General features: G+C 44.1%; 1 protein-coding gene across 2 annotated transcripts in view; it reads left to right on the forward strand.

The window, feature by feature from the left end:
- The first annotated feature begins 70,774 nt into the window (after window positions 1-70,774).
- RBMS3 (RNA binding motif single stranded interacting protein 3) overlaps window positions 70,775-72,089 on the forward strand; it is an 882,638-nt gene continuing 881,323 nt past the window's right edge. For both annotated transcript variants that reach the window (XM_082258270.1, XM_082258271.1), the window contains exon 1: window positions 70,775-71,425. In XM_082258270.1, coding sequence (XP_082114396.1) covers window positions 71,351-71,425 — 75 coding nt within the window. In that variant the 5' untranslated portion in view covers window positions 70,775-71,350. The remainder of the gene's footprint in view (window positions 71,426-72,089) is intronic.

Below are 72,089 nucleotides of genomic sequence, written 5' to 3' on the forward strand. Positions count from 1 at the left end.
GAGCTTATTATCAAATCTGGAAGGTTGGACATATGCTATCCACAGTTGCCAGACCCTGAGAAATTTGTCATGGGTACCTGAAGCAAAGGCCATCAGTTTCTCATTTATCATATCATTTATCATATCATTTATCAAATTCATAGGGTTTTTAAAGCGGAAGTATACTCAAAAGAAAAAAAAAACCCTGCAAGACAAAGGCATAATGAGCTAGCATCGCATACTAGCTCATTATGAAATACTTACCTTAGAACGAAGCCCCGACACGGACCCCCGGACACCGCTGTGGGAGCGGACATGATCCCTCGGCGTATCTTCCGGATTCGGCGGGTCCGGCGCTGTGAGTGGCCGGAGACGTAATGACGTCACTCCCGCGCATGCGTGCGGGGGATTAACTTTCTGGCAACTTCCCGAAAAAGGAACTCTGAAGGTCCTCCGGACCTTCAGAGCGCATGCGCTGCTCGCGTCAGCGGCTGCATGCAGTGCAAATATCTCCTAAACCGTGCAGGTTTAGGAGATATTAATTGTACTTACAGGTAAGCCTTATTATAGGCTTACCTGTAGGTAAAAGTCTCAAAAATCGGCATACTACCGCTTTAACTGCTTCAAAGCTAAGCACTGGGGTTTTCCAAGCTTTCACAATAGTCAACATAGTTGCAGTAAAAAGATGCAGAGCCAATTGGCGCTCTGGGCGAAGCAGTTCTAAAATTGGTCTATAAAGAAGGGCCTTGTAAGGGTCCCTTTTGAGGTTGGTGTGATTATGTTACAGAGAAGGGAACAAACCCTGACCCATAGTCTGTATACTTTAGGACATGCCCACCAAATATGAGCCATAGTTCCTTCCTGAGAGCATCCCCGGAAGCAAAGAGGGGAATAAGATGGGATGAATCAGGCCAGTCTGGCTGGTGTATAGTACCATCTATAAAACACTTTGTAGGCATTCTCCAATATTAGGACATTCTTGGAGCATTTTGAGAGGGCTATTTTCATAATCTGCCAGTCCTCTGGGTCTAACTGTCTTCCCAAATCTTTTTCCTATTGTAAATTATATGGCCCCACCGGGGGTATTCTAAAGGAGATGATTGATGAGTAAAGAAATTATATTAATCCCAGGGAATGGGGTCTGGCTCTGCAAAGGCTTTCAAAAGGGGTTAACGTGTATGGAGTGGGTGGAAATTTCCGAGTTGTTGGAGGAAGTGTCTAAGTTGTAGGTAACTGTAATGTTTGCACAAAGGAATATCATGGGAAGATCTAAGGGCTTCAAAGGTCATTATTTTCATTGGAGGTGAACAATGAGTGAAGGTCAACTAATCTGTTTTCAGTCCACTAGGAGAATTGCTTTGAATTTTCACAACTGGGGGGGGGGGGGGTGGATAATGGACAATGGGTAAGGTGAAGTAAAGGCAAATGGGGGGAAACCAGGCCTGCTAAAAATTTGACAGAATCCCACAAGCGAAGAGAGTGAGTTAAACATGATCCCAGTTTGGTCAGGAGATGTATAGGGGGGAGCCAGGGCAGGGAGGAAATTGGAATAGGGTGAGAATCTACCAGGTCAATAGTGGTCCACAATGGCAGTTGGTAGGTTTCATGAAGGTGAGATAATGGGACAATATTCGCCGCTGTAAAATAGGCTTTTAAGTTAGGGATCGAGAAGCCGCCCTTAATCTTACGAGCATATAAAACCTGTTTATTAATTAGAGGGCATGTGGAACCCCAGATGAATTTCAAAAGTTTGCGCTGATGAATACGTAAGATGTGCAAAGGGATCAGGACTGGCAATACTTGAAAGAAATATAGTAATTTCGGGAGATAAGACATACTAACTGCAGTGATCCTTCCAAACCAAGATAACCGGAAATGAGACCAATAGGAGAGCATGTCAGTCAATTTTCTAAAAAGAGGTGGGTAGTTGGTCCAATACAGTCCTTCATAGTTGGACGTGAGTTGAATTCTTAAAAAGGGCAAGGAAGAAAGCCATTGAAATGGAAATGCTCTTTTCAAAGAGGCCAGTTTGGAAGGTAAGAAGTTAACTGACATTTCTTTAGACTTGGAATTGTTAACGTGCAGACCCAAAAGGGAGGCAAAGGTTTCTAAAAGGGATAGTAGATTGGGCAGAAAAACTCTAGGTGATGTCAGGGTCATCAAAATATCATCGGCAAAAAAAGAGATCTTATGGGCAGAACCTGCAACTTCAATGCCTCTTATATCTGGATGGGAGTGAACCGCCTCTGCCGAGGGTTCCAAGGCTAGAATAAATAGGAGCGGTGAGGGTGGGCAGCCCTGACATGTACCCCTCCTAATGGCAAAGAGAAAAGATTCAAACCCATAATATTTAATTTTAGCCTGGGGAAATTGTACAATGCCACCAACCAAGTTAAAAAGAAGGTACCAAAGCCATAATGGCGGAGCACAGACATAAGATAAGGACAGAGTGTCAAATGCCTTGTTCACATCCAGTGATAAAAGCTTTTCCAGAGAGTGGTTGTGGGCAAGGTGTTGTAACTGTATAATTCATCTGATAGCATCTCCTGCCTGCCACTGTGTTACAAATCGGACTTGGTCTTTGTTGGTTAAGTGAGGAAGAAACATTAGCCAGGATCTTGGTGAGAATTTTCATATCAATATTATTAAGAGAAAAGGGCCTAAAATTGGCCCAGAAGGGAACCTGGTCTGGTTTTGGTAATATAACGATGTTAGCAGTCAGAAGATCAGGCGAGAAATTCTGACCATTTTTAACTGAATTGTACAAAGCTGTCAGGGGGGGAGCTAATACGCCCACCAGCTTTCTATAATAAAGCGCCATAAAGCCGTCCGGACTGGCTTTTGCCAACTTTTAGTTCCTTAATGCAATGCAAGACCTCAGATTCCAGAATATCATGATCCATAAGAGCCGTATGTGCTATGGATAACGTGGGTAATGAAAAACATTGTTGGAATCTATCTATGTCCTGACTGTTCGCAAGATTGTGAGCTGAGTATAAAGTGGCAAATCTATAGCGAAATTCATCCAATACCTGAACAGGATTGCCAGTAAGAACATTATGGCAGGTACGTAAAGTGATGGTAGTGGGTTTCGGAGTAAAAGTGCATAACCTATTGGTCAGCATTGCATTTGGTTTATTTGCTTTAGCGTAGCAATTCTGGCGGGACCAGCACAAAGCACGTTCCACCTTATCAGTAAGGCATAGGTCCAGTTCTGTGCGAGCCTGGTCCGAGAGTTTACAGTTAACTACTTTTCAATCGGCAGCAAAGCATTTTTGAAGAAATTATTGCATTGTGTGCAAAAATTTACTAAACTGCCTAATTTGCATGAATAGTAGTGCTCAAAGTGCATAACTGCATTGTATAGCATCTGTATTAGGTGGTTGAAAAACCTTACATACAGTATATCCAGTGAAGTGACTAGCCTCAGGTGATACAAGGAGATGAAACAAATCCTCCTACATACAGTATCTCAAAAATGTGAGTACACCCCTCACATTTTTGTAAATATTTTATTATATCTTTTCATGTGACAACACTGAAGAAATTTTGCTACAATGTAAAGTAGTGAGTGTAAATTTGCTGTCCCCTCAAAATAGCTCACCACACAACCATTAATGTCTAAGCTGCTGGCAACAAAAGGGAGTACACCCCTAAATTAAAATGACCAAATTGGGCCCAAAATGTCAATATTTTGTGTGGCCATCAATATTTTCCAGCACTGCTTTAACCCTCTTGGGCATGGATTTCACCGGAGCTTCACAGGTTGCCACTGGAGTCCTCTTCCACTCCTCCATGATGACATTACGAAGCTGGTGGATGTTAGAGACCTTGCGCTCCTCCACCTTCCATTTGAGGATGCCCCACTGATGTTCAATAGGGTTTAGATCTGGAGACATGCTTGGCCAGTCCATCACCTTTACCCCCAGCTTCTTCAGCAAGGCAGTGGTCATCTTGGAGTTGTGTTTGGGGTTGTAATCATGTTGGAATACTGCCCAGCGGCCCAGTCTCTGAAGGGAGGGGATCAGGCACCTGCTTCAGTATGTCACAGTAAATGTTGGCATTCATGGTTCCCTCAATGAACTGAAGCTCCCCAGTGCCAGCAGCACTCATGCAGCCGCAGACCATGACACTCCCACCACCATGCTTGACTGTAGGCAAGACACACTTGTCTTTGTACTCCTCACCTGGTTGCCACCACACACGCTTGACACCATTTGAACCAAATAAGTTTATCTTGGTCTCATCAGACCACAGGATATGGTTCCAGTAATCCATGTCCTTAGTCTGCTTGTCTTCAGCAAACTGTTTGCGGGCTTTCTTGTGCATCATCTTTAGAAGAGGCTTCCTTCTGGGACAACAGCAATGCGGACCAATGGGATGCAGTGTGTGACGTATGGTCTGTGCACTGACAGGCTGACCCCCCACCCCCTTCAATCTCTGAAGAAATGCTGGCAGCACTTATATGTCTATTTCCCAAAGAAAACCTCTGTATATGATTCTGAACATGTCTACTCAGCTTCTTTGGTCGACCATGGCAAGGCCTGTTCTGAGTGGAATCTGTCCTTTTAAACCACTGTATGGTCTTGGCCACCGTGCTGCAGCTCAGTTTCAGGGTCTTGGCAATCTTCTTAAAGCCTAGGCCATCTTTTATGTAGAGCAACAATTCTGTTTTCCGATCCGAGAGTTCTTTGCCATGAGGTGCCATGTTGAACTTCCAGTGACCAATATGAGAAATTTAGCACACGTGCTCCCCATTCACACCTGAGACCTTGTAACACTAATGAGTCACATGACACCAGGGAGGGAAAATGGCTAATTGGGCCCAATTTCGACATTTTAACTGTGGGTGTACTCATTTTGTTGCCAGCGATTTAGACATTAACGGCTGTGTGTTGAGTTATTTTGAGGGGACAGCAAATTTACAGTGTTATACAAGCTGTACACTCACTACTTTGCAATGTAGCAAAGTGTCATTTCTTCAGTATTCCCTATTTAGCACCCCTGACTACATCAAACGTATGATGAAACGCGTTGGGTGGGACCAGCCGTGACATCACCACGCTCCTTGGCCGGCATTTTTTTGCATTGTGAACGCTGTATTCCGTTCCTGGATCATTACATGCTTTCGTATTGATGATGTCTGTGCATACATTCTTTTTTTAATAAAATGTTCTTTTATCTATTGGATTAAGCTATGATCCCTTCGTTTATTTATGCACACCGGAACTCCTTTACTTCCTGGATATACGCTTGATTGAGTGCTACTGATGTCTCCATATGCCTGTGATACTTACCTGTCAAAGCGGTTTGGGTCTTTCCATTAATTTGGAGGCCATCTGGTTTTGGTAAGCAGAACTCTCCCCTTATTTTGGTGTCGGTGATTGCACTTTTTGAGGATTGGGGAGGACTATCCTTTCACGCATGCTGGGATTTGTGGAGCTTCCCTTCACTAACTTTTAATTGTTTTGTTATCACGTACATTTTTGCGCGTTTTTTAAGGATATTTCACTGAATCATTTTATATGAATTTTGCACAATATGATCATGATTTTTTTTATTGTTTTCTATGGACACTTATGAACTTTTCACTTGAATTCTTTGCACTTTCTAATTATGTACACAATTTATCATGTATTAGGCGCTGCCCCTTCTACAACAAACAGATTAAATAATTTTCTTCTCAACAACAAAGAGCAGGGGGTGAGGATCTGACATCATACATGCTGTAGAGCTAGAGCACAGAGCTGAGTGTAATCAGACTGCTGGGGGGAGGAAAGTAACACACCCACCCTATCACAGACTCAGAGAAACATAGATCTAGGGAATGAGTCACATCAGTATGTATGTGCCAAAGTATATAGATGAGCATGCTACCAAAAGCACATATGTATGGAATATATATATATATATATATATATATATATATATACAGTATACAAGAGATCTACCAGCTGTAAGTAAGAGATAATAAGAACCTTTGCCATTGAGATATGTTGTAAGAGTCGAAAACTGTACTCCATTGTAAATCATCCCCCAAGCAGTACATCCACGTTTTTATATGAAGCTTATTGTTGAGAGTAGCAAAGTTACTTGCACTGTGAAGAGGTTTTGACTGCCATAAATTAATATTCCTTTTAAAAAAGCTGCTCATTTTCTAAGTTATACGTGTAACTAGATGGCCCAGTCTTGGACTGCACATACATTCCAGGATCAAACCTACTTACTACGGACCCTTAGGAGAAATACAGCAAGGACAGATTGTGTCTTAGAAGGAGCGGCTGTTCCACCAATGGGATTGATCATTTTGGGCTTGCAATTATTGAGACCTTTTAACTTATGGTACAGTTTATAAAGACACAAAAAGGTTTTGGACAAGACCTGGCTTACTAATATAAACATATAGACAAGTGTCACAAAAGGGAGTTAGAGGGTTACTGAGTAAACAAGTAAACTGAGTTGAGGCTCATCAGTCATTATATGAGCACAAGGTTTCACACAGAAGTGTAAGAGACAATGTGATGAACTGTTGAAACCATGAGAGTCCATGAAAGAAAGAAAAGACAAATTTAAATCTTTGCAAGAAAAGCTGTTTGAAATGACTGGGAGTTCAATATAATTCTGACAGTGCTGCAAGTGGCTGATGAAAGCTGAATAGAGAGCAAGCATGTCTGCAGGGTGGATTTCATTGTGGACTGTTTTTAGAAAAGAATGTGGAGTTTGTTAGAAAAACATAGCAGGTCTTTAGATTCTTGAGTTCTCTGTTAAGCAAATGTAGCTCATACATATTTACTGAACACTACACTCAGCAGAAGTACTCGGCATTGTACAGTTAGAGAAGAGTTGCCTGAAGTTTATAAAAATGTATATTAAGGACATCAGTGTATGAGTTATTTGTACTCCATTCCTTGTACAAATTCACTTCTTTTAAGTTCACATTTACATAATCAAAACGGCTTCTTTGGGAACATACAGTATATCCACCTACATTAATGGAACAAACAGCCAGAGATTTTTTTAACTGAAAAAATAATTATTTTTCCAATGTTTAATTGCAGTTTTATTGTTACAGAATAAGTGTTATACTTAATGCAAAGTATTCATTTTTGCAGCCAGTTATAATGCTCAAGTGATCATATATATTCACTAACTGATGACTTTTATACCACATAAAAATATACCTATGCTAATAAGGATTAATAGATTTAATGTATAATGTAATCCTTTACTCTGCTTTAATTGTAGTTTAAAAACAATAACAACATACAATAAAGGGGACACTCATGAATTTTCATGATGTCACATTCTGCTTGTACTGCATATGTCTTCAAGAATAGACTATTGCCACATCCAAATTGCCCAGCCTGTTTGCTTCCAATAGAGTGGAACACTGGAGTGTATATGGTGTATAGTCATGAAGAGAAAGGTCAACGGGAAGTTTGTGGTTACACAAAAGTGAATTTGTAAATGAACAAAAAATAATAATTTTGGACCCTTTTTAGTCTTTGTAAGCAATCAATTATTATGCTATTATTAAGGATTGTTTAAACAATATACTGTATGTATTGTAAAATATTTTTTTATTAGCATTTTTAAAATATTATGTTAAAATTGTTTTTAATATTCTAAAATCAATCAGTTTAATCCAATACTATTTATTTTCTTTTTCTTTTTCATTACATGTTATTATGGTATGAGTGGGAATGTAATTGTACAGTGCCTCTTGCATTTTCTTTTACAAAAGTTTTTATTGAATAGCAAACATAGTGTATACAACAATTTCATATGAATGAATACAACAAAATGGAACATATGAACAAAAATCTTGATTAAAGACAAGTAAGGAAATATAGCAATGCATATCCTTCAATGGATAAGTGTTCTATTATAAAGGAAACCCCAGGGTGGGACAGGTAGTCCCCCACTCTTGGGTAGCATGAATGTGCACCAGACTATCTATGGACTAAAAAAAAAAACATAAATAAGTTCCATTGAGAGAATACAGTATTAAGGCATATTTAAACGTGTCATCACAGGTGGGACATGAGAAAGAAGAAAGGAGAAGAGAAAAGGAAGAAAGAATAGAGGAAAGAGTAGAAAAAAGAACAAGAGAAGGGGTAGGTCCTGCAGGGTGAACATCAAGGGATTATCTAAATTGAGAGCAGTGTAGCATTGAATCTGGACAGTGTGGTTTACGTTGTCCATGGGTGCCACGCTTGAAGAAATTTATCATGAGAATCAGAAGCTTTAGCTGTCAATTTTTCGTTCATCATAATGTCATTCATACAGTTTTTGTCTGCTTCGAAACTGAGCAGTGGGGTTTTCCAAGCCTTAGCAATAGTCAATTTTGTAGCAATAAACAGATGCTGAGCCAATTGGCGCTGTCGATGGGATAACTCAATTATTGGCTTACATAAAAGAGCTTCATAGGGGTCCCTCTTCAGGTTGACATGAAGAATAGTGTGAAGCAGGGAGTAAACCCTAACCCCTAGTTTGCACATAACAAAGAAAAAGAACAAGGGCGCCAAGTCATAAAGGTAGATGAACAGCTGTATAATTTAATGTAGTAACTTACATGTTAAAAACAGGTATTCCAATAAGACAGCATGCATGGTGCAAAAGGACAGTCCCCACAGTGGATCCGATGGAAGATGCAAGATGAAGGATAATCACATCTTGGTCCTGTATGGCGGGTCCTGTATAATGGTGAAGGCAGTCCTGGATACCGGCAATACCGGGTGATGCTGCAAGTGGAGGGCAGCTGTCTGATGAAGGAGGAGGTCCTCCGAAACGACGTTGCGGCCCGCCCTCCACTCTTGGTTCAGTGTTCGTTCCTGTTGGCTTCCGTGGAGGAACCGACACACTTGTCCTTTCTACTTCCGGTTCCGGGTCATTACCTCCCTGCTGCATGGCGGATTGCGGTGAGGCTGCCCAGCCAGGGAGCCCACACCATTTGCAGCATCACCCGGTATTGCTGGTATCCAGGACGGCCTTCACCATTATACAGGACCCGCCATACAGAACCCAGATGCGATTATCCTTCATCTTGCATCTTCCATCGGATCCACTGTGGGGACTGTCCTTTTGCACCATGCATGCTGTCTTATTGGAATATCTGTTTTTAACATGTAAGTTACTACATTAAATTATACAGCTGTTCATCTACCTTTATGACTTGGCGCCCTTGTTCTTTTTCTTTGTTACATGTTTGGAGGGTATCCCGATTCCCTACCTCTTGAGGAGCTGCCTGTCTAATCTTCACCCCAGTACTCTGATTTGGACTTTTTGTACTCTTTCATCAGCAAGGATCCAACCACTCGGGATCATAGCATGATTAAATAGGACTTCTATACATTTGAGGTTCTTGTATCTTGTTTGCCCTGTAATATTTCCATTGTCACTCTATTCAATTTTTTTTTAATTTAATTTATTCATTTATCCATTTAATGTTATTTACATTTAATTTGTTATTTCATCTGTGGCACCACTGGTCATGTGGTCCCCTCCAGAGTGGTACACTGAGCGCTGATTCACTGACTTAGGTCAGTGTGTGTCTTTTTATTCACTAACCTAGTTTGCACACCTTGGGACCTGTCTACCAAATGTGGGCCATAGTTCCCTCCTGGGAGTATCCCCTAAAGCATAAGGCAGAATACAATGGTATAAACCTGGCCAACGTAGCCGGGGTGTAATACCATCTATAGAACACTTTATATGCATTCTCCAATATCAGTACATTTTGAGAGCATTTCGAAAGAGCAGTGGTCATATGTTGCCAATCGTCCCCATCCAACTGCCTCCCCAGGTCCTTTCCCCACTGTGAATGATAAGTCAGAAGTGGAGGTTTATTGTGGGAGATTATAGAGGCATAAAGAAGTGATATAAGCCCTGGTGAATGAGGTTTTGCCCTGCAAAGGCTTTCAAAGGGTGTTCATGTGTAAGGTAAAAGTTTGGATTTGGTAAGTTGTTGGAGAAAATGTCTGAGTTGCACATATCTGTAGTGTTCGTGTAAAGGGATATCAAGGGAGGACCTAAAAGTGAGTATTCTAGTAGGAGTAAATAGTGAATGAATATTCACAAAACCATGATCAGTCCACCAAGAAAATTGCTGAGGGTTTGCACAACTAGGCTGAAACATAGGGCAGTGTATAAGGCGTAGCAGTGGCAGATGAGGGGAAATAAGGTTATCCGAAAATTCAACTGAGTCCCATAAACAAAGGGAATGAGTCAAGCACGGTCGTAAGCTCCTAGGGCGATATTTTGGAGGGAGCCAAGGTACAGAGGAAATAGGGGCCAGATGAGAATCAACTAAATCAAACGTGGCCCATAAAGGCATTTGAAAAGTGTCATGCAGGTGTGATAATGGGGGTATAGATGCTGCAGTGTAGTAAGCATGCATGTTAGGGACTGAAAAGCCTCCAGAAACTCTGCGAGCATACATGATTCATTTATTACTGTGAGGTTGGGAAGTACCCCAAATAAATTTCAGTAGCTTACGTTGGTGGATACGCAAAATGTGCGAAGGGATCAAGACCGGTAATACGCGGAAAAAAATATAATAGCTTTGGAAGATAAGTCATACGATCTGCAGTAATTCTACCAAACCAAGATAGTGACAAGTGAGACCAAGAGGAGAGCATGTCTGTCAACTTTCTAAAGAGAGATGGATAGTTAGCATTATATAAACCATCGTATGTGGGGGAGAGTTTAACGCCTAAATAAGGTAGAGTCCGATGCCATTGAAACGGAAAAGCCGATTTCATGGACTCCAGTTCAACAGGAGGCAGATTACCTGACATCTCTTTTAGATTTAGTGGGGTTTATATGGCGACCAGAGAGGGAAGCAAACAAATCCAAAAGGGTTAGAAGGTTGGGCAAGGAAATTTTAGGGGATGTGAGGGATAGTAGAATGTCATCTGCAAATAGGGATATTTTGTGTGTCGCCCCCTGCGATCTCAATACCTTTAATATTGGGGTGGGAGTGGACTGCTTCTGCTAGAGGTTCCAAGGCCAGAATAAACAAAAGGGGGGACAATGGGCATCCCTGTTGGGTGCCTCTTCTAATGGGAAAAAGGGAGGATTCAAACCTATAGTATTTGATCTTGGCCTGGGGCGAATCGTACAGCGCCGCAACCAAGTTAAAAAGGACGAACCAAAACCGTAATGGTGAAGTACAGTCATGAGTTAGGACCACGATAAAGTGTCAAAGGCTTTGGTCACATCTAATGATAACAGCATGGAAGGTAATGATCGTTGATGTGCAAAGTGCTGCAATTGTATAATCCGTCTAATAGTGTCACCTGCCCGGCGTTGAGGTACAAACCCCACCGGGTCTTTCTTGACCAGGTGAGGAAGGAACAAATTCAAACGGTTGACTAGAATTTTATTTAGGAGTTTCATATCAATGTTAATGAGGGATATGGGGCAATAATTGGCCCAAGAGTGATCCTGATCTGGTTTTGGTAACATAACGATGTTTGTTGTCAAAAGATCTGAGGTTAGAGATTGGCCTTTTTTTATTGCATTATACATCGCTGTTTGGGGGGGGGGGGGTCAGAACTTCAGCAAATTTCTTATAATAAAGCGCTGTGTAGCCATCTCGGCCTGGCTTTCTACCTACTTTTAACTCCTTAATACATTACAAGACCTCAGACTCCTAGATATCACGATCCATTAGGGCCTTATGAGTAGTAGATAAGGTGGGCAGTGAGGTATGGTGCAGAAAGTCTTCTATGTCCTGTGCGTTAGCCGAATCATGAGCCGAGTAGAGATTAGCAAGCTGGTGGCAAAATTCCTCTAGAACCCAAAGAGGATTGCTGGTAAAAATATTGTGCCGCATGCGTAGAGTGATGGGAGCTAGTTTGGAAGCAAAAGTCTGTAACCTATTGGCCAACATTGCGTTCGATTTGTTTGCTTTAGCATACCATAATTGGAGGCACCAGTGCAGGGTTAGTTCCGCCTTATCAGTGAGGCACAGATCTACTCCTGCACGGCATTGGGCCAATAGTTTATGGTAAGTTGGAAATTGTTTAAATGTGGTCAAAAGGTGTTCCAGGCGAGACTCCAGTGTCTGTTGTAACATTTGGCGTTCCCTCTTACGTTTGGATGCTATTTGGATAATGCGACCCCTTGATACAGCTTTGTATGCCTCCCACAGAGTCACTGAGGAGGAGACCAAACCATCATTAAGAAGAAAGTATTCAGTAGATGCTTGTAAAAGATTGGCCTGAACATCCTTAAAAGACAGAAGAGAGTCATTCAAGAGGGGTGCCTAGGCTTGCTCAATATTGCCCGACACTTCACCAGGATCGGATCATGGTCTGACCAAGGAACAGCCAAGATGGATGCAGAGTTTACCAGGGGGAGATGTTGCCGCAACATGTACATATGATCTATTCGGGAATGGGGGGATGCGAGTAATGTGGTAAATCCCTGCCTGTCGGGTGTAGTTCTCTCCACAAATCCACCAGATCAAATGATTGCAAGGAAGAGAAACAGTGGGGAAAGGGAGAGAAGAAATTAGAAGAAAAAACACAGAGAGGTCAAGAAAGACATGAGACTGACAGCATCGACAATGCAAAAATGCATCAGGAGGTGGGCCCAAAGGTCCACAGGAGTGTTGACCAGGACCATTGTCCTGAGCAAGATCCGACTCACAGTGGGGAGCAGTGGTCCATCTGACCCATCCGGCAATTTATATTAAATATGTATGCATACTTAACAATAAGAATGACAAAATGAGCACTGAAATAGTGAATAGTTTAAAACATCCATAGCCATAAAGCAAAAATTAAAGAAAGAAAAATAAAAATGTAGATATGAACAGTAGGCCTCAACCACCCACTACAAATTTCTGCTTTACTTCCCTCCGCGACCCCCAACTAAACTGGGGGGCCACAGCCCCTTCAAGGGGCTCTCAGCTGCACCCAGCTGCACCCAGCTCACCCCAAAAATATTGTCATGTGTCCAAGCATAAGATCCAGCTAGCTTATGCAAAAAGAAGTCCCGCGCAGCCACCGGGCCTTGCGCACATCACCATCCTCCCAGGCCGCCATCACTGTAATTGGGCAGCCCTGGGTCGTGGATCCGTGAACTGCGCCATGACCAGCACGTAACACCCAGATCCTGTCGATAGTTTCAATGGTAGGAAGATCGCAGCATAAAAATATCACCAACGGGGTGATTAATAGGTGAACTGGAAACAAAGCAAAACAAGGCTTCATAGAAGCTGTTCAGCGGGGCCCATTCAATTTAGGGCCAAGACTGTACAAGGACAAAGAGAACATGATGAAATTGGAAGGCTCACATATTTCACTTTATGGGAACATCTTTGTAACTTTGGGCTTAAAGAGAGCGTAGGGCTTGAGAGCCATGGTGGGACCCCTGGGACAGTTGCTTGGGGGAGGAAGATGGTCTAGTGCGCCTGCGAGGGCGTTCTTGAAAATAATGTCTCAGGTAAGCCAGGGTAAAGGCCTGGAATTGTCAGCCTTGGACAGAAAAAGAAAGCTTGAAAGCAAACCCCCATCTGTATTTGATCCTGTGGGCTTGTAGAACTTGCAAATATGGTTTCAGGGATCTCCTCCTGGCAGTGGTGACCGGGGATAGATCAGCAAACAGTTGGAGGGAGTTATTCTGGAAAGAGAGGTCAGGTTGGTCCCTTGCAGCTTGCAGGAGTCTCTCTTTTGTGCGGGAATAATGGAATTTAATAATTACATCCCATGGGCTTAGGTGCCAGGGATCTGTGAATCCTGTCGAATTCCAGGCGTTCCAATGGGATGTCTGGGGCATGTTCGTGGAAAAAGGCTGTGGCCGTCTCCCTGCAGGTCAGTAATGGCCTCCGGGATCCCACGGATACGTTAATTATCCCTGCGGGCTCCATTTTCTGCATCCTCCAATTTATCACGGGGGTATTGGGGTCAGCTACTTCACTCTGAATTTGACTCCCCTGCCATAATGAGCTAAGGGTCCAGCACCTGCTTTATTGTTGAATACTAACAGTGAGTGCATAGTAGGTGGGATCGAGTTCTCACACAACAGGTGTGGAGTCAACATGGGCATTACATTTGTTAACATATTTTATTAAGCTCTAGGATCATCACCTGTCATCTGTCAAATTGCTTTTTACTGAGACTGTCCTCTCATTTTATTCATTAACATGGACCATAGTGTTGTCCTCTCCAGTAGTGAGTTTAATGGGGTTCCAACCATCAATCTGAGGGGGGAAATTAGGGTTTTAGGAGGAATGGGTAGGGGCAGGTGGGGTTCTGGGGTCAGCTGGGGGGTGATGAGGGTTGGTGTGTGGTAGGGTGGTGGCAGTGGTGGGGGACTTCCTGTAGTGGGATGCAGTTATACACCGTTAGCTTTGGTATATTTTTACATCCAATTGTTTAATAAAGCTGCTTTTATAGCAAAGAGGTGATTGATCCTTGTGGTGTTTTTTGTTTTAAGCACAGTAATAAACAACATTTGAAAAGAAAGGCGAATCCCATGCTTCCTAACAAACAGCTTAGAGGCATCAGGCAATAGTAGAAAATGTGTAGAAATAAGTTACGATGGTGTATTACAAGCAGACAGGCTTATTATGGTGTATTACAAGCAGACAGTCTTAGGATGACACTAAAGTTTCCTACTTTTCTTAGCAGCCTTTTGAAATAATTAACCAATGTGTAGGCATTTTAATGGACGCGATTTTGTTAAAAAACAAAGTGCTTGACTCCTCCCATTGCCAAACTGAGTAGCTTTACATAGGCAGCTAAGGGAGTAATTCATGGGCTAAATTAAAAATGTTTTTGAGGCAATCTAATCCTCCAGCTGACAGGTGAAAACAGGTAACGTTATTATATGAGACTTTTACTTTTAAATGGTAAACTTTTATTTTTGCCTGGGCTTGTTTATCATCAGATAACTGAATGCCCGCTCAGCCAACCACTAAACACCAATGTAATGAATATGAAAGAGGTTGAAACAATATATACTGTGAAATGTTAAGCAGAAAAGTAGTCATATTGAAACCTATAGTAAATAGACCATGGGTTGCATGTTTTTTTTAGCATTTAGATCATTGTAGCTCTTTTCCAGAATACCTATAGTTAAACAGAGGGTTGTTAGGTGTCCTTTTCCCCTCTGCTTTATATGCACAGAATGTGAAAGAACTTCATTTTCACTGTGTTCTTCAAGCTGCCATTCAAGCCAGAGAAGTTTTTCTTTGTCTGGACTGTGGTTTTCCTCTCTTCTGTTGTATCACCAGGGGATAGGCAATCTTTTTGTGGACAGAGTGAAAGGTTAGTTGTTTCACAGGTAGGTTCCAAGCAACCAGTTTTCCTCTGGACTGTAGCACCTCATTCACATCAGCAGAAAAAAACAAAAAATCGTAACAAATTGTTTGTTAAATGATGCTTTATAATAAGCTACACCACAATATTCATGCACTAAGCACAGAAATGTTTGCTCTTGAAAATGAGCATGCACATACATATTGAAGCACAAACAAAACAACATTTTTTCAGAAAAGACACTGCTCACCCTAAATATTGAGGTTGTTTACATCAGTACTACCTAAATGGTGGTATCACTAGAGAAAATCAAGAAGATGATAGCTAGAATAGGAAAATACCAGCTGGCATCTGATTGCTTGCTATGGAAAATACAAGCATTTTACTTTGTCCTAGCCATTGGAGACTTTTATCCTAGTCTTTGGTGCTTGGTGTCTGGCTGTTGACAGTTGAGCATAAGATATGAAGCAAGCTAATCCTATCACTGCAGTACAAGATATTATCATAGAACATTCACATTTTTAGAATCAAATGTTTAAATACTCTTAATGGATGGCCTGCTCAATCACTTCAAATGGTTGGGCAAGCTTTATGCATGACACAAAGAACCTGGTGTTTCTTTCTAACACAGCACATCACAATCCAGGGAATGTTCACTGCCAGCTGCTGTAATTAGGGTTGAGCGGACACCTAGATGTCCGTGTTCGACGGGTTCGGCCGAACTTTAAAAAAAAGTCCGGGTCCGTGTCCCGGACTTTTACCGAACTTTTCCCGGACACCGAACCCCATTGAAGTCAATGGGGACCCGAACTTTAAGGCACTAAAATGGCTCTAAAACACCAAAGGAAAGGGCTAGAGTGCTGCAAATGGCAGCAAAACGTAATTAAGAGCATGGCAAGTGCTCTGCAAACAAATGTGGATAGGGAAATAACTTAAAACAACAAAAAAAAACAGAAAAATAAAACAATGTTCTTCTTCATCTCTGAAGGACGAGGCCCATATGGAGTAGGAGGGAGGTTGAGGTGGTGGTGGATGTGGCGGTGACATAGGCGTGCGCACAGGGTGTGCTGGGTGTGCCTGGGCACACCCTAATCACCTAGGGCACATAGCATTGCCAGTGAGGAGATGGGAAAGATCTCCCTGGGACCTGCTCTGCTCTATTTCTCCTTGCCTACAGGTACATGGCCCCGATACATTACTCTCCCTGCTGGCAAACACATGCATGTGTATTTCAACTTTGGGGTGCACACCTTAATGCAATAGGCTGCGCACACCTATGGGCGGTGTAGGTGGAAGCGGCGGTGGAGGAGGACCAGGGCCGGATTAACAGCATCATGGGCTTGGTGCTGAGGATTTTGAAGGGCCTTAAGGGCCGTGCCTTGCCATGCACCCAGAGGAGGAAGGGTGCAGCCATGCATGCCTAATTCAACATGGGATGCTGTCTCTGAAGCCCATAAACACATCCATGCATCGCCAACTGTCCCTCCTTGTCCGGCCTTCACGCTGTGTGGGGAGGTTCTGAGGGTGCTGCCTGGGGAAGCGAGCATAGAAGCCAGACTTCTGTGTTTACAAGTGACAGAAGAGCGGTAACAGTGAATATGGCCAACCCGGGGCCTATATAAAAGGTAGGGGCCTGGAGCTGCAGCTCCAATAGCCCCTACATTAATCTGGCCCTGAGGAGGAGGACGAGGTAGCCAACACTGCTTCTTTTCAAAAATTTTAAATGAGGGTACACCCCAAAAGAGTGAGAAAGAGCAAAAATGGAACAATGGGTGGGTAAGGTCGGTATCCATTGCTATTCTGCATAAGGTACGGAAAAGTCCCGTGGGATCCATGCCTGGTTCATTTTAATGAACGTGAGCTTGTCCACATTGTCTCTGGACAGGCGGCTGCGCTTGTCTGTTATAACGCCCCCAGCCGTGCTAAATACCCGTTCAGATAATACACTGGCTGCAGGGCACGCCAGCACCTCCAAGGCGTAAAGGGCAAGCTCAGGCCATGTGCCCAATTTGGAGACCCAGAAGTTGAAGGGGGCAGACCCGTCATTCACTACATGTAGGCGTGTGCACACATACTGCTCCACCATGTTGGTAAAATGCTGCCTCCTGCTAAGACGTTCCATCTGAGCTGCTGGTGCTGCTGTTTGTTGTGGCGTGCTGACAAAGCTTTTCCACATTTCGGCCATGCTAACCCTGCCTTCTGAGGTGCTGGCGGTGCCCTGGTTGCGTTGGCGACCTCCTCCTCCTCCTCCTCTGCCTTGTGCTTCCACTGTGGCCCCGCTGTCAGATGGGAATGCCAGCAGCATGGCGTCTACCAGCGTGCGCTTGTACTCGCGCATCTTGCGATCGCGCTCCAGTGAGTGAATTAAGGACGGTACGTTGTCCTTGTAACGGGGATCCAGCAGCGTGGCCACCCAGTAATCAGCACAAGTTAGAATGTGGGCAACTCGGCGGTCGTTGTGGAGACACTGCAGCATGTAATCGCTCATGTGTGCCAGGCTGCCCAGAGGCAACGAAAGGCTGTCCTCTGTGGGAGGTGTATGGTCCGTGTCCTCTGTATCCCCCCAGCCACGCACCAGTGATGGCCATGAGCTGGCCTGGGTGCCACCCTGCTGTGAACATGGTTCCATCTCCTCCTCCAGCTCCTCCTCCTCCTCATCCTCCTCATCCTCCAGAACTGTGCCCCTGCTGGACAATTGCGTCCCTGGCGTTTGCGTGTGCAGGAACCCACCCTCGGAGCCACTTGCGAATGACTGCCCTGAAAGCCTTGGAAATGTTACCTCTTCATCCTCCTCCTCCTCCTCATCCTGTGCCACATCCTCTTCCATCATCGCCCGAATTGTTTTTTCAAGGAGGCATAGAAGTGGGATAGTTAAGCTGAGAACGGCGTCATTGCCACTGGCCATGTTGGTGGAGTACTCAAAACAGCGCAACAAGGCACACAGGTCTCGCATGGAGGCCCAGTTAAATTAAATAGCGGAATAGAAAATATGATCCAAAAAAAGTGTATGTATATCACACGTACACAACCACACTGGGCCCCAATTACTATTGTTTGTACCCCTAAAAGGCTAGATGAGGAGTAGGGGGAGTATGGAACAGGCAGCACCCTCAAACCTTCAGAAGTATGAGATGAACCCCAACAACTTGGAAAGGTGGATCTCTCTCACACGTACCAACACAGACTATCCCCCAATTTAACTGATCCCCAAAGGTTTTTGATTAAATAGCGGAATAGAAAATATGATCCAAAAAAAGTGTATGTATATCACACGTACACAACCACACTAGGCCCCAATTACTATTGTTTGTACCCCTAAAAGGCTAGATGAGGAGTAGGGGGGGTATGGAACAGGCAGCACCCTCAAACCTTCAGAAGTATGAGATGAACCCCAACAACTTGGAAAGGTGGATCTCTCTCACACGTACCAACACAGACTATCCCCCAATTTAACTGATCCCCAAAGGTTTTTGATTAAATAGCGGAATAGAAAATATGATCCAAAAAAAGTGTATGTATATCACACGTACACAACCACACTAGGCCCCAATTACTATTGTTTGTACCCCTAAAAGGCTAGATGAGGAGTAGGGGGGGTATGGAACAGGCAGCACCCTCAAACCTTCAGAAGTATGAGATGAACCCCAACAACTTGGAAAGGTGGATCTCTCTCACACGTACCAACACAGACTATCCCCCAATTTAACTGATCCCCAAAGGTTTTTGATTAAATAGCGGAATAGAAAATATGATCCAAAAAAAGTGTATGTATATCACACGTACACAACCACACTGGGCCCCAATTACTATTGTTTGTACCCCTAAAAGGCTAGATGAGGAGTAGGGGGAGTATGGAACAGGCAGCACCCTCAAACCTTCAGAAGTATGAGATGAACCCCAACAACTTGGAAAGGTGGATCTCTCTCACACGTACCAACACAGACTATCCCCCAATTTAACTGATCCCCAAAGGTTTTTGATTAAATAGCGGAATAGAAAATATGATCCAAAAAAAGTGTATGTATATCACACGTACACAACCACACTAGGCCCCAATTACTATTGTTTGTACCCCTAAAAGGCTAGATGAGGAGTAGGGGGGGTATGGAACAGGCAGCACCCTCAAACCTTCAGAAGTATGAGATGAACCCCAACAACTTGGAAAGGTGGATCTCTCTCACACGTACCAACACAGACTATCCCCCAATTTAACTGATCCCCAAAGGTTTTTGATTAAATAGCGGAATAGAAAATATGATCCAAAAAAAGTGTATGTATATCACACGTACACAACCACACTGGGCCCCAATTACTATTGTTTGTACCCCTAAAAGGCTAGATGAGGAGTAGGGGGAGTATGGAACAGGCAGCACCCTCAAACCTTCAGAAGTATGAGATGAACCCCAACAACTTGGAAAGGTGGATCTCTCTCACACGTACCAACACAGACTATCCCCCAATTTAACTGATCCCCAAAGGTTTTTGATTAAATAGCGGAATAGAAAATATGATCCAAAAAAAGTGTATGTATATCACACGTACACAACCACACTAGGCCCCAATTACTATTGTTTGTACCCCTAAAAGGCTAGGAGTAGGGGGAGTATGGAACAGGCAGCACCCTCAAACCTTCAGAAGTATGAGATGAACCCCAACAACTTGGAAAGGTGGATCTCTCTCACACGTACCAACACAGACTATCCCCCAATTTAACTGATCCCCAAAGGTTTTTGATTAAATAGCGGAATAGAAAATATGATCCAAAAAAAGTGTATGTATATCACACGTACACAACCACACTGGGCCCCAATTACTATTGTTTGTACCCCTAAAAGGCTAGATGAGGAGTAGGGGGAGTATGGAACAGGCAGCACCCTCAAACCTTCAGAAGTATGAGATGAACCCCAACAACTTGGAAAGGTGGATCTCTCTCACACGTACCAACACAGACTATCCCCCAATTTAACTGATCCCCAAAGGTTTTTGATTAAATAGCGGAATAGAAAATATGATCCAAAAAAAGTGTATGTATATCACACGTACACAACCACACTAGGCCCCAATTACTATTGTTTGTACCCCTAAAAGGCTAGATGAGGAGTAGGGGGAGTATGGAACAGGCAGCACCCTCAAATCTTCAGAAGTATGAGATTGTGTTCACTGTACCCCACAAAGATTGAGTTCACTGCACCCCACAATGATTGTGTTCACTGCACCCCACAAAGATTGTGTTCACTGCACCTCACAAAGATTGTGTTCACTGTACCCCCCAAAGATTGTGTTCACTGCACCCCACAAAGATTCTGTTCACTGTACCCCACAAAGATTGTGTTCACTGCACCCTAAAAGGATGTTGTTCACTGCACCCCACAAAGATTGTGTTCACTGCACCCTAAAAGGATGTTGTTCACTGCACCCCAAAAAGATTGTGTTCACTGTACCCCCCCAAAGATTGTGTTCACTGCACCCCACAAAGATTGTGTTCACTGCACCCCAAAAAGATTGTGTTCACTGTACCCCCCAAAGATTGTGTTCACTGCACCCCAAAAAGATTGTGTTCACTGTACCCCCCAAAGATTGTGTTCACTGCACCCCACAAAGATTCTGTTCACTGTACCCCACAAAGATTGTGTTCACTGCACCCCAAAAAGATTGTGTTCACTGTACCCCCCCAAAGATTGTGTTCACTGCACCCCACAAAGATTCTGTTCACTGCACCCCACAAAGGATTTTGTTCACTGCACCCCAAAAAGATTGTGTTCACTGCACCCCAAAAAGGATTTTGATCACTGCACCCCAAAAAGGATGTTGTTCACTGCACCCCAAAAATGATTTTGTTCACTCCACCCCAAAAAGATTGTGTTCACTGCACCCCACAAAGATTGTGTTCACTGCACCCCAAAAAGATTGTGTTCACTGTACCCCCCAAAGATTGTGTTCACTGCACCCCACAAAGATTCTGTTCACTGTACCCCACAAAGATTGTGTTCGCTGCACCCCAAAAAGATTGTGTTCACTGCACCCCAAAAAGGATGTTGTTCACTGCACCCCAAAAAGGATGTTGTTCACTCCACCCCAAAAAGATTGTGTTCACTGCACCCCACAAAGATTGTGTTCACTGCACCCCAAAAAGATTGTGTTCACTGCACCCCAAAAATGATTTTGTTCACTGCACCCCAAAAAGGATTTTGTTCACTGCACCCCAAAAAGGATGTTGTTCACTCCACCCCAAAAAGATTGTGTTCACTGCACCCCAAAAAGATTGTGTTCACTGCACCCCACAAAGGATTTTGTTCACTGCACCCCAAAAAGATTGTGTTCACTGCACCCCAAAAAGGATGTTGTTCACTGCACCCCAAAAAGGATTGTGTTCACTGCACCCCACAAAGGATTTTGTTCACTGCACCCCACAAAGATTGTGTTCACTGCACACCAAAAAGGATTGTGTTCACTGCACCCCAAAAAGATTTTGTTCACTGCACCCCAAAAAGATTGTGTTCACTGCAGCCCAAAAAGATTGTGTTCACTGCAGCCCAAAAAGATTGTGTTCACTGCAGCCCAAAAAGATTGTGTTCACTGCAGCTCACACACAGAAAAATGGATGTGGATCACTGACACCTGCCTATCTCCAATCCCACACCACACAGCAATATCGATTGTAGTTTGTAGAACACAGTTTCCCTAAAATTCAGCAGACTCTGTCCCTAACAGGATTGAGAAGAGATTGTAGATCAGGATTGAGTGCAGATTCACCCCACCCCCCACACAGCAATATCGATTGTAGTTTGTAGAAGACACTGACCCTATAATTCAGCAGACTCTATCCCTAAAATGCCTACAACTCGCCCTGCCTAAACACTCCGACCTGTCCCTCAATTCTATCCGGACACAAATGGTTTTTTCCTGCCTATCTTTCCCTAATCAGCAGCCAGCACATTGATGTGTGCTCTGTCCCTTAGCTAAGCAGCAGAATGACGCTGCTGCGGCGGCTGCCTCGAACTTATAAAGACTTGGTCACATGCTTCAGACGGCCAATCACAGCTACTAAGACATTTGCAGGCATGGCTGGGATGGCTTAAGGCACACCAGTTAAACGATTGTTGATTGGCTGTTGAAAGCCCGCCATGAAAAGAGCGCCAAAGCATGCAAAACCCGGAAATAAAACGACCGAACACGGATTTTTACCCGAACATACAGTAAAGTGTCCGTGTCCGTGTTCGGGTAAAAAAAATCCAATTATTCGGTACGAACACGAATAATACAGTCCGTGTTCGCTCAACACTAGCTGTAATAATGCATTGGGTTTCTATTCAATAAATGGCAAATCGGCACACTGCACCTACGTTTAAACCGCACATTACTGTTATATGAAATTGTGTATGGACCATCATTGTTTTTGATTGAGTAAGTCACAGTAGATTTCCTTGCAACATTATATGTTTTACTCTAATTGTGGCTTTATTTATTTTAGTTTTTAATTTTGAAGAGAAGAATATTTTTTCCATATTAAAAAAGGGAAATGACAGATTCTTAGTGAGTTTATAAATAGAACAGGATGAAAAGCACAAACATTGAAGAATACAAAAATTTCCCAGCATACATTCTGATAGTCGCTAAATGAAAACCTAGAGGACACACAGTATATGAAGATGTATGTAGATTGGACACTGCCGCATCAATGCCCCTCTACAAAGCTTGGTACTATATAACAGGATTTTCAAATACATTTATTTTTATAATTTTTCTTTCATCATTTATTATGGTCAGTGTGACAGTAGTGAGGTCTAACAAACCCCAACTCTGACTGGCTAGTGAATCCTGCAACATCAGAATTAAAGTGACAGTAAACTCTAGTTTAAAAAAAAATGGCTAAGCTGAATGTCCAAATACCCTAACTATAACTCTAAAGAAGCTACAGTAGCAAAAAAATTCATTACTAGGGATGGGCGAATGGTTCAGCGCCGAGCATGAGTTTGGGCTGAACACTTGCCTGTTTGGCTGTTCGCCAAACCCCAATTTTGCTGGGCGTTCGCCCTGAGGAACACCCTGCAATGCACTGAGCGCTGCACAGTGCATGCTTTGCCCAATCAGGGCACAGTGTAAGCTGATTGTTAAGAAGTGAGACCGGGTAGCCGGCCGCAGTGTCCTTAACAACCGATGGGTCATTAGCTGTCAATGGGTTTCCCCGCTGACAGCTGAATAAAAAAAAAAAAGTGCCAGAAAAAAAAATGGTGTGGGGTCCCTCCACAATCCATACCAGACCCTTATCCGAGCATTTTTAGCCCGGCAGGTCAGGAAAGAGGAGGGGATGGGCGAGCACCCCATCCTGAACCATACCAGACCACATGCCCTCAAAATGGGGGGTGGCTGCTTTGGGACAGGAATCTGGAAGCCTCTTTAACAAGGGGGCCCCCAGATCCCCCCTCTAAGTGAATGGGTATCGGATACATCGTACCCCTACCCATTCACCAAAAAAGTGACAAAAAGTAATAGCCACAAGAAACAGTTTTTGACAAGTCCTTTATTAAAAAAATAAAAATAAAATAAAAATAGTGTCCCTTGATATAAATCCATTGTCAATCACGCCCCCACCGGACCTGAAAAATAGAAAAAAAATGCTCTTCTTGCCGCTTGGGAGGCCTCCCGCTGTATAAATAAAGGGCAGGGCCACCCGGCCACATCAATCAGTGGCAATGCCCTTTCTGATGTCTTGTGATCTTTGTGTAGCACTCTCTGTTCGACAGAAGCCGATCATTAGGCCAGCTTCTGTCAAATGTTCTTGCTGGAAAACCAGCATTTGATCACCTGCTGCAGCCAATGGCTCCAGTTCTGATCAGTGTATTCTAACAAGGAGAGGAATTCCCAAAGTCAGAATACAATAGCACAACGGAGGAGATCCCTGTATCCACATTGCTTTTATGGATGTAGAAATCTGGTTGAACATTAAAAAAAAAGAAATCACAATTTGTACGCAGCTTAAGGGCATACCTGACTAGTTAAATGGATTGTTTAGGTGTGTCCTCCTAGTCTAAAGGAGATTGTACAGTGATGAAAAAATCAGATTGTATAGTATATAGCCAGCATAAGTTAGATGCTGCTTCTTTTGTTGTCTTGCGAGTTTTAAAAATTTCTGCACAGGGGGAGAATGAGACTGCGTGTACTGACAGTCAGGGATATAATATTAAACATTTTTAGAAAGAGATTTATTTATTATTAATATTGCATGTAAATATTATGTATTCTCATTTTTTAGTCAGCAGGTGGAGCTGTAGGCCCCAATTTACATGTTTAGCTGGCTTTACTTACCACCTGTCATAAAATGTCCATGGTTTAGAGAACTCAGTAGCTGAAGCTAAAATTTTTATATAAGAAGTGAAAACAGTGACATCTTCACTTTCTACCCCTTTTAGTCAGAGACAAAGGAATTGGAATTCATAAACAATAGTGCAGACACCGAGAGTCTTGGGGCCCTCAAGTATGGGTGAAAAAAATTGTAAAATAGCACCTTAAAAACTCGCATTTAAAAAAAACATATTAAACTGACCCAAAACTAAAGCTATTATAGTTTCCCTTTAAAGCGGAATTCCGGGCACAAAAACAAAATTTCAATAAACATACCCCCGGGACCGTCAGGGCTAGTACATTCCACACTGGCTAGCCTCTGATCTGTCCCGGTTCACACTTACCTGCAAGAAGAAATATTCACTTTTATAATTTCTTCTCCAGCGTTGCCATCTCTGTTGTGGGCAGCTGAAGCCGGCGCGATCCTCTTCTGCGTCCTCTTCCGCGTCTTCTTCTCCCAGAATGCGCCTTCACTGGCTCCTCCCGTCACTTCCGGTGCGGCGCCGCATTCCTCCACAGCTTCTGGGCATGCCCAGAAGCTGTTTAGCAGGGAATGCGGCGTCGCCCCGGAAGTGACGAGCGGGGCCGGTGCCGTCGCATTGATTGCTGGGAGCGATGACATTCAGCTCCCAGGAATCATTGCAAGCCGGAAGAGGCCGCAGAGGGAGGAAGTGACGAAAGGTGAGTATTTCTTTCTACAATTACAAGGTAAGTAAAAAAAAAAAAAAAAAAAAACCTAACTATCCAATTCCTTTTCAGGTGAAGGAGACCAAGCGGATGGGCACAAAAAAAAAAGGTTGATTTTGTGCCCGGAACTCCGCTTTAATATAAGCTTCCAAACTCAAATCTGAAGGGTTGTGAGTGATCAGTATTCTACAAAGACTCTGCAAGTCATTACTGCATACTGAAAGTACTAGCATATGCAGCATGCATAAGCTGACACATTCACTAACTGGTAACAGATAAAATCTGTTGTTAACTATGCTGGCAAATTTAGCGTATTTCACACAATACACCAGGGATGGATTAAAGGCCTATATGCCCTGGAGCTGAAAATTAATGTGGGTCCATCAGCCTTTCTGCATGAAGCAAAATGGACACATGTATATTAAACCATCTTTACATTTTAGAGACTAGAGCCTTCATTTATTATGTCAGCATTAAAGAAAAAAGTATTTAATTAGTTCTAATGCATGTTCTTAATTAGGTAAAAATAAAAATAAAAAATATTTGCTTGGGTTACTGTATATACATTCATTGTGTTCCATTTATAAGCACATAAACATTGACATACAACATTATTTATCCTGTTGCTACATTGTGCTATAATAAATGTACCAATTATAATGGGGCAAAACATGGGCCTGTTAACCAACGTATCTTAGCTTTCTTGTGTTCTGTGTGGTAAGGGTGGTGGAAAATAAACTAGAAATAACAGGCACCTTTGCTGCTTTAAATGGCCGTCAACACATTTTAAAAGAAAAGCAGGCAAAATGTAACCTCATTATTTCCGATTAGATTATAATGCCAACATTAGAACTGGGTCCTGAACATGTATCGTGTAATATATGTAGGTACGGGGACAGTAGTGTTTGGTCACCTTATTCTCTCATCCCTCTACTGCTTCTACTCTTTTTCTTCCTTTCAATTTCCCTATAGGTTTTCTAACATTTTCTGGGCAAAAAGACATCTTAAGCTGCACCTTGACTATAGAAAACATCTCTGGGGAGCTACAGATTCTAGGCAAATTCAAATCAGAAAAGTATTTATTAAGGTGTAACGGCACCCAAAAGGGGAAGTTCCGCTCTTCCTCCTACTCCAACTTTCATCTGTTATATTTGGAACATTTGTTTTTAGGGGTGAGTGGGTACCAAGTTTTGACAGCTACCCGCTCCCACTTCTTCTTGTATCGCGTTAGCAATCCAAGAGCAAGTTCTCCTTCTCCCTCCCTGCCCACAACCTTGCGCATGTACAGTGGGCATCCTGGCCTATCAGGTGGGATCAAAATTGATTGAGAAAGCCACTCTAAACCATTCAATTGCTCATTACCACCAGCAGCAAGAAGGCATGATTTGACCACCCCCAGGCATGTATCTTAATTGGATTACGCATAGAATTGAATGTCGGGCCCAAGGATTCTTATTCCTGCCCCTTGAGAGGAAGAGGGAATGGAATGTGAACTTACATCTCCTGATAAATAATTTTTTGGTTACATTTATTTACAATTAGAGTTAGTTAGAGTTTTTAAACCTGTTAGGCTTTACATCCAGAGCGGTCACCTACTTCTATAGACATAAGCTCATTGCCCATTCCATGCACACACAGCAAGATTGGTCAACTGTCATCTCATCAGCTGTATCTTGACTTACTTGTAAGGGTAGGAAGAATGTTCTGTGGTTGTCCGATACAGTGGGTCATTGTTTGAGAGCTAGTGTCAGCCATCATTGTTGTGGAAGGGGGGTGAGGACATTTGTCATATTAAAGCTAAATGTTTTTAAAGTAAACCTGACAACATCAGAATGAGAAGCAGTTCAGAAGAGGGCAAAAACTTGTTGACATTGGTTCTTAACCACTTGCCGACTGCCTAACGCCGATCTACGTCGGCAGTCAGCCCCTCACAGGCAAAGTGACGTAGGGCTACGTCACTAGCTTGTGAGGGTCTAGGGAGCGAGCGCGCGCCCCCGGAGGCGCGCTCCCGCTCCCGCGTGGTCACGGACCCCCCCGCGCGTGTGACCAGCGGACCCGATGTCCGCCGGTCACTCGGCGATCGGCGGGGGAGAGGGAGAATGTCAGGCAGCTTGTGTAAACAAGCTGCCTGTCATTCTCCTCGCTGTAAAGACACTGATCAAACGGATCTAGTATGTAGATCCGTTGATTAGTGTCCTTACAGCTCAAGCCACAGCCAATCACAGTAGAAAGCACGCCCCTAGGGATACACACAGCCCCTCCCTCCCAAATAAAGTTAACCCCTTCACAACCAGTGTATTTTTACAGTAACAGTGCATATGTATAGCACTGATTACTGTAGAAATGTCACTGGTAACCCCAAAAGTGTCACAAATGTCAGTCAAGGGTCCGATCTGTCCGCCCTAATGTCGCAGTACCGCAAAAAAAATCGCAGATCGCCGCCATTACGCGTTAAAAAAAAAAAACAACAAAAATGACAAAAATCTTTCCCTTTGTTAGTAAACGCGATAACTTTTGCGCAAACCAATCAAAATACGCTTTTTGTGATTTTTTTTACCAAACATAGGTAGCATAAAACAAATTGGCCGAAAATTTTTAAAAATTTTGATTTTTACTTTTTTTTTGGGGGGAATTTCATATAAAAAAATGTGAAAAATATTGTTATTTTTGCAAAATTGACGCTCTTTTTTTGTTTATAGCGCGTGATCAAAAAATCACACAGGTGATCAAATACCACCAAAAGAAAGCTCTGTTTGTGGGAAAAAAAGGACGTCAAATTCGTTTAGGTACAGCGTCGCACGACCGCGCAATTGTCCGTTAAAGTCACGCAGTGCCGAATCACAAAATACCCCCTGGTCAGGAAGGGGGTAAAATCTTCCGGGGCTTAAGTGGTTAAATTGTATATAAACTCCTAACAATCAGTTGCAAAAATATATGTTGATTTTTCCATAAAACTTGTGAGCTGATATATTCCTGTGTTCTGGTTGTGCGTCACTTTGGGTGTTCGTTTGGCAGCTTGCAGTCTGTTGCCATTTTTTATGGCCTCTCTGTTGGAAGATTCCATATTTTTCTTTACGCTGGCCTGCAGCAATACCAGTCCAGTTCTCTTGTTGATACTGTGACTACCTCCGGCTGACTCCACATTGGTGACCCTCGGGCCATTGTAATGTGGCACTAGGTGGCCCCAGCAGTAGATTGGCAGATCCGACTTGGCTCATCACGTCCACCATTGTTTTCATCCGGAGAGGCAACCTTGCATCTTGATTTTATTTACTAGTGGCTTTATACATATCTCTGATATGGCACAGCTTGAACATCCTTTTATCTACAGCTAAACATCCCTGAAGAAGATCATGTTACTCCATTTTTTAAATGCATCATTGGTTATTGTCAATCTATGATATGAACAAGGTCATGTTTCATGATTCACGCTGTGTGCCTTTTACATTGTTTTAGCCGTGATTATGATTTAAATTGATTCTATTTTGTAATAAAGATTTGTATATACCTTTTAATTCTGGAGTCTAGTTGTCAGCCTAGTTGTCAGTTGGAGAGAAGATTTTTTGTAATCTATCAGAAATGAAATAGGCAGGGCTGACACCACATGCTTAGAAATTCAGAGCTGTGTTGTAATGTCAAGGAGAAATAGTAGGAGCTACATTTCTGTACATTAACAGTTTTCTGTATTTGTAGCATGTTTACCCACTAGTCCACCAAGGTATGTTCTATATATGATATAGTGTATATATATATATATATATATATATATATATATATATATATATATATATATATATATATATATACTGTATATATTATATATCAGTAAGGCTAATCAAACATGTCAAAGCTGATTAGGTTTAGGCTCCCACAAAAGTTTATCAAGATTGCAGTCTCTTCTCCCAAAAAACCTGCATACAGTCTGCATGTGAGAGAGCATTTCCTATTGATTTCCACACAGGGAGAGTGCTGAGATCACCAGCTCAATCAGGAATTTGCAAGCTGCAGGATTACATTTTTTTCTGGTACGTTAGTGTTAATTTACATAATTCTTCAACAGTGGTTCTCCTTAGAGAATTAATACAAGTGACTTATTAACCTTATAAGAAATATTGCATGATGTTTTCTTTTGCTCCCAAGTGTCTACTGCACATTGTCATTGAGAATCGCATGCTGGACTGAAAAGAAGCCATCCATACTCCAAGGAGACCACAAAAAAGCATGCACCGATTACATCACATATTGCTTAGCTTTAAAGTACAAATCTGCTGTGACAAGCCCAACCTTAAGCCTGCCCGCTCTAAGGTACTTCATCTGTTAGAGCTTAATTGTAGAGATCTCATCTCTATGATTAACCCCTAATGATTGAAACAGGTTATAGTGGGAAATTTGGAGGTGGAGACTTGCCACAGCAGATTTGTATTTAGACATGTGATGTCATTGGTGTGTGGCTGTATGCTTCTCTAAAAAGAAATATGGCACGACTTTAGGTTACCTTGGAATGCTGTCATGCATATCCTCAGTTGTGTTCATCTGATTTTGCACCATTCTTGAAAATGAGCATCTCTGGTTTTTAAAGAATGGGATGGGAATCTCCTTTTACCCTCTAGATTTTCCCATAAAGGCTCACTAATGCTTAGATCTAGCTACAGGAGAAGCTATGGAAGACATTTCCTTCACCAAGTGTTCATGAATATACCCTTGCATTCTTACCGGTTGCATGGCTGTATTATGATCCTGTAGTATGGAAGCACCACTGGACAACACAAAACACTGCATTCCAAGAAAACACAGGACAGTAATTATTCCATCTGAATAGCGGTGTGTTAAAAGTTTATCTACAGTAACTCCATCATTTTTTTTTTTTTGAATAGAGTAGAAATTGGTTAAAACTTATGTCCTGCTTTTTTTGCCCATCTGTTTCCTTTTTGAGAAATTTCACTCCCTGCAGACACAACAGGAATCTCTCCAAAGTGAGGTAAATCCCCTCTAACATGGAACAAGAGTCCTCATGAGAAATTGTCCCCTGTATTCCTGTCATGGCTACCACTCTATCCAAAACAAAAAAAAAAAAGGAATGCAACAGACATGCATATTCCCCTCTAAGACAGGAATTAAGGGACATCTTCCCCAGTAGGACACAGAGAGCAAAAATAATCTTATAGTAGGTTTAGTATTCCTTCCCTGCTCTATCCAAAACAAAAAAAAAGGTTTCGGCCTTACCTATACTTTTAAACTTTTACAGTGTTCCAAAGAATTATAACTACATAAGTCAATAAAATTGAAACATGGGCCAAATGGTGAATAGGGGACAAACTGTGGTTAGTGATCAACTTGTCCTGTTACTGATGGGCGCCTCAATAAAATAAATTAAACCAATAGAGTGCATACATTGGTAGTGCAGAATTCTAAAGATTTTGGACAGAAGCTGTGCACCTTAACGTGGAATTGCAGACACCACCAAACTAATCTTAAAAATGCTCCCTCCCCCCCCTCCCTTCTCCTAACACCTATTCTGACTAACCTGTGTAAGAAAGGTCTGTAAAATTACCTATTTTCAGGCTGCTCTAGTCTGGTTATATGATCTGGCTCCCCTGCATCAGCCAGTGCGGCTTCAGAGGAGAGGAGAGAGCACCAACAATGAATGGGCCATATTTGGAATATGGATGAGCCGCTGGTATAAGACCCTGGTAATTATACACCCTATAAAGCCATCCACGCCTGCAAAAGATATTTAGGGGATACTGGATTCATGGCCCATATTTTCTGGTACTGCCCTTAGATACAGAAGTTCTGGGTCACAGTACAGTAAATACTAGAATAAGTCCTGGACACTATACTACAAGTTCCACTTTGAGCTACACAGCTTCTGTCCAAAATCTTTAGAATTCTGCACTACCAATGCATGCACTCCATTTTGTATTTATTTTTGCTCCTTGACCCCTTAAGTTATTTCCTAGGTTTTCCTTTTAGAGGCATCCTAAAAAAAATTCCAAAAAGTTAAGCGTACATATTCTGACTGCTGAAACCTGAGGCATTGGAAAATGGTATAGTCAAAATCACCTCATTACAGCTATATCTGAGAAACGATCTATGGAATACTTGACTGCCCTGACTTAGGAATATCTTGACCAATTCAATAAAATATGGGACATGTGGGGCAAATCAAGTTTTTAGCTCCATCCCCTCATCTGCCCCTATCCTTACATAACCCTTCATTACACCCTAACTATATATATTCTTAGCAGGTCAACTTTTATCATGGTGTGTGGGATACATGTGAGTAGCCACTGGTGGCTACCTACATGTAGACTCAATCTTTCTCATTATTATATGTTGGTTCCTTTTACAACCCTTTTCTTTTTTATGTTTTATCTTAAATATTTTGTAGGTTTAAGTCCTGTATTTCATTATTTAATGATTTCTGGGCTAAACCCACCTATCTCTATTACAGACAGGCCAAACTTTTGAATCTAACTGCATGTATCATAGTGTATGTAAACGTCTGTTTCACCATGACATGTGTATGGTGGTATTAACTTTATGTATTATACTCATGTTGCATCTTTAAACTTTAATAAAGAATAAGGAAAATAAAAATAATATGGGTGATGTCAATGTTCTATGCCAGAGGTACTGAATTAAAAGGTCCACTTAGTAAAATCTGCATCCAACAGAGGTCCGAATCACATGTTTGTGATATGACTCAAATTCTTTTCATCACAGCACCCTCTCCTCCTAGGCAATCCCATCTCTGCAGCTGGGGAATGCAGGCGAAATTCCACTTTAGCACATGCGTGCGCCAAACCGCATAGTCCTGCAGCACCATGCAGCTTGGTGCTGCGCAATGTTAAAAAAGGGCCAGGGACTTGTTTCCCCACATTTCTGATGGGTAGTGCAGCCTTTTAAAATGAATGGGCTGACCTACCTGTAACATGCTCAAGCACAGATCTGAACTGAGCCCCATATCACAATCCCATCCTTACATCAGTTCCACAGTGTCCACTGCACATCACAGTTCCCTTCCCTTCAAATCAAGACTCCCCCCTTCAAAGTAGTGTTCTCATACCTCCTTGACATCAACTCCCTCCAACAGTACTGTCCTCAGTCCCCCTATTACATTGCTTATATCCCCCATATAGTCCTCAGCCCCCCATTCTAGTCCTCAGCTCCCCCAAATTATTGTCTTCAGCCCCCCAATACAGTATTTAGCTCCCCCACATTACTCTCTTCAGCCCCCCCACTATTGTCCTGAGCCCCCACATTACTGTTCTTGGCACCCCCATTACAGTACTCAGCCCCCCTATTTACTTTCCTCGACCCCCCCCTTACAGTACTCAGCTCCCCTATTACTGTCCTCAGCCCCCCATTACAGTACTTAGCCCCCCATTACTGTCCTCAGCCCCCCCATTACAGTACTTAGCCCCCCATTACTGTCCTCAGCCCCATTACAGTACTCTGCCCCCCTATAACTGTCCTCAGCCCCCCATTACAGTACTCAGCTCCTCCACATTATTGTCCTCAGCCCCCCAAAACAGTATTTAGTTCTCCCACATTACTGTCCTCAGCCCCCCACATTACTATCCTCAGTCCCCCCATATTACAGTCCTCAAGTCCCCATTACATTCTTCAGCCCCCCGCCCGACATTACAGTACTCAGCCTCTCTCCCTTCCCACATTACATCTCCCCTACCTTACACAGATGGAAAGCACAGTAGGTCTGAATGGAGGAAGGAAGCTGCAAGCTGGTATTTGGTTGGTTGGTTGAACCGCCCTTTATCTTAGCAACCAATCACTGGCTTGTTTACCAAAAAATGCGCTGGCCCGGGCTTTAGTCAAAATGGCACCGGCTCAATCCTCTCCTCCTGGTACCTCCTGGTACCTCACGCTCTGTGAAACCCTCTCAGTGCTCTAAGGTAATAGCTGTAACACAGAAGGAATCTGACTCTGATTCATCAACACAAGCACCACAATTTGCTTGTCATCTTTTACAGACCCTGCTCATTCTACTGCACTGAGGCAATTTGAAAAAAATGCTTCACAAAGCCCTTAAACAGACTTCAGATTATATTACAGACAGCCTGGCTAGGGAAATCAAATAATTAGGCCAACGCGCTGCTAACCTTGAGTTAAGGGTTGATGAACTAGAAAATAGCACACTAGCTTATATGACTCAAATCAAAAATCTCAAAGAGGAAATTTTAGTCATCCAATGCCACTTAGAGGATTATGAAAACAGGGCCTGGCATTCTAACATATGTTTTTGTGGGATTCCAGAATCTGTCACTGATTTACAAGCTACCATGCTGGCCCTATTTCAAGAACTACAGCCATTTATACCAGTAGAATGAATGGAAATGGACAGATTTCATAGGGCCCTCAAACCACGTAAAGCTGATGGACAGCCACGCAATATAATCACCAAATTTCACTATTTTTGCACCAAAGAACAACTCCTGGCTGCATCTAGAGTGAAAGATACTCTGACCTTCCAAAAACATACTTCTCAGCTATTTGCTGACCTCTCCCAGCTCACTAATTCTAAAAGACGGGCTTTGAAGCTGCTTCTCCAAGTTCTATAGCGACATCAACTCGCATATTAATGGGGTTCCCCGTTTTCAATTTGTTTTACCCACCAAGGCTCTAAATATGTCTGCTGTTACATGGTTGCTCCTTAGCCTAATATTTACGCTCCCCCTCTTGGGCTTTTATAGCTCATTTTAGGGTATGGAAAATATTGGGACGTGGTTATCAACTTTGTATATGTATTATAATAATATAAATATATATTATATCATTATTGTTTGGATGGATGATGTGAAGGCACCTTGTTCTTAGGGTATTTTTGGATTGTAGAACCTGCTGCCCTTTTAATTGCAAGATGCAATAAAAGCTAGATAAAAATGGTAAAAAGGCGCTGGTATCCCTGAATATAAAATAGATATCAATGGTGCACCAATTTTCTGAAAATTATATAAATGTGTAAAATACAAATATCTGTGACAAATTAATTAATGAATATAAGGTGCAATGCCTGGTGTTTGTCTGTGACAAGGAATACATTAAGGTAAATAGTAACTTATTCTTAAAAAATGGTAAAGAATATGTAGGTTAAATTTTATAACCACTGGGGGGGCGTGGTCGCCGAGTAGCCGCATGGACGCTTGAGCTCGCAGCTCCGACAGCCCTGAGAGAACATCCATTATCATCGGCGCCCTGACTCAGCACATCGAGCCGCCACTTACCTCCGCTGAACCCGCATCACTCCCTGCCTTTGCTGCCATGGCGAGGAAGAAAAAGGACGGAGGCCAACCGCGGCAATTGCAGCATTTCTTCATGGTCCAGGACAAGCATAGGGGACAAGATGGCGCCGGCGGCAACTCCCCGGCCTCTTCTAGCGGGACGCCCGGCTCACAGCACGGATCATCACCTCCAGCTCCCCAGAAGGCTGGACATCCCCGCTCTCCTTCCGCATCGACCCCGCTGTCCAGGAGCCCAGCAAAAAGCAGGCCCAGGATGACTGAAGGTACAGCATTTGCGGAGGTAAGCCCGGGAGACTCCTCGTCCCTGAACTCCACTAGGGAACTCATTGTCAACTTTGACACGTTCCCTGTAAGCGATCGCCCGGTCTCAGAAGCCAGATTGAAGGACATGATGATGTCCTTCCGTGCATCCATGCACGCGGACCTCATGGAATGTGTGGGATCTTTCAAGGTAGAAGTTAAGGCCATGGGGGGACGGATGGACAAGGTGGAATCTAAGATGGGGGAGTTCGCAGCCTCCCATAATGAACTCATTGACGCCCATTATACTCATGAGGAGGAACTGGATAGACTTAAGAGCAAAATAGCAGACATGGAGGACCGCTCGAGACGTAACAACGTCAAGATTCGGGGGGTGCCTGAATCGGTCCAAATGGGAGATCTAGAGCAATATGCCCGTGACCTGATACATGCGGTCCTCCCATCTATCCCCTCCACGGAGCTGGTGATCGATCGAATCCACCGCCTCCCTAAGCCATCTCACCTTTCAGCTGACATCCCAAGGGACGTGATCATGAGAGTGCACTTCTTTCATGTAAAAGATCGGCTAATGGCGGAGTTCAGGAAGATATCCCCTATACCAGAGAAGTATGCCCGGATCCAGCTCTTCGCTGATCTGTCTCAGCATACCTTACAAAAGAGGAGAAACCTCCAACCTCTCACCAAAGCGCTTAGAAACCACGCCATCACATATAAATGGGGGTTCCCGGTCAAGCTTACAGTAACATATAATAACAAGTCATTTGTTGTTACATCATTGCAGGAAGGCCTGGATCTCCTACGTACATGGGGCATCCTCCCGAATCAGGACTCAGCCCATTCTGCACCCTCTACCCAGGTTTCCCCTATTCAGGCGGACTGGCAAACGGTTTCCTACGGGAAAAAGGGTAAAAAAGCTCCCTCGAGCTCGCCACCCATTAGCAACCTGCACTAATTCTCTCGGAGCGTCTGGCTACTCAGACCATTGGTGCTTTCAACCCCTCCACCAAGATGTGCAGCACGACTGCTTTCGAGCTTACGCTCTCCTTTTTACTGACTGTGTTTCTGTTTCTTACCCGTGTTTTTGTTTCCTTAACCTTTCCCGATACCATCCCTGGTCAGCTCACCCTCTGGATGCCCAGGACCTGGACTCACCGCCTTGATCCTTCGTGTGCCACTGGACACCTGCCTTCTGCACCCCATGGTCACCTTCCAAAGGACTTCCTAGAGATGCATCGAGACACAGGTACCTTTATCAGTCCTTTGACTCATACACATGCCTGTTAAGATTACCACCTTTAATGTTAGGGGCCTCAACCACCCGGCCAAACGGGCATCTATGTGGAAAGAGGCATTGAAACTTCATAGTGATGTCTTGTGCATCCAAGAGACACATCTCCAGGCCACGTCTGCGCCGGTAATGACGCACAGACAATTCCCACATATGTTTCAAGCCTCGGCCTCTCAAAAACGCAAAGGTGTCCTCATCGCAATCAAATATTCGGTAGCTTTTTCCTTGGTGGATACTATCACCGATCCAAATGGTCGCTATTTGATAGTGATCTGTGAAATCAACAACATGCCATTCATGGTGATAAATGCTTACTCCCCTAACAAGCACCAGATCAAATTCTGGAGGAAAATATTCCACCTAATGACCAAGCATGGGAGGGGCTTCCCAGTGGTGTGTGGAGATTTCAATATCACGTCTGACCCTCAGATGGACACCACCTCCTCTCCCCGCCGCTCTCCACCTGCTTTGCAGCACCTGCTCCACTCAGTAGATATGTATGATACCTGGAGATGCCTCCACCCGGGAGAGCGGGACTACTCCTTTCACTCTCAACGACATAGCTCCTACTCCCGCATAGACATGATACTGGTGGACAAACGGTTGCTGCAACTTGTGCAAGCCTCGGATATACATACCATTACGTGGTCGGACCACGCACCGGTCTCTGTGGTGTTGTCCGAGTCAGGATCCCCTGGCCCTGCTTTTTTGTGGAGAGCGAACAGTCAGGTCCTGGAATCCTCTAAACATGCTCCCTACATCGCACAGTGCTTGCGGGACTACTTTTTGACCAATGCAGGTTCCGTATCAGACCCCACAGTAGTCTGGTGCGCACACAAAGCCTTTATCCGAGGAATCCTTATTCAGCTATGTGCTAGACTTAAGAGGCAGAGGAACCAGCAGCTAGACCACCTGCTTAAGGAAATTAAGAGGTTAGAACCCCTGAACAAATCTTCCCCGCCACAGACGTTGGCTCTTCAACGTACCCGTATGAGATCGGATCTTAGGCAACTCTTAGTGAAACAACAAGACAAACTCTTCAGGGCTCTGAGGATTTCCCATTACTCCAATGGCAATAAGGCAGGCAAATTACTAGCTCAAAAATTGAAGGCGAGGCGGATCAAAAATAAAATCGCATACTTACTAGACCCTGTTACCAACTCCAAAATTATGAACCCTCAAGCCATCGCCGACTCATTTGCTAAATATTATAGCTCTCTTTACAACCTAAAAGAGGATCCCTCCACTCCCCAACCCACCGACCAATCCATTTCTGAATTCTTGTCCTCCATAAATCTGCCGCAGCTCACTGCTGCCCAGTTGCGGGAACTTAATGCCCCCATATCTCCTCAGGAACTTGTTAAAGCCATCCGTACATTGCCTAGTGGGAAGTCTCCGGGCCCTGATGGCCTACCAAACCTCTACTACAAAAAATTTGCTGATGTCTTATGCCCACATCTGGCCTAGGTGTTCGGGTCGGCTGTCTCCTCTGCCTCCATGCCTGTTGAGATGTTGCAAGCATATGTTGTGACACTGCCTAAGCCTGGGAAAGATCCCACGTCTCCTCCCAATTTTAGGCCAATATCGTTATTAAATACGGATGTTAAGCTGTATGCCAAGGTTTTAGCACTAAGATTGTACCCCATTCTGCCTACCTTAATACGAGAGGACCAAGCTGGATTTGTAAAAGGCCGACAGACCTTGGATGCAACGAGGAGAGTGATTGGTGTGATTGACAGGGCTGGGTCCGGTCGGGTGCCTTCTCTGCTGTTATCTTTGGATGCGGAGAAGGCATTCGACCAGGTCCACTGGGCCTACATGGAGCAGGTGTTGCGGAGGTTCGGTTTCGGAGGTCCTATTATATCTGCAATAAGGGCGTTGTATTCCAATCCCTCTGCCAGGGTGTACACCTCCAATATGCTTTCCCAACCCTTTCCCATTACAAACGGCACGAGGCAGGGCTGCCAGCTATCCCCATCGATCTTTAATTTACTCATAGAACCACTTGCAGAAGCTGTGAGGTCCTCAAAGGCCGTTAAGGGATTTCGAATAGGTTCACGCCACCACGTGGTCAATCTCTTTGCAAATGATGTTATCATCTTCCTGACGGACCCTGTTCGATCCCTGAAGGCCACTCACGAGATCCTTCAACGCTTTAGCCTCGTATCTTACTACAAGGTCAATTTCTCCAAGTCCCTGATTTTGCCAATGTCCGTCCCCCCACACTTATGTACTAAACTGCGTGACCTATATCCCTACACATGGAAAACGCATAGCATCCCATATTTAGGTATCCACCTAACCCCTAAGGTATCCCAGTTGGCCAATGCTAACCTGCCACCCTTGATCACTAAGATCTCTGCTGAAAGTCACCGTATATCTAAAACTGAACTCACCTGGTCGGGCCGCCTTGCCTCGTTCAAAATGTTCCTCTTGCCCCAAATTCTTTATATTTTCAGATCACTGATCGTACCCATTCCACGTAAATATGTTTTGCAGCTTCAGGCCGCTCTGAAGGGATTGGTGTGGAGGGACAAACGACCGAGGAGCACCCATAATCTGTTGGTCAGGCACTGGTCCGCGGGGGGAATGGGTATGGTGGATGTTGGTGACTATCTGTTGGCCTCCCAGTTGGCCCAGCTGCGTTCCTGGGTGTCCTCGACACACGGGACCACCTGGAGCGCAATAGAGGCGGAATTCTGTACCCCCTTTTTCCTGCGGTCGGTGCTCCTGGCTGACAGGTGGAGGCCTTTCCCTTTACGAGACCTGCCATTGGCGGTCCAGGCCTCCCTCCTGGCGTGGAGGAAATTTGCCTCGCTTCCATTTAGGCCTTCATCGTTGGTGAGAGTCCCCGTTCCGCTCAAGGTTTTAGAACTGGTGATACCACACGTTTCTCTTGGGAGCTGGACGGGGTGGGGTATGTCAACCGTAGATGACCTTTTCATCAAAGACTCCCTCAAACCTTTCCCCCAACTGCAACGTGAGTTTGGGCTCCCTTGCCATGAATACTATTTATACATCAGAATTGCACACCTGCTCCGCACATTATCGTCTCTGCATATCTATCTGCCCTCTTCTGGCTGGTTGTATCTCATAGGGGCCTCGCGCTCCGCTAAGGGGACTTCCTTGTTTTATAATTGCTTTCAGCAAAAACTGGACTTTTGCAAGACTCCCCCCTTGGAGAAGTGGGAGGCGGACTTGGAGGAAAAGTTTACGGATGACCAGTGGCGCACTGCCCTCCGCTCCATCAGGTCTGCCTCCTCCTGTGCCAACCATTGGGAGCTCTCCCAAAAAATAAACTTGAGATGGTACCTTACCCCCTATCGCCTCTCTAAGTTCGTCCCAGAGTACTCGCCTTTGTGCTGGAGGGGCTGCGGAGAGACAGCCAATATCAAACATGTATTTTGGTCATGTAAAAATCTAACTAGCTTCTGGAACAAACTTTTTACAGTTATTTCGGCCATTACAGGAGTGCTCACTCGCCCCTCTCCGGCACTGGCGATCTTAAACTTGGGTATTGACCGCTTCCCCAAGGACTGTTGGAACGTGGTTACACACAACCTCTTAGCTGCAAGGAACACCATAGCCCGACAGTGGAGGGCAGATGAGACACCCAAGGTGTCTGCGGTACTGGAACTAGTAAAGTCTAATCAGGCATATGAGGGGGTGTTGGCCCGCAAGGCGGGTAGAGGACAGGAATTTGACACACAATGGTCCCTATGGCATTCCTGGTTATCTGGTAACTGAGATCTATATTATACTTATGTAACGGTTCAATTCTTAGAGTACCTACGCTGAAATGTGCATTATGACTTCCTATGAGCTGACCCCCCCCCCTATCCTTCCCTTTCCTTTTTCCCCCCTTGCTCCCCCTCCCCACATGTTATATTGCATTCTTGTTCTTTTCCAGACTCGGCAGTGGGTGCTCATAACTCGAGTAGTGCTAATCTCGCTGACTATGTTAATATCCGCAAATCCCCTCAGAGTGGACACATACCCCTCTAGCTGTCTCCCTTTCTCTCTCTCCTTTCCTCCGCTCCCCATTCCCTTACACTCCTCTCTATCCCTCTCCTATCCTCCCTCCCCCCTTTCTCCTTCTTCTTCTCCTCCTATCTTCTTCCCCTCCTCCCCTTCCCCTTCCTCGCCACCTCTCCCATCTACCCTTCCCTCCCTCCCCCACTCCACTCCCCTCCCCCTAGTGACTTGATCACCTCCCCCCCCCCCTCTCTCTCCTTTCCTCCTCATTCCTTCCTTCTTCCTCTTCTACTTCCTCCCTCTTCTTCTCGCTCTTCCTCCTCCCTCCCTCCTCCCCCCCTCTTCTTCCTCTTCTTCTTCTTCTTCTTCTTCTTCTTCCTCTTCTTCTTCTTCTTCTTTCCCCCCCTCCCCCCTTCCTAAAAGAGCACTACCCTGTTACGGCTATCATGTTCCGCTCATGTATAATGCTGTTATCAATGGTATTAATGATATCTTATCTCATTGTTCGCAACATTGTTGTGTCTGGACTGTTCGAGTTGTACCCTGAATGCAAATGCAAATGTATTTGTTATCTATCGTTTTATACTGGTTTGTACTATCTTGCTGTATTGTGAAATTTTCTTTCAATAAAAATTAATGAAAAAAAAAAAAAATTTTATAACCACTAATCATATATACCATCATAAACCTTTTGTAAAGTGCTAGTGCCACAGAATATATAGTGCAAACCCAATAAGGTGCTGAAAGGTGCAATAAAGAACCAATGAAGTGCTAGTGATCACTTAATAAACTTCTAATTAAAAAACGTATGTGAATAAAAACGCATATACAAAATAATGTATGAATTAAATTGGAAATTAGTTCCACATATATAAAATAAGGTGCATTTCTAAGGTGCACCTTAATAAACTTCTAATTAAAAAACGTATATGAAAAAACGCATATACATAATAACGTATGAATTAAATTGGAAATTGGTTCCACATATACAAAATAAGGTGCATTTCTAAGGTGCTTAAAGGGTTAAAGCAGTGATCCAACAAAGACAGTTCGTGCAAGGTCGTAAATGATATTACTTGAATATCAGGTGCTCCAGTGCATAAAGATGATAATCTTTGCCTCTTACCGGATACAGGTGGGTCACACAGACCCCACAAGCCTGTGATCCCTTTATCCTTTGGTGGATCAAACCATAGGAACACCTCCTCTCCTCTTGGATATTAGTTGAATGACTCCAAAAAGATAATTAGCTCCTTCTCCTCACTCCTCCAAATAATTACCTCTCACAGGTGTTTTTTAAAGCCCATGTGCAGGGAGACAAATAGAAAGCCAAAAATAGTGTAATACAGCAACTTTATTAACAAATATACATCTAGTTAAAAAGTGACTGCTTACTATTAGTTGTGCCCACCCGGTACAGGGCAATAGGCATTGGTTGCTATAGGTCGCTGGATGGGGACAGGATCTGCAGACTCCTGCTGTTTATCCCTCTGTGTTGCTCCCTGTAGCGTGCAGCGGTGCCAATAGGCGATCCGATCTGTGTACCAGTGCCTGTGGTTAGGAGGTAGATTCTTCCTCTTTACTTCCGGGTTATTTCAGAGACCACAATGTATTTCGCTCACCTAGCGTCGTCAGTGTTAAGCAATGCAGCAGTCTTACAAGTAGCTACCTCAGTGAAGAGGGGTCAAGTAAGCTTTAACTAGGACTTTGTGCCACATAAAAGTGTCAGAAGTCAGTTCAGCGTTAACAGACAGCAAGTCAGTGTTAACCAGCGTCAACCAGCGTTGACCGGCATTTAGACAGCGTCAAGTCAGCGCCAACAAGTGTTTTTCAGATGTCCCACTCAAATTTTTTATAGTTGAGCCAGAGGAGTATCCCACTCATCCCTTCTCCCATCCAAGTTAAAAAAAAATACAAAAAACCCAAAGATACTGGACTGTTCCTTGTCTCAGTGCTCACACTTGGAAAACATGCTTAAATGTGCTGTTCATACTAGCGGTAACCCAGGCAGACCCTCATCCAGCAAAATGGCTGGGAATCCTGCTACATACGCAAATCGCAACTCCTCTATTATCTCAAGGCAAACAAACCTGATTCCCCATTAGTTCGAACCTTGCGTTCATTGCATAAACCGACAACATCTGTACAACTTAAGCTAAATCAAGATAATTAAACAAGTAATCCTGTCAAAATTTTCACACCTTTCACTCAAATCTTGCTAAATTATACTCTTTAAACTATAACTTTGATCACACAGCTGCTGATGCCCTTTTTTCCCATATTATACTTCCAACACTTTCTCATACTCATCGCGAAGACTTGAGTGCCCAATTTCTGCAGCAGAAGTTAGTATGGCTATCAAAGCTTTAAATCCTAATAAGCGTCCTGGCCCAGATGGTTTTCAGCTTCTTATTACAGGAAGTTTTCTGATATTTTACCTCCTTTCCTGACTAAAGCCTTTAATTCATTGCTGAAGGGACACTCTTTTCATTCAGAATCTTTAATGGCTATAATCTCTATGTTACCTAAACCCAAATCTGATACAACCTCCTGGACAAATTATCGTGCTATTTCGTTTCTTAATCTTGACATAAAACTTTTAGCCAAAATACTAGTCACTCCTTTAAATCAGGTGATAGGTGAACTTATTCATCGTGATCAAGTTGGGCTTATCCCCCTACGCCAAGCAGGTGACAATGTTTGCAGAGCTTTGTTACTTGCTCATGCAGCCAAATCTAGATGTTTACCAGAATGTTTTCTTTTCCTCAATATTAGAAAAGCTTTTGACACAGTCTCATGGTTCTATCTTCAGTACACTCTTCAAAAATTGGGGTTTGGACCCCATTACTTGAAGTGGATTTCATCCCTTTACGATAAACCGAAAGCATATATCAAATATGCCGGTTTTATATCTGACCTATTCCCTATTGGAAGTGGCACCCATCAAGGATGCTCTTTTTCCCCACTTCTTTAGCTTACCAATTGATTAGATCAGATCCAAACAATTAAGGTATTGAATTATACAGATATAATCATAAAGTCTTCCTTTTTGCTGTTAATATCTTACTCTTTACGTCCTCTCTCCATATCACAGCACCTAATCTCCTTTCTAGCTTAAACCATTTTTCACACATTTCAGGTCTGACAGTTAATTACCAAAAATCCACTACACTCAACATCCCCCTTATCTCTTGCTGAACTTCAACTTGCTAAAAACTTGCTTCCCTTTTCATGGACAACACATCAAATCCCATACTTAGGAATACAACTTACTACTAAAATTACTTAAACATGTTACCGAATTGCTAACACAATGGTCCTCTACCTCCTTATCCTTAATAGGCAAAATTAATGTAATAAAGATGGCTATTTTACCCAAATTCATATAGCTTTTAAGAGTCCTGCTGTAACGCTCCTGCATTTCATGTATGGTGTGGATTTTCAGCTGCAGAAATATTCCACTTCAGTAGTCATGTAAGAGAGATGCTGAGATACCATTCCCAACCTCAATGACTCATCATGTGTGGAAGGTCTTAATTCAGCTAGTAAATACACACACTCAACAAGCTGGTTCCTAGAGTGACTTTATGTATGTAGTAACACAGTGATGAAGATTTAAGAAACAGGTTGAGTGGAGGTGGTAGGTGACAGACACTTGAAGGTAAGACAGTAGCAGATGGATGCAGGTAGGTTTAGCAATCATGTATGGTAGCAGATGACAGAGTAGCAGGTGGACATACAAGAGAGATCAACCCAGTGCAGGAATAAGTAGCAGTAGTCTTAAGAGCTAGCAATCTAGATATGCAGATGTGATAAATAGTCTTTACTATGCAGAGCTAGATAGTGTAAGCTTAGTATAAGTTTATAGAGGGTTCCCCTGCGGGGTACTTAGCACTAATAGCAATACAGCCGAAGGTTGGTTCAGGAGGAGCGGATGATCCGGAAGCGGGATGCAGGGATCAGCGCAGCGAGGTTCCGTCAGCGAGGTATGCTTGCAAGCACGAAAGCTTCAAGCCAAGTTAGCATCCAGGTAAGGGTGTTTGAACGAACACATGTGAGTGAGAACCGGCGCTTTAAATAGCCATCCAGTCCGGCGCTGAGTGATGACAGCATCAGTCTTAAAGGGAAACACACCTATATGTGTTTCTTCTATCTAGGTAGATGGAAATCACCCGGAAATAATGTGATAGGAGGCACTGAGAGTGCCAGAACCTTACAGTACCCCCCCCCCCCCCGTAAGGCCGACTCCGGAAGGCCTCTAAGGCTGGTTGTCGATATAAGAATCGGAAAAGACTGGTTGCCGATACGAGAATCGGATAACACTGGTTGCCGATACGAGAATCGGATGAGACTGGTTGCCGATGCGAGAATCGGATGACTGGTTGCCGATGCGAGAATCGGGAAGAAAAAAAAAATGGTTGCCGATACGAGAATCGGATAAGACTGGTTGCCGATACGAGAATCGGATGAGACTGGTTTCCGATATGAAAATCGGAAAAAAAAAAAATGGTTGTCGATATGAGAATCGGATTATACTGGTAACCGATCTGAGAATCGGATCACTTGTTGTTAGGGTGTCTGCTACATGAACCCCTCACTAGAATCGGACGCATAACCATCCGAAGTAATCCTAGTAGTCCTAGCAACCAATGCTTCTTCAAACATCATCAGATCCTTCCTACATACCACCGTGCCATTAGAAGCGCGTACGCAGTCAGGTGCAAGAATCTCAATATTTTCATTGGAAGCTAAAAATGTGCTTGCAAAAATAGGAGTATCCTCAGGAGGTGATACAGGAGGTTTTTTAGAACGTGGTATCAAGTTCACTGGAGTTGAAGGAATATCTATTCCAATATTTGTTAATTTCTGGGTGTCCTTCTCTGATATAGAACGGGGACAGGGCTGGCAACAGCCTTGATAATTTCCAGGCTGTTTTTCAGGGAAGACCCTTCGGATTCACCTGGCCTCCATTGGGAGAGCCTTAGGCCTATGGGGTCTGGTTGGGCAGAATGTAATGAAATGTCCCCCTTCACCACAATAAAAACAAAGGCCACAGATTCTCCTGTGATCTCTTTTTTCTTGTAAGGACAACCTAGTATGTATGGCACCAATCTCCATAGGCTCCTCATCCATCTCTGTAGGATCAGGGTCCTAATGGGATGTGTCAGAGTGACAAGGCTGACTGTTTAAGGCAGGCTTGGACCATGACCAGGCAGGATCACCATTTTTATTAGGTTTCCTTTTTTCCCTAGGTAGCCGGGGTCTGTGGTTACCTGGAGCGGGTTTAGGAGTGGGGTCAATGGCCGAAATCCGAGAAGAACTGGATAATGGCATTTCCATTTTTTCAGACTTCCTTTCTCGTAGTCTTCTATCTATGGTGATACTGAGTTGTATCAATGCATCCAGGGTTTTTGGCAGATCCGCTCGGGCGAGCTCGTCTTTAACGGCTTCTGATAGGCCAAGCCTAAATTGGGTTTTCAGAGATGCATCATTCCATTCTGAATCAAGGGTCCATCTCTTGAATTCCGCGACAAAGTCTTCTACAGGCCTCCTTCCTTGTTTCAAGGATCTTAATTGAAGATCGGCAGTACTCTGCCTATTGGGGTCATCATATAGGCTAGTGAGTTCTGCTAGGAACAAGGCATAGGAGTTGAGAAGCTGGTCGTTTTTCTCAAAAAGAGAGTCTGCCCAGGCTCGAGGATCGCCTGTTAGGTAAGAAATAATAGTACAAACCTTAATGTGATCAGTAAGGTAGGTACGAGGTTTTAGCAAAAAAAGTAACTCACATGCATTTTTAAATTCGCGAAATTTTTTGCGATCGCCTGTAAATACCAAAGGAGGATTTATTTTGGGTTCAGGAGACTGAGCAGAGGTAAGTTGTGTCAGTCTAATTACCTGCTGCGACAGAGCCTGATTGTCTTCTTTTAATTCAGCAAGTGCGTGTATTAACGCAGTTACTTGCTGTTTTAATTGTGTCACCTGAGTGGTTATTTCTGCTGAATCCATTTGTGGGTTCGTTTAATCTGTAACGCTCCTGCGTTTCATGTATGGTGTGGATTTTCAGCTGCAGAAATATTCCACTTCAGTAGTCATCTAAGAGAGATGCTGAGATACCATTCCCAACCTCAATGACTCATCATGTGTGGAAGGTCTTAATTCAGCTAGTAAATACACACACTCAACAAGCTGGTTCCTAGAGTGACTTTATGTATGTAGTAACACAGTGATGAAGATTTAAGAAACAGGTTGAGTGGAGGTGGTAGGTGACAGACACTTGAAGGTAAGACAGTAGCAGATGGATGCAGGTAGGTTTAGCAATCATGTATGGTAGCAGATGACAGAGTAGCAGGTGGACATACAAGAGAGATCAACCCAGTGCAGGAATAAGTAGCAGTAGTCTTAAGAGCTAGCAATCTAGATATGCAGATGTGATAAATAGTCTTTACTATGCAGAGCTAGATAGTGTAAGCTTAGTATAAGTTTATAGAGGGTTCCCCTGCGGGGTACTTAGCACTAATAGCAATACAGCCGAAGGTTGGTTCAGGAGGAGCGGATGATCCGGAAGCGGGATGCAGGGATCAGCGCAGCGAGGTTCCGTCAGCGAGGTATGCTTGCAAGCACGAAAGCTTCAAGCCAAGTTAGCATCCAGGTAAGGGTGTTTGAACGAACACATGTGAGTGAGAACCGGCGCTTTAAATAGCCATCCAGTCCGGCGCTGAGTGATGACAGCATCAGTCTTAAAGGGAAACACACCTATATGTGTTTCTTCTATCTAGGTAGATGGAAATCACCCGGAAATAATGTGATAGGAGGCACTGAGAGTGCCAGAACCTTACACCTGCCCATTTCAGTACCATCCCATTTCTTACATCTTCTTCAGCATAGAATTATCTCCTTTATCTGGGGCACAGCAAAACCCCATACCTCTAAATCCACTCTTTGTCTTCCACAACAACGTGGAGGCTTAAGTCTCCCTAATATTTCTGCCTATTAATTTGCAGCTCACCTTTCACATTTACCTAAATAATATGCATTAAAAGAAGTTATGCTATGGGTCGCAATTGAGTCTGTCGACTGTGACCCAATCTCAGTAGCTAATATGTTATGATTACGTCCAGTTGATCATACCTCTATCCTCAACCCTATCACGAAACACTCTTTATCTATCTGGGATAGATTCAAAACCACTCACTGCCTTCAATCGCCCCATCTACCACTTCTTTCTTTTCTTAAAAACCCTGCCTTTTACCCTGCCTGAATTTCCCCTAATTCATTTAATGCATGGAGTGCAACTAATCTATTTAAACCATATAAATTTGTATCCACATCTTCTTTACACTCCTTCCCTACTCTATGTGACACTAATGGCCTTCCTCAATCATAATTATTCCGCTATTTACAGATTAAAATTTTTTCCAACCATACCTACAATCAGGCACTCTATTTTCCCAGATGTCGCATTTTGAGCAGAGATATAATTATGTCCCACATATCAGAGGACTTGATTTGATTCTTTATAATCAAATTCTAGCTAGTTTTTATACTAGCCCCCTCCCTATGTTTCTAAATGGGAACAAGATACAAACCGCTCATTTGATGATACTGAACGGTCCAGTAAATGGTTAGCCACTAAATCTGCTTTCTATAATGTTGTTGCTGTGGAAAAAAAGATAAGACGCTTTCTCGCTGGTATTTAGTTCCTGCTAGGATAGTGAAATACTCTCCCAGTTACCCTGCAGCTTGTTTTTGCGGCTGTTCAGATCATGCCACCCAACTCCATATATGAGTGTCAAATAGCCCAAAAATTTAGGAAGGCAGTTTTTGATTTAGCTTTTAAAATGTTGGAACTTCCATACAACCTAGTCCTGCTATAGCTCTTTTGAATCTAAAACCAGATGGAATTACAAGGAATCAACTTTGCCTTCTTTTACAGCTCTTAACAGCTGCAAAACAAACTATAGCTAAGGCATGGAAAACTCAAAATCTGATTGTACCTGAAACCATTCACAGAACCAATAAAGCCCTTGTCCATGCTAAAATGGAAGCAATTGAGATTGATCGGATCTGCAAATTTGAAAAACTTTGTTTACCTTGGGTTAAACATTGTTTACCTCCAGACTTTGATGACACTTTACTATTGCCATGGTAAGAATACTTCATTTACCTTTTCCTCACCCTTCATTCAGTTGAAGCCGCACTACCTCTATCAAATGTACGCTTTACTCCCACTGTATTTTTCCCTTTTCTTTACTTCTTCTATTTTCTTTCTCCTTTTTCATGACCCTTTCCCTTTTATCAGTTCTTATGTGGTACTCACAGGGTTGTTCTCCAGACCCATTGAAATGTACTTTTGCTTTACTGATTTATTAGTCACTTTGTTTTTAAACTAGACTGACAGTCAACAATCTACCTTTCTCTTTCTTTTCAATTATATGACATTTTGACATTTGACTTTGACGGTCTATTTGATGCTTTTATAGTGCAATATTGCATTTGAATTTTTATTTGTCTCTTTCCAACTGAAGTAATTTGTTTTTTACCCATTGAATATGTACCACAATCCATGTAAAATTCAGATTGTTCTCCTTTATTTTATTCAAAACAATAAACAAATTTTAGGAAAAAAATAGTACTGTATTTTTCGGACTATAAGGCACACTGAAAATCCTAAAATTTGATCAAAAACCGGCAGTGCGCCTTATAATCCGGTGCGCCTTATATATGAAAATAGTTTGAAAATTTACCGTTAACTGAATGGTTTGACGAAAGGGGTGCAACCACTGGACATAAGTGTCAATCGTTCCTTCAAGGCGAAACTGCTAATCACGTGGGAAAAATGGATGATGGAAGGAGAGCACTCCTTCATGAAGACGGGGAGGCAACGCCGGGCCAGTTATGCCACTGTGTGCCAGTGGATAGTGGATGCCTGGCATAAAGTATCCGCCAGAACTGTCATACGAGGGTTCGCGATGAGCACCTGCCAGTAAACCTTGCACGGATCAACGTTCCAAAAAAAAAAGTGCGCATTATAATCCGGTGCGCCTTATATATGAAAATTGTTTGAAAATTTACTGTTAACTGATACTGCGCCTTATAATCCGGTGCGCCTTATAGTCGCGAAAATACGGTACTCATTTTTTGTAGATGACGATCTAATAGAAAATAATTCTTACTTCATGGTCTCTTAGCAGCTAGTGGTCGGCTCTTCTATTGTCCGCTGCCGAAATGTGGGTTAACACCCATACATCTTGACATTGGCCACTGGTCTTGCATTCTATGTGATGATTTTAGTAATAGGGGGGCGACAAGACTGGTCAGAGATTAGCAACAAGAGCAGCTTTAGGGGAATGGTAGTAAAAACTGCAGAGAGGAAGACTGCAGCACCATGAGTTAAAGCTCAGTTTAAGGCTCCTTTCACACGGTCAGTTTGTTGTGGCTTCTGGATTCCTGCTGCAAGAATCTGCGGATTCCTCCTGCAGGAATGATGGAGTTGCACGATTAGCATCAGACGCTCAGCCCATTTAAACTAATGGCGGGCTGACAGCGGCTGCTGCTAATCACACATAGCAGCTCACAGAGCGATTACCTGCAGTTCTGGGACAGATGCCCAAGCCTGGGCACAGAACCGCAGCTAATCACTCTGTGTGCGGCTACGTGCGGCTACGTGGTCTGAGCAGCCGATCTTAATCACATAACCCGGTCATTCCTGCAGCAGGAATCTGAAGATTCTTGCCGCAGGAACTCTGAAGCTGCAACAAACCGGCTGTGTGAAAGGGTCCTTAATCAGCTGAATATATTCCAGGTGCATCAACAAAAAAGTTGTTCTATGTCTTAGAGTTAATTTTCTTTCAAAGGAAGCCTAAGGCCCCTTTCACACAGGTGGACCGTTCAGATCTACCTGTCCGTTTTTTGGCGGATCTGAACAGTCACCCCATGCATGTCTATGGGGCATCGGATGTCAGCTAACATCCGATCCATCAAATCTGGATGGATGGAAACCCAATTTTCCATCCGTCTAGCGGATCGGATGAGAAACAACAGACGGTCAGTTCCCATCCGATTCCCCCATAGAGATGCATGGGGACCCGACAGCTGTGTCTCCACACACAGTGCGGAGAACAGCTGTCATCCTCCTGCTCAGCAGGGGATCGGCTGATCGATCCCCCGCTGAGATAAACAGAGTCCGTCTGACGGATGGACTGTGTGAAAGAGCCTGTAACGGAACCGTCGACCCACACCGTACTTGTGGTATTCCGTCAGTATGTTGCTTCCTCCAGTCTGGACATAGATGGAGATATTCCAGCTGCCCTACATACAAAAACTAGCCTGAACTTAGCTTGTATGTCTCTGAAAGCAACTCACACTTTATTGAACACAGGCACAAAAGATCACAACTCAGGGGACAATCCCCCCTCCTCCTCTTTGCATAACAACAACACACTGGGCGGGGAACTACATTCTGTAACATGACACACAGGTGTATTCAACTTTCCAACAGACAGTCTAGGAAGGGCTGCTGGAGAAATCCCCTCCTCCCCTCTAGAAGCTAATACACATGTACATCCCATAATAGTTTTAAGGCAGACAGAACAACAATAGAACAAAGAAATGCAGGAACTTAACCATAACAAACCCCACCCATCTCAACCTATCTAGCAGAGGTCTATGGGACACCATTTCCAATATTATAACAGTCTGAAAGGTGAAATTGTTCATCTTTATATATTTCTTTGAGGAATATTGTTCTTAAATATTCCTGTCATAGGTTCAACACAAACCACACATACAGAACCCAGGATAGCCGGGATAACACCAAATGCTGAGTCCGGTGTGGTTTTACAGCGAGTCTGGCTAGTGCAGACCCAATTAGGGTTCTTGGTCACCCTGTGCCCCTAATAGACACAGGGGACTTACACATAAGAGGAGACTAGGGGGCAGAGAGAGGGTTTTCCCAACCCCTCTAAGGTAAGCTGAGTTCCACAGGACCTCCAACCAAAGTGACTACCGTCACATCTCTCCCCTTTCCAAAGGAGACTAACGCAGGAGGAGACCCCAAACGGGTTGACTTCGAAGTTAGTCCATAGCTCCCATCCCCCAATGTCTGTCCCCACACAGTACCCCAAACAAATTGTCCGGAACACAGCGTTACTCACCCAGCCAACCTCTGCCTCTCTTGTAAAACATACCCGCCACTGGGGAGAAGCGTGAACTGGCCCTTCTCCCAGGAGTCCTTTCAGCTGCTGGAGAGAAGACAGGGTGGCTGGGCTCACTTTGTCAGGTTGTTGGGGATCTGGGCCGACTATCCAGCATCACTGGGGTATGCAAGTAAAGACCGTAGTCCCATCCACTTTCTCAGGAAACCCATCCTTTGTTAGTTGAGGGCAGAGGCCAGCCGCACTCTGCCCTGTTGCCAGCTCTTCTGCTGGGTTGGTGTCATCATTCTGGGAAGCCGTCTGCTGCTGGGGAGTGACCACCACCTTCTCACCCTGGGCCTCCGGAACTGCCTCAGGTGTGGAGAAGATGTCTTGGACCCTCTGTCCAGTTGTCAGCTCTTCTGCCATAGAAGCTTCTTGTAACTCCACAGATGTTGGTGTTGGGCAGAGCTCAGTGATATTAGGCCCTGATGCCCATTGTTCCGCAAGGAAGTAAGCTGAAAAGTCAGTGGCCTTGCACACATCTTCCTGGGCCACCAATTGTTGCAGGCAGAGGTTAGCAGCGCTATGCCTGGATGCCCGCTCTTCTGCTGTAAGCTCACTGAGATGTTCCTCCTCAGAAGAAAAGACTATTAAATCCTCAGTCTCTGGAATTGCTGAAAGTCCAGGACATGGACTGGTGGCACTGAGGCCCAGTGCCAACACTTTGGCAGGTGATTTATCACCCATATCATCCTTCGATGAAAAGTCAGGTAAATCTGTAATCCATGGCTGGTGCTGAGTAGTGGGATTGACCATCTCCACCCCCAATGCTGTTGGCTGCTGCTGGGACAAGGGACCTACAATCTCCTCTCCTGGTAACACTGGCCGGTGCTGGGTAGGGGGACCGACCGTCTCCACTCCCAGTGCTGTTTGCTGCTGCTGGGACGAGGGTCCTACAATCTCCTCTCCCGGTAACACTGGCTGGAGCTGGGTAGTGGGACTTACTGTCTCCACTACCAGTGCTGTTGGCTGCTGCTGGGATGAGAGGCCTACAATCTCCTCTCCCGGTAACTCTGGCTGGTGCTGAGCAGAGTCTAGCAGCCGTCTGTAGGCGATCTCCAGCTCCCATTCCTGAATGGCCAGAAACTCCATATCTTCCAGTGCCCAAAGCACTTCCGAGATGTTCAGGATCTTTTCCCTGGAATCCATAATTTCCTCTAATCGCCACTCCAAATAACTCCCAAAGTTAGGGTCCCCTGACCACTTCTCTAATGACAGGCCGCCATAGCCAAAGCCTTCTGTTAGGCAGTCGTCCGCGGTCCATGGGCACACTTGGCTTACATACCAGCGGAGAGCTCTGTACCTCTCATCCAATCGCATCTCCTCCTGGACAAGCCTGCTTAATTCAGCTTTCCATTCCTTGTGCGGTTTATCTCCCAAAACCAGCATCCACAATCCATACTGCGACCAGTACCTTTCCTGGATGGAGGGGAGGATTTTTCCCTGGTGTCGCTGCTCACAAGCTAGCGTTTCCTTCCAGAGTTCAAAGCGGATTAAATCATAACATCCTAGCAGGACCTTCTCTGACACTGGTCCCCTGTGTTGTATCCGCATCTCTCGCAACCTCCTTCCAAATTCCTCTTCCATGGCAGCTGATATCTGTACCTCTCCTCTTCTGTTATCCGGACCTTGGATCCCGGTGGAGGTTTGGATGTCCCAGACTGCAGGAAGCATCCCGCCGCTGCCAACCAGTGTAACGGAACCGTCGACCCACACCGTACTTGTGATATTCCGTCAGTATGTGGCTTCCTCCAGTCTGGACATAGATGGAGATATTCCAGCTGCCCTACATACAAAAACTAGCCTGAACTTAGCTTGTATGTCTCTGAAAGCAACTCACACTTTATTGAACACAGGCACAAAAGATCACAACTCAGGGGACAATCCCCCCTCCTCCTCTTTGCATAACAACAACACACTGGGCGGGGAACTACATTCTGTAACATGACACACAGGTGTATTCAACTTTCCAACAGACAGTCTAGGAAGGGCTGCTGGAGAAATCCCCTCCTCCCCTCTAGAAGCTAATACACATGTACATCCCATAATAGTTTTAAGGCAGACAGAACAACAATAGAACAAAGAAATGCAGGAACTTAACCATAACAAACCCCACCCCATCTCAACCTATCTAGCAGAGGTCTATGGGACACCATTTCCAATATTATAACAGTCCGAAAGGTGAAATTGTTCATCTTTATATATTTCTTTGAGGAATATTGTTCTTAAATATTCCTGTTATAGGTTCAACACAAACCACACATACAGAACCCAGGATAGCCGGGATAACACCAAATGCTGAGTCTGGTGTGGTTTTACAGCGAGTCTGGCTAGTGCAGACCCAACTGGGGTTCTTGGTCACCCTGTGCCCCTAATAGACACAGGGGACTTACACATAAGAGGAGACTAGGGGGCAGAGAGAGGGTTTTCCCAACCCCTCTAAGGTAAGCTGAGTTCCACAGGACCTCCAACCAAAGTGACTACCGTCACAGAGCCCTTAGTAGAGAAGGTTGTTCCCTGCAAGCATGTGAGACCCTTGTACTCTGTGTGAAAGCAGTGGTCTCATTCTGCAGTGGAATCAGTAAATCACTCAATGCAGTGGAATGTATTTTGCTCATTTAAACTGTTTAATTGGGCTTTGAGATTTGTTTTCCTCTGTATTAGTTAATCCACTAGAAAAAAACATGATATTCTTCATCAGCTGGGGGAAATATTAATTATTTTATTTGTGGCCAGAGTTAGGCTACATTCACACCTAAGCATCATATGTTCAAGCATTTTGTCAAACATAATTTTTGATTGTTTTTTGGAGCAGAATTGAACATTTTTTGCAGCTTTTGTCAGGCGTTTTTTCTGGCATTTTTTCAACTAAAAGGTGTGGAATGCTGCTGAAAAGGGGCCGAGAGCTGCTGTCTGAGAAGAAAACACGTGACAAAATGCTTGAAAAAACGCTTGAAAAGCTCATGTTGCCAAAATGCGGGAAATACCCAATGACAAATACTTATGGAGCATTGTCCTCTGTCCTAATGGGGATGAAGTTTAAGGCTTAGGACTGATAGCAACCATTTCTGTATGAAATACAACGAACAGAAAAGTGTATATACATATATATGCCCCATGTTATAGGACTAAAGTGGGCTTAGGAATCATGCATCAGCCTTTGATGTGAAGTCTATTGAATCCATGTTCCTGAGAGGGAGAGTCTGTCCCTGAGGACAAAAGATTGTGCTCTATATAACTGACCTCCTCTGGACCAGGAACCTCTGTGGGCATATCTAGATGACTGGATATTGAATGCACTGGTGTGAGGGAGGTGAAGAACCTTATGCACATTGTTGTGGGAACAATTTCTGTGTCATCTGTGTCACCTCTGGAACACAAAGGACAGTGTCAATTATTCTGTTACAGTCCATATTTCTCTGGATTATGAAGTAATGGGAATTTTGGGATGTGTATAGCATGTCCTTACCACTTATACCTTATCGATTATTCATGGTGGTTAATTATGTAGTCCTGTTCCAAGCCTTTGCTTCATGAATACGTATGGCAGGTCATTTTTGGAAAAAGTGGATTATGACAAATGAAACAAAGACCCTCCAGGTCTATGATCATCTGGATGGTTGCAACCTCTACCTTCTATGGGACTGCAGGAAATCTATATGATGGATGGCCATGTAGCACAATTTGAGATAGATATATAAATAGTACAAGCAGTGATTATCAATACGACAGTTATACTCTTTGATATATACGAGTAATCCAATAGGAGCGAGCTAGCTGGAATTTGATTTTATGATGTCTTGTGATATATGTTGTATATGTAAATTTTACTTTTCTACAACAAAGGTGATTTTGTATGCAGATGGTAGTAGCCACACATCTACCACCCTTCTCTTTCTATTTTATACCCCCACCTGAGGATGTGTATTATGTTTATAATGAAGCGATGTCTAGACAATTTATGGTTAAAAATATTTTGGAGTATATAGGTAGGCGTGGAGCTAATATCCATTTGGGTGTGGAAATTAACATCTTTCACCTTCAGAGTTCACCTGGAGTGCCATCTCATTGGCAAAGCTTTAAATTGGTTAAATTGATGTGTTCAAGTAACACATTGCTATGCTTTTGCCAAGCCCCCTCCAGCTATAATACCTCTTTTGCTTCCTCTATCCTAAGTTCCAGCCTTTGAGCATCCAGTGTCATCCAGTGACCCCCCCCCCTGAGCATCCTGTGTCACCCATTAACCTCTGAACATCCCATGTAATCCAGGTACCCATGAGCAAGTCATGCCAAGCCAGGACAAGGTGGGGGGCAGAAGGGAGATTTGCCCTTGACGCAGTGGCTGTATGTAGAAAAGGGAGCTGACAGGAGTAACGACCTGTACCAACTTCTGTTTATGAGTGACAATGTGCCCCAAATGACAGCGCCTCCTCAGTGCAGGAGGATCAGCTGCCAGGAGACTGGGCTTTCATACTGCAGGGCAGGGAGTGCGTACACAGGGCATGACTGCTCAACCTCCAAGAAACCACTCCTCCTGCACTGAAGACTGGGTAAGCAGCTGGGAGTGGGTGGAAGAGCTCTATACTGAGATAGGGGGAAACTTTGTAGAGAGGGGAGGGGAAATGGAGTGAGAGCTCTGTATTTAAGGGTGGTGGGGAAGAGTAGTGATGAGCTCAGATGTGACTTTGGACATAAGCCCTAACCTGCCTGAGCTATCCTGTTGAAAGGCTGTCAAAGGCTGTGGAGGCATTCCCCACCTGTAGACACACATATGCATGGGGCGGGTATACATGTACTTTAGCTGCAGAGCAAGGAATGTCTCCACCGCCTATGATTGTTGTCTTTGACAGCTTCCCGGTGGGATAGCTCAGGCAGGTTTAGACTTGCGCCCAAACACACCTGAGCGTATCACTAGTGATGTGTTTTGTAGTGGAAAGAGGCTGCAATTGAGGGAAAAGCTTTGTACTAGGGAGATGTTGTGTGGAAGGAGATTTGTAGTGGTGTTTCTTCCAGTGACATTACAGATGAAGGGACATTTTTTCTTCTCAGTAACACCACCAATGCAGGGAGATTGTTTCCTTTCATTGACACCACCCCCTCAGGGGTATTGTTTTCCTTTCAGTGACATTAGCAATAGGGATGATCGAACGGTTCGGGTCGACCATTGGTTCGACCCGAACATTGTCTGTTTGAGGTTCGGCCGAATTCCGAACTTTTTGCTGAAAAAGTTTGTAATTCGACAACCAGAACGGGCCAAAATGCAATGGGACAGGAAATGGGCTTTAAAAGCCAGTGATTGGACCAGAACCATCAGTAAACACCAATTGAGGGGGCAGGAGAATGCTAGGAATGTGATTGGAGTGACTAGGGGGTCCAGAGGCCAATCATTAGTGAATACGCCCCCCAGTATATAAGATAGCCCCAGCCAAATTCCTAGCATTGTAATACAGGGACATGGAAGAGAGTGGAAGCAGTTCTGTTACTTCTGCTACAAAGTGTCATTTAGTAGTTTTTAGTGTGAGGAAAGGGATATCTAGTGTAGTTAGGGTGCTATTTTCCACTTTAGTTAGCTTTAATAATCTAGTTTCTGTAGGGAAAGTGTTAAGTGTAAGGGGACCGTAGTGTAGTGTAGGGTTAACTGACTCTGACTGCTATGGCAGGGTGACAAAACCCTTCCATGTCAGGGTGACCGCTATAGAGAAAAGATCGTTTCTCTTTTGTCACTTACAGAGCAGCGATATGGCTTCTCGCCGGTCAGCCTGCTTTTTGCTGCAGGCGTTCATAGGGCTTTTTTGAGGACATGTTTGGAGTCAGGCATGACATCTGAACTTCTGTATAGGGGTATATATACACACACATGTATGTATATATACACCTACACACATATAGGTGTGAAAATAGCAAAACACTATGCTTGCGCTAATGAAATAATTAACACCAATATGTCTCCGCTCCTATCACACCTATATATGTGTATATATACATATAAGTGTGTGTGTATATATACCCCTATACAGAAGTTCAGAAGTTTTGCCTGCCTCCAAAGAACCCAAAAAAATGCCCAAAAAAACCCCCTGCAATAACACACCTGGGCGTTTTTTTTTTTTGGCACAGGCGTTTTTTGGGGCATTTTTTGGGGGTCTTTGGAGGCAGGCAAAACATCTGAACTTCTGTTTTTTTTCTGGTTCTTGACATGCTACAGAGCTGAAACTTCACAGGTACACTTTTTAGACCCCCCAGACACTAAATCCAAAGAAATCAATTTTTTTTTTCAATAATTTTTTCAATAATTGGCTCTCTATCAAAAATGACAATTTTTAAGAACTTTTTTTTTGTGTGATTAATAGTCCCTGGGGCATGACCCAGAACCCTAGGCACTTTTTAGGGGCATTTATTGGGTTTTAGGGTTTCAAAATTTTGTGTTTTGATTACCGAAGTTCGGGTCCCATTGATTTCAATGGGGTTCTGAAATCCAGGGCGAACTTTTGGGAAGTTCGGGTGTTCTGGCCGAACCGAACTTTTGAAAAGTTCGATCATCCCTAATTAGCAACTCATTGACATGCCTTTAATTTCAATGAAATCAATGACTAAGGGACATTTTTTCCTTTATGTGACACCACCAATGCAAGGACATGTTTGCCTTTTATTGGAACCACCCACTCAGGGGCATTTTGTCCTTTCATTGACACCGGCCACTCAGAGGCATTTTTCTCCTCAGTAACACCACTACCTTAGGGACATGTTTTCCATTCAGTGACATGGCCAACTCAGGGACATTTTTTCATTTTAGTGACCTCATGGACTCAGGGGCATTTTTCTCGTCAGAGACACCACCACCTCATGGACATGTTTTTCTTTCAGTGACATGATCAACTCAGGGATATTTTATTCTTTTAGTGACACCACTGATTGAGGGACATTTTTTTCCTTTTAGTGAAACCACCAAACCCGGGACATTTTTCCTTCACCCAATATTTGTGCAGCTATCCTAAACTTTTCAGATCACTGTACCACAAACCTTGGTCCTGTTTCATTACATGCCACAAACAATACAAATATTTTGGCATGCACCACTGTTGGCCCCATCCCCTGGTGCCTAATAGAAGAGGGATTGCGGGGTTATGATGTGTCTGGTGGTAGTGGGGTAGCGTGGGTTGTCAACGCCCGGGGCAAGGTTAGTAATTTGCGCCCCCTACACAGACGCCTTCACTGACCTAGCTGACCACTACACAGACCTACCTTATTCCTACACTACATTCCTGATTACTGTACTGACCACTACAAAGACCTACCTGACCACTACACAGACCTACCTGACCACTACACAAACCTACCTGACAATTACACTGACCACTACACAGACCTACCTGTTTCCTGCACTAACCAACCTGATCACTACACTGACCTACCTAATTTCTATACTGACACCTACACTGACCTACCTGACCACTACACAGACCTACCTGACCACTACACTGACCTACCTGATCACTACACTGACCTACCTAATTACTATACTGACAATTACACAAACCTACCTGACCAATACACAAAGCTACCTGACCACTACACACACCTACCTGACCAATACACTGACCACTACACTGACCTACCTGTTTCCTGCACTAACCTACCTGATCACTATGCTGACAGCTACAGAGACCTATCGGACCACTACAGAGACCTACCTGATTCCTACACTAACCTACCTGATTACTATACTGACACCTACCTCACCACTACACAGACCTACCTCACCACTATACTGACCTACCTGATTCCTGCACTAACCAACCTGATCACTACACTGACATACCTTCTTACTACACTGACCCTTACACTGACATTCCTGATTCTTACACTGACCTACCTAACACCTTCACTGACCCCCCCCTCCTACACTGACCCCTTCATTGACACCTACACTGACCCCCATACAGTGACACCTACACTGCCCCCCCCATTCACTGACCCTTTATCCCTGCCCCTCCTTCACTGACCCCCCTAGACAGAACCCCCTAGATTGAACCCCATTCACTGACACCTACACTGACCCCCCTACAGTGACACATACACTGGCCCCCCCCCCCCAGTGACCCTTCTTTCCTGCCCCTCCTTTACTGACCCCCCTTCACTGACACCTACACCGACACCTTCACTGATCTCTACACTGACACCTACACTGACCCCTTCACTGACCCCCTACACATTGACTTCTACAATGACCCCCCCTACATTGACTCCCCTACACTGACCTCCCTACATTGACCCCTTCACTGACACCTACACTGACACCTACACTAACACCTACACTGACACCCTCCACATTGACACCTACACTGACCCCCCCCTACATTGACCCCCCTTCAATGAACCCTTACACTGACCCCCCCACATTGACACCTACACTGACCCCCCTAAATTGACCCCTTCACTTATCCCTCCCCCACATTGACACCTACACTGACCCCCCTACACTGACCCCCCTTCATCGACACCTACACTGACCCCCTACACTGACACCTACACTGACCCCCCTTCATTGACACCTACACTGACCCCTTCACTGACACCTACACTGACACCTACACTGACACCTACACTGAACCCCCCTTCATTGACACCTACACTGACCCCTCCTACACTGACCCCTCCTAAACTGACCCACCTACACTGACACCTACACTGACCGCTTCACTGACCCCCCTACACATTGACTCCTACAATGACCCCCCCGACATTGACTGCCCTACACTGACCCCCCCCCTACACTGACCTCCCTACATTGACCCCTTCACTGACACCTACACTAACACCTACACTGACACCCCCCACATTGACACCTACACTGACCCTCCCTACATTGACCCCCCTTCAATGAACCCTTACACTAACCCCCCTACATTGGTACCTACACTGACCCCCCCCCCACATTGGTACCTACACTGACCCCCCCCACATTGACCCCTTCACTGTGACCCCTCCCCCACATTGACACCTACAATGACCCCCCTACGCTGACCCTCCTTCATCGACACCTACACTGACACCTACACTGACCCCCCTTCATTGACACCTACACTGACCCTTTCACTGACCCCTTCACTGACACTTACACTGACCCCCCTTCATTGACACCTACACTGACCCCTCCTACGCTGACCCCCCTTCATTGACACCTACACTGACCCCCCTTCACTGACACCTACACTGACCCCCCTACACTGACCCCTTCTACACTGACCCCTCCTACACTGACCCCCCTTCATTGACACCTACACTGAACGCTTCACTGACACCTACACTGACCTCTCCTACACTGACCCCCTTCATTGTCACCTACACTGACCCCTTCACTGACCCCCCTACACTGACCCCCCTACACTGAAACCTACACTGACCCCCCCACACTGACACCTACACTGACCCCCTTACACTGAAACCTACACTGACCCCCCTACACTAACCCCCCCACACTGACCCCCCTACACTGATCACCCTACACTGACCCCCCCACACTGACCCCCCCACACTGACACCTACACTGACCCCCCTACACTGAAACCTACACTGACACCTACACTGACCCCTCTACACTGACCCCCCACACTGACACCTACACTGACCCCCCCACACTGACCCCTACACTGACCCCCCCACACCTACACTGACCCCCCCACACACTGACCCACCTACACTGACTCCCCCTACATCATCCTCTGTCCTACTATGGAGGAGTTCACTTACCTGTTCGTGAGGCGCCTTAGATTTAAAAATGGCGCCGCCCGGCACCAATACGTCATTGCGCACCGGCCCCAGCTTGAGAAAGCTCATATACGTTCGGTGACATGTTGGCACCGGGTGGCGTCATTTTTAAAACTAAGGGGCTGCAGGATCACGTCGGGGGACACCTACACTGACCCATCCTACACTAACCCCCATACACTGACCGCCCACACTGATCCCCCCCACACTGACACCTACACTGACCCTCCTACACTGACCCCCCTACCCTGAAACCTACACTGACCCCCTACACTGACCACCCCCACACTGACCCCCCTACACTGACCCCCCCCCCACTGACCCCCCCACACTGACACCTACACTGACCCCCTTACACTGACCGCCCACACTGATCCCCCCCCACACTGACACCTACACTGACCCTCCTACACTGACCCCCCTACCCTGAAACCTACACTGACCCCCACACTGACCACCCCCACACTGACCCCCCTACACTGACCCCACCACACTGACCCCCCCACACTGACACCTACACTGACCCCCTTACACTGACACCTACACTGACCCCCCTACACTGACCCCCCCACTGACCCCCCTACACTGACCACCGTACACTGACCCCCCACACTGACCCCCCAACACTGACACCTACACTGACCCCCCCACACTGACCCCTACACTGACCCCCCCACACACACACACTGACACCTACACTGACCCCCGCACCCACTGACCCACCTACACTGACTCCCCCTACATCATCCTCTGTCCTACTATGGAGGAGTTCACTTACCTGTTTGTGAGGCGCCTTAGATTTAAAAATGGCGCCGCCCGGCGCCAAGACGTCATTGCGCATGCGCCGCCGCTCGAGAAAGCTCATATACGTTCGGTGCATGCGCAGTGACATGTTGGCGCCAGGCGGCGCCATTTTTAAAACTAAGGGGCCGCAGGATCACGTCGGGGGACAGTGACACTGGTGCCCCCCCCCCATGCTACGCCACTGCCTGGGGGTGCAGATGCCTATCCTAACCCTGGACACTGGATGTCCCAGCATTGATCCCATGTCATCCAGTGTCCACTGAACATAGTCATCCAGTGACTTCTGAGCATTCTAATTCATCCAGTGATCCCTGAGCACACATATCATTAAGGGAACCTTGAGCAGCCAGGGTCATCCCCCTACAGCAGTGGAATACAGAGCACACAAACACTGACCCCCCCCCTTTATTGACACCTACACTGACTCCTCCTACACCACCAGTGTAGGTGTCAGTGTGGGGGGGGGGGGGGTCAGTGTAGGAAGGGTCAGTGGGGGGATGTTTCAAATTTATCACATCTGGGATGTCTACTAGAGTCTTGTTTTGGTCAGGTTTAAGTCAGTAATTACTAAGAATCATAGGCTTATAATACATAACGCCAAATTTCCATGCAAAAAATTGTACTGCTTTTGGTATGTAATTCCTGACATAATCATACCGCCAGGGAGGTTAAGGGCCCCCCGGACCCCTTCCCTTCAAGCCTGTGGATCTTCCCACTGATCCTGGGGCCCTTTACTTTCCTTGGGGGGCCCTTTATTACGGTCCTGCAGTGGTACCCTTTAACAAGTTCTGCAGTGGGCCCCCTTCCTGCCATCCTGGGGCCTCCCCACGGTGGTGGAATGCCAGGGCCCTGTCACAAGTGTGATCTTTGCGATCCTGGAAGTTCACCCACTGGTGTCAGTAGTTTTTATTTTTTGGTATTTGAATTGTATTATTTTTTATCATTTTATTTTATTTTTTTACAATGTCACTGACTATGACTCTGTCCATTCAGAAAATGAAAGAGCTGGTAAATGACATATTTACCCATCCTTCCTGGTTCTCTATTGTGACACATTCCCTGCAGCAGCCAGCAGGAGAGGAAAGGGAGCACGGTGGGGGGGGGGGGGGGGGACCAGGGGAGCACACAGGGGCCCAGAGACAGCAGAACACAAGTGAACTGGATAGGAGGCGTGGCGGGGGTAGCAAACAGAGGAACATATCTCCTCAATTTTCCTCCTGCAGCTACAGGATTTAAAAGGAGGACAGTGATTTCTCTACATGCTGCCTCCGTCGTCCCTCCTATTCAGGTGTACAGAAGAGCCACACAGACCCCCTGGAGCATGGGGCCCAGTTGCAACCCCTGTAGTTACGCCCCTGCTGTAATAGCGATGATCAGAGACTTATAGGGGTTGATTTACTAAAGGCAGATTGACTGTGCACTTCACAAAGTGCAGTTGCACTCTGCAAGAGCAGTTGCTCCAGAGCTTAGTAAATGAGTGGAAGCTTTGCTGACTTCAATCATCCAATCATGTGAAAGCAAAAATGCAGCTTTTTAAATTTCCTTGCACATGATTGAATATTCTTTACCTCTTTTACCTCATTTACTAAGCTCTGGAGCAACTGCACTTGCAGGGTGCAACTGCACTTTTTAAAGTGCACAGTCTAGTTGCCTTTAGTAAATCAGCTCCATAGTGTGACTGTGATAGTGTGGCAGGCGATCTGGTGCTAACAGACAGTGACTGGGAGGGTCTCTAACTGACACTGATGTTGCTAGAGATACTAATAAAGCGATCAGTGATAATACTGTACACTGACACTGTACTAATGACACTGCCTAGGAAGGGGTTAACATCCAGGGGAAATCAAGGGGTTAACTGTGTGCCTAACAATTTTCAATGCGTGTAATATGTGCTGCTTTTAATTCATTATCTGGCTGCCAATCAGCTGATTTCAGACAAAATCCTTGGCTGAAATCTGCTGCCAAACACGTGCTGAGTCCAATCACAAACGCGGAAGACAGGTACAGTACGTTGTCCGGTCTACTTGTGCCGAACGTCTGCAGTAAATCTACTGTGGGAGGGTAGCAGGTAGGGTAAATAAAGTTCTATTGTCACAGCATACACTTTAATTTTGTAATGTCAGCATTGTAAGAACAATACAAACAGTAGTTTGTTTCGGCATTTCAATATAAGCTCACTTGAAAAATCTGGCACTATGATGTCTAAAAGATTAAAAATATGCAATTTTTTTAGACCCTAGTATTAAAAGGAATCAATACCTGTAGTTATTGACACGTTTCAGCCTATTACATAGGCCTTAGTTATAATAAAATAAAAACATGAAATCAGGTTTTAAATACTAAAACCTACAGGTAGGGATGGCCTTGCGGTTCGCCCAGCAGTCGGTTCACGGCAAATTTTGCTTGTTAGCTACCCTCCAATTTAGCGAACACATGGCGTTGTTCGCGGCGGCCATATTAGTTTACATTAGGGAGAACTTTGACCCATGACACAGCCGTCGGGTGGAACAGGACAGCCAATTGAAACATTTCAGCACATGGATATGCCCCCTACCTTATAAATAGACCAGAGCAGGCAGCCATTTCACATTCTGCTTTTTGTCAGCGTAGGGAAAGGTCTGCTGTGTTCATCAGGAAGAGATTGCCAGACACAAATAGCTCTGTTAAGATCCACAAAAGTCCTTTTCAGGGCTGATATTTCGGTATAAATCTACTACAGTCTCTTTTCAGTTTAGGGACAGGTATCCAGCCTGTGCTCCAGGGACAGATAGAGATCTTCAGTGACACAAATCGCTCTGTTAATGTCCACAAAAGTCATTTAAAGGGCTGCAATTTATTTGGTATAGGTGTGCAGTTTCTGTTCAGATAAGGGACAGGTATCCAGTGTGCTCTAGGGACAGATCAGCAGTGACACAAATCGCTCTGTTAATGTTCACAAAAGTCATTTTAAGGGCTGCAAATTATTTGGTATAGGTGTGCAGTTTTTCAGTTTAGGGACAGGTATCCAGTGTTCTCCAGGGACAGAGATCAGCAGTGACACAAATCGCTCTGTTAATGTCCACAAAAGTCATTTAAAGGACTGTTATTTATTTGGTATAGGTGTGCAGTGCACTATATAGGGGTGTAGTCCACGGTATAATATACTTTGTAATATAGAAAGCATATTATAGTGGATTTGTATTGTGCACTGTGCAGCATTGTGACAGGTGTGGTGACTGAGCGTTGCTGCAGCAATACTACAAACAGTGACAAAAGCACTTTTAATGTATTATAAATGGTGTGATAGACCAGTGGCCCCCCAATATCATATATTGAAGTGGGGTGTTATCTGAGTATACTTTTACAAGTGTATTTGTGTCCTGCAACAATATTGCCTCTTTTGCTGTGTTAAATCTGCTACAAACAGTGCCAAACGCACTGGCCAATTTTTTGAACAATTGGTGTGATAGACCAGTGGCCCCCCAATACCACATATTGAAGTGGGGTGCTATTTGAGTATACTTTCATAAGTGTATTTGTGTCCTGCAACAATATTGCCTCTTTTGCTGCGTTAAGTCTGATATGCACAGTGCCAAACTCACTGGCCAATTTTTTGAACAACTGGTGTGATAAACCAGTGGCCCCCCAATACCACATTTTGAAGTGGGTGTTATCTGAGTATACTTTTACAAGTGTATTTGTGTCCTGCAACAATATTGCCTCTTTTGCTGTGTTAACTCTGCTACACACAGTGCCAAACTCCCTGGCAATTTTTTTGAACAACTGGTGTGATAGACCAGTGGCCCCCCAATACCACATATTGAAGTGGGGTGTTATCTGAGTATACTTTTACAAGTGTATTTGTGCCCTGCAACAATATTGCCTCTTTTGCTGTGTTAACTCTGCTACACACAGTGCCAAACTCCCTGGCCAATTTTTTTGAACAACTGGTGTGATAGACCAGTGGCCCCCCAATACCACATATTGAAGTGGGGTGTTATCTGAGTATACTTTTACAAGTGTATTTGTGTCCTGCAACAATATTGCCTCTTTTGCTGTGTTAACTCTGCTACACACAGTGCCAAACTCCCTGGCCAATTTTTTTGAACAACTGGTGTGATAGACCAGTGGCCCCCCAATACCACATATTGAAGTGGGGTGTTATCTGAGTATACTTTCATAAGTGTATTTGTGTCCTGCAACAATATTGCCTCTTTTGCTGCATTAAGTCTGATACACACAGTGCCAAACTCACTGGCCAATTTTTTGAACAACTGGTGTGATAAATCAGTGCCCCCCCCCCAATACCACATATTGAAGTGGGGTGTTATTTAACAGTATACTTTTCTAAGACTGTATTTTAGTCCTGCAAAAATTTGGCCTCTTTTGCTGTGTTAACTGTGCTACACACACAGTGACAACAGTTACTGGCCAATTATTTGTAGAACTGGTGTGATAAAACTGTGCCCCCCCCCCCAATACCACATATTGAAGTGGGGTGTTATTTAACAGTATACTTTTCTAAGAGTGTATTTTATTCCTGCAAAAATGTGGCCTCTTTTGCTGTGTCAACTGTGCTACACACAGTGACAACAGTTACTGGCCAATTATTTGTAGAACTGGTGTGATAAAACTGTGGCCCCCCCAATACCACATATTGAAGTGGGGTGTTATTTAACAGTATACTTTTCTAAGATTGTATTTTAGTCCTGAAAAAAATTGGCCTCTTTTGCTGTGTTAACTGTGCTACACACAGTGACAGCAGTTACTGGCCAATTATTTGTAGAACTGGTGTAAAAAAACCTGTGGCCCCCCAATACCACAGATTGAAGCGGGGTGTTATATACCTTTTTCCAGATATACTGTGATTCTCTAGAGACTTTTGTCACAGGGTAATTTAAAAACATGACAGGCAGAGGAAGAGGCAGACACTTACGCAGGGGTGGTAGGGGTAGAGCAGGAGCAGTAGGCCGGAGCCAAAGTGTGAAGTTTCAGAAGGTGCGTTTGATTACGTCAAAGGACGCACCAGACTTGGTTGAGTGGCTCACTCAGCCTTCCTCTTCTGCACCCTCCTCATCCTCTCTATCTGCTCCCTCTTCATTCTCTGCTGTGTGCACCCCCAAAGACACCACCACAAACACCACCACATATCCTCCGCTTGAGTCACTGGAATTATTTTCCGATCCATCACAAGACATTTGTGATGCGCAGTAATTGTTGGCATCGGATCAGGAAGAGGAGGTAGAAACAGCCACCACTCAGCAGTCTGAGGACAGTACCTAGATCAGCCCAATGATGTTGGTCCCCGCTGTTGCTGCCTACTCCGAGATCTCGAATGTTAGTGGTGGGGAAGGTGTTGTGGATGAGGACGTGTCTATGGACGTCACGTGGGTGGCCAAAAGAGAGGAAGAGGAGGGGAGTTCAGAGGGAGAGACGGACCAGCAAACAGGGAGCAGAGGCAGGCAGAACTTGCATTGGACAAGAGGTACGTACAAAGCAGACTACAAATGTATCAGGAGCGAGCCATCAACCATGTACAGTCACATCTGGCGCTCCCAGGACCCCGTCACATGGCTCCGCAGTGTGGGCTTTTTTAATGTGTCCGTTGCTAACAACAGTGTTGCCATCTGCAGCCTTTGCAGTCAATGCATAAGTCGCGGTAAGCCCAACACTCACCTAGGGATGACCGCCTTAAGAAGGCACCTGAACTCCCATCACCGAGCCCAGTGGGAGCAACACGGTCAGAACCCACAAAGCCACACTCCAGGCTCTCACCGTCCAGCCTCTTCTCCTTCTCCTCTCTCCTCACAATTGTCCTCCACTCCACCTTCCATCATGCCGTCGTCACGTTGTTCTGGAAAAGGCAGGCTTCTGTGGCCCAAATGTTGGAGCGGAAAAAAAGATGACGCCAGATAACCCTCTTGCCCAACGTTTGACTGCTGGCTTGTCGGAACTGAGGCACCAGCAATCACTCCCCGTGGAGACAGAACAGCGGTCTGCCATGTTTACAATTGTTCTGCCAGTTATGAACAGAGGGATCCTGTGTTCCTCCTATTTAGGAATACAGGTCTCTGTGTTCATGCAGCAAGCCCATCCCCCACACAGTTAGAAAGCACCTCCTAGGGACACCTTTAACCCTTTGATCGCTCCTGGTGTTAACCCCTGCCAGTTTTATTAGTACAATACCAGTGCATATCTTTAACACTGATTACTGTAGTAATGTCACTGGTCCCCACAAAAGTACCAAATATATCACTTAGGTGTCCAATCTGTCCACCACAATGCCTCAGTCCCACTAAAAATCACTGATCACCGCCATTTCTAGTAAAAAAAAAAAAAAAAAAAGATTGAAATCTTTCCCCTAGTTTTTAGATGCTATAACGTTTGCGCAAACCAATCAATATACAATTATTGGGAATGGTTTTAGCAAAAATATGTGGCAGAATACAAATTGGCCTAAAGTGATGAAAAAATTAGATTTTTTTTTATTCAGAATGTTATATAGCAGAAAGTAAAAAATATATTTTTTTTGTAAAAATATTTTTTTACTTTCTGCTATATAATATTCCCAATAAAAAAATAAATAAATAAATACATTAAAACTAAATTTTTGGCAAAATTGGAAATTGTTTTACCAAAATAATGTGGCAGAATACAAATTGGCCTAAAATGATGAAAAAATTCGATTTTTATTTATTTATTTATTTATTTATTATTATGATTGGGAATGTTATATAGCAGAAAGTTAAAAAAATGTATATATTTTTATTCAGAATTGTCGCTCTTTTTCTGTTTATAGCACAAAAAAAAAAAATCGCAGAGGTGATCAAATACCACCAAAAGAAAGCTCTATTTGTGGGGGAAAAAAAGGAGATCGATTTTATTAGGATACAGCGCCGCACGACTGCGCAATTGTCAGGTAAAGTAACGCAGTGCTGCAAAAAATGGCCTGGTCATTAAGAGGGTATATCTCTTAGTCCAGAAGTGATTAATGAATGGCATTTATTGGAAAAAAAAAAGAAAAAAGAAAAAAAAAAACAACACTCAATATGTTAAGGAAAAGAACAGGGAGACAGTACAACTTTAAAGATATGTTCACCTTTGGAATATGTTACAAGTTCCACCCCTCCTTAGGGTATTTGTGGGAAAAAAAGGACATCAATTTTATTAGGGGACAGGTTTGCATGAATGTGCAATTGTCAGTTAAAGTAACGCAGTGCCGAATCGCAAAAAAATAGTCTGGTCATTAACCACTTGCCGACTGCCTAACGACGATTTACGTTGGCAGTCAGCCCCTCACAGGCAAAGCGACGTAGGTCTACGTCGCTAGCCTGTGAGGCTCTGGGGAGCGAGCGCGCGCCACGGGAGGAGCGCTCCCGCTCCCGCTCGCTCACGGACCCCCCGCGCGTGTGCCCCGCGGACACGATGTCTGCCGGGCACTCACGATCGTCCGTTAGAGCGTTAGAGTCCCCTGTGTAAGAATGGAGATCACACGGTTCTACTATGTAGGATCACGCCCCTAGGGACACACTTAACCCCTCCCTCTCAAATAAAGTTAACTCCTTCCCTGCCAGTGTAATTTTTACAGTAACAGTGCATATGTATAGCACTGATTACTGTAGTAATGTCACTGGTAACCCCAAAAGTGTCAAAAATGTCAGTCAAGAGTCCGATCTGTCCGCCGCAATGTCACAGTCCCGCAAAAAAAAATTGCAGATCGCCGCCATTACTCGTTAAAAAAAAAACAACAAAAATGACAAAAATCTTTCCCTTAGTTAGTAAACACAATAACTTTTGCGCAAACCAATCAAAATACGCTTTTTGCGATCTTTTTTTTACCAAACATATATAGCATAAAACAAATTGGCCTAAAGTGTTAAAAAAATTTGATTTTTACATTTTTTTGGGGGGGGGGGAATTTCATATGAAAAGATGTGGAAAATATTGTTATTTTTGCAAAATTTACGCACTTTTTTTGTTTATAACGCATGATCAAAAAATCGCACAGGTGATCAAATACCACCAAAAGAAAGCTCTGTTTGTGGTTAAAAAAGGACGTCAAATTCGTTTAGGTACAGCATCGCACGACCGCGCAATTGTCCGTTAAAGTCAAGCAGTGCCGAATTGCAAAATAGGACCCTGGTCAGGAAGGGGGTAAAATCTTCCGGGGCTTAAGCGGTTAAAGATATGTTCACCTTTGGAATATGTTACAAGTTCCGTGCCTACTTAGGGTATTTGTGGGAAAAAAAGGACATTGATTTTATTAGGGGACAGGTTTGCATGACTGCGCAATTGTCAGTTAAAGTAAAACGTAGTGCCGAATCGCAAAAAAATAGTCTGGTCATTTAGGGGGTCTTTCGGTCCAGAAGTGGTTAACTTGATAATACTATAAAAGAAAAAAATATATATTTTTTTAAGATAATTTGGGATGTTGTGTATTGATTCACTGATGCTGGTTTGGATACACTAATAAAAATATTTTTTGTTATTTTTTTTTTTTTATTATTATTCATTGTTCGCCAGCATCTTGCAAGCTCATTCATTTTAATGTAAGACTGTATGTATGAATGAAGGAAATCCTGAACCTAAAAGTTCCTTGTATAAGCTTTTATTCCATAAAAAAAAAAAAAATAGGAAGACTTGAGCAGATGAATGGTTTTATTATGTCTTCCTCGCTCTCTTGAAAACACGCTGCTAGCATCAGGCTTGCTTTGACATGGTGTAACAGTAACACAGCACAACAGAAGACATGTGAAAGCTGCTTTTGACTGCTCTCAGCTAGCCAGTAGAGGCTCTTAGCTTGCAGCATAGCTGAGGCAGGCTATTTCTTCTTAGAGGAAACACTGCAGCCTTCTGGACTGCGTCTGCCTCTCGAGGGAGAGGCAGGCTGTTGTTCCACCCACAGGCTGGAAGGAGGGGGTTTGAATGAAAGACAAGACAAGCCCTAAACACCATGTCACTCCGTGAGGGAGACAGCAACAACTAGGCTGGAAGGTTTTTTTTTTCTTTCCTTCTTTCTTCCTTTCTTTTTCTTTCTTTTTTTTTTTTTTTTTTTTTTTTTTTAGAAACCTAGTAAGAGGGGGGAGGAGGAGAGAGAAATTTGTGAGAGACACTAAGAAAGGAATAAGGCAAGCCGGTCTGCAGGAATTCAGCTTTCCTGGCTCCTATCGTAGGACTTTATGTTCTCCACAGGCTGGATTGTACTACCAAGAAGCTGCTTCACACATAAGCTGGAATAATAATAAAAAAAAAGGGATATAGAAATATATATATATAGATATAGACATATACTGGCAGAACAGAAGAAGAAACATTTCTTTGTGGGATTTATACATTTTTTTGTATCTATTTTTTACGTGCCAATGTTTTCCCGGTCGTTTTGGATTTAAGGCTTGGTAAAACTAAGGAAAAAAAAGGGCAAGGAACTCCTGAAACATCCTGGTCACTATCAGGAATAGTGGAATCTGACAAGGAAGAAGGGCCTGGGGCATTACACCCTGTCAACGAGTTTTCTGCATCAGATAGAAAGATTCCAGCTACATGGGCAAACGCTTGGAACAGCAGCCAATGTACCCCCAGTACACCTACTACTACCCTCATTATCTCCAGACCAAGGTATGAGCAGCAGCACACTCTCACCTCTCCGCCGGTGCTCACAGTATGTGATGATGATGGATAGGTGACTGCTTTGACTGGCAGCTTGCCTTTTTTTTTTTTTTTTGTGAGTTCAGTATCACACAGCTTATACAGTCAAAGCAGGGACACCAGAAAAGCAGGAAGGTCAAGCAATGTGGATTTGTGTTTCCATCCCCTCAATCCTTACTCTTCTCCTTTTTGTTATCCTTTCACCAGTCTAACTATGTTTTATTCTCTATTTAATCCTTTGTTGTCTGTCTTGAGATATAGTTGCCTTTTATATTAGACTAGAGCTTGCTTTTTTGTTTATGTTTTTTTGTTTTTTGTTTTTTTGTCAGTAGCATGTATTTGCGTTGACACAAGATGCAGATTGGACAATAAAACGTATACACACTTGGATGGAAATACAGTCTCAGCGGCACTTTAGTGAGATCTGTACAATCTGGGCAGCTGAAAGCATTATCCAGCTGCAAGGGGGTTCTGTGCTGATCAACTTTATGTGGGAGAAGCACACAGCTACGACAGCCAAAAGCAGGCAGATAGGTCGCCTTTGTAAGTTTTTAGGTTTTTCCAGGGCTTATTACAGCTAAGGATAACTGACAATCTGTAAGGCGAAATCAACTATATATATATATATATATAT

Source organism: Pelophylax lessonae (assembly GCF_965119305.1).
Source record: "Pelophylax lessonae genome assembly, chromosome: 5".
Taxonomy (NCBI): domain Eukaryota; kingdom Metazoa; phylum Chordata; class Amphibia; order Anura; family Ranidae; genus Pelophylax; species Pelophylax lessonae.